Below are 68,925 nucleotides of genomic sequence, written 5' to 3'. Positions count from 1 at the left end.
CTCCGTATCCAGCTGGGATCGCTGGGTTTCCGAGGCCACAGACCCGTAGCACCTGCCCCCGTCTAAGGTGAGTTCTGACACGGACACTGTGTAGACCCACTCAACTTGTAGTGAATGGGGTGCCAGAACACATTGGCTGTGGGTTCTGTTTATGTTTAGCTTTGGGAGCATTACATCAGAGGGAACATTCCAGAGGTACATGTTATATGTACAGATGGATTTATCAGCCTGTGTGATGAGGTGGCGGCAGACAGAGGGAAAGTTTAACAGTAAATCTTGGCTTTTGTACTTTGTGCCTTTAATTTGTGTTTTTCAATTTGCCTTGACGTTTTCACAGATATAGAATACAATTCCCTGTTGCAAACCAGAAACTATAATATGTTTCAGGATTTGGTTTAATCTGTGTCTTTCATGGGGAATTGGACTGGTTTATAATATCGATGGAAAGAAATTGTTCTGTTACAAATTCTACTCCATCACAGATATGACTCCCCTGAAAACAGTTTTCACTTCATAAATACAAGTGTGCACACAGGCTGAATAGCATACATAAAGTACAGTAAACATTGCTATGGGACTTTGAACACAGCCTTAATTATCTCTCAGCTTAGGTTAAATCACCAAGATCCGACAGTAATTCACAGGTGTGCTGTTGGTTCAGTATTCAGTTTTGGCCATTATTTACTGTTTGTGTGAAGTCGAATATTAGGACAGTCTGATCTCTTATCATAACAAAAGTATACAAAATATACAGCTTAAATTAGATAGTAATTCATCCTGGAACTAGGACAATGGAAAGTGTTGTAATCTAACCATGTGGCTAAAATCAATGCCCTGATATTTTAGTCGGTGTGTGTATTTTGTTTGTGTGTGTGTGTGTGTGCATGTTCACGTGTTGGCCTGTTTCTCTCTAAAGATAAGATATTTATTTAGTACCCATTTTATAATAAAAAAACAATTAATCAAAAGTTAATTGAGGTTAAATACGTAACAATGACATCTACCTGTCTGTCTGTCCAGTTAATGATTGAGCAACCATTAAAAGTGGAATGTCACAGAGGTAATAAAATATTTATAAGACAGTAATGTACCTACCTGTCTCCCTACCTGTCTGCCTGCCTGTCTGTCTGTCTGTCTGTCCAGTTAATGATTGGACAGCCATTAAAGATGAACTCCATCAACCAAATAAAACACTGATATAAGAAGTTGTTAGTCACTCAGTATTTTATTAATTCCAAGAATCAATAAAGACCTTTGATCTTGTTTTGATGTGTCTGCTGCCACCATGTGTCTGGTTCAACAGCTTGTGTGGGCCTGGTAGTTCAACAGCTTGTGTGGACCTGGTAGTTCAACGGCTGGTGTGGACCTGGTAGTTTTTATCGAGTGCTAGTGTTCAGTACTAGTTTCCAGCATAATGTGATTGTACACCACAAAGTCCAGTACCATATTCAGTGCTGGTGGGCTGTGATAATGTGTGCAAAAATCTGAAAGTGAGTGGAAATAAATACCTGCAATTCTGACTCAGAGAACTGAAGTGCTGTGAGATGGAAGAGAAGCCTGTCTCCATGGCGCCGGCCCATTCCACTGTTGCCCTGGTAGACGCTGACCTGTGGGACTTACCAGAACTACAGGATGCTGGGCCGACATGGTCCGGTAAGGGTCACAGTTCAAAAGCTTTTGTATGAATTTTGCTTGAATTTTCTAAAGTCAAGCATTTAACAATAAATTTTAAAAAAGATAAATAAAAAATCCCCTCTTTGAATTACAGGTTGGTTTGCAATGGTTTCTTCTCAGTAACTATGCATAGCACCATTGAAAAATATGAACATATTTGTATGGCATAACGACATTAGTTTGTATGGTATAACGACATTAGTTTGTATGGTATAATGACATTAGTTTGTATGGTATTACGACATCTAGTTCATCTTTTCCCCTCTCTCCTTCCCCCTTCTCAGACCTGGACACCAAAGGGAAGGTGTGTAGGGTGCTGACATCCATTCTGAAAGGGTTTCTGCTACTGGGACTCCTCTATCTGTTCGTCTGCTCTCTAGATATCCTCAGTTCGGCCTTCCAGCTGGTTGGAGGTATTCAATACACAAACACGGTGGCATGTCTCACCTTGACCAGGAAGTCCATGTTTCCTATTCTCTAGGCCAAACCCTAGCCCTAGCCCCTCCCTCAATAACCTAATACCTAAACTTAACCTTAACCCTAATCAGTGGTAGCTAAACCTAACCTTAAATCTAACCGTTAATGGCCAACCCAAAAAATTATAATAATCTAACACTATGCCCAAATATGTTTTTCCCAAAACCCAATCCCTAAACCGATTTTATTTTTATTTTTTTCAAAATGGGGGGATAGGGGAAATATCCAAATTGTTCGCATTCTCTTGGTTTAGTTTTCGCAAGTTTCACCAAGTCAGACAGGTGATAATGTGAATGTTTTAACCCAGGTCAGACAGGTGATAATGTGAACATGTTAACCCAGGTCAGACAGGTGATAATGTGAACGGGTTAACCCAGGTCAGACAGGTGATAATGTGAATGTTCTAACCCAGGTCAGACAAGTGATAATGTGATAATGTGAACGTTTTCAACCAGGGAAGGCAGCGGGGGAAATCTTCACAGAGGGGTCTGTTCTCTCAAACCCTCTGGCCGGTCTGGTCATTGGAGTGCTGGTCACCCTGTTGGTGCAGAGCTCCTCCACCTCATCCTCTATCGTGGTCAGCATGGTTTCCTCTGGACGTGAGTGCACACACACGCACACACACACATGCACGCACATGCACGCCCGCACATGCACGCACACACAGATAATGATGTTTTATGTGATGTTTTATTGTATGTGAGACAGTGCTACAGGTCAAGATGGCTGTGCCTGTCATCATGGGGACCAACATCGGAACGTCTGTCACCAACACGCTAGTTGCCATGACGCAAGCTGGCAACCGAAGCACGTTCCGCAGGTTTAAATTCATTCCCACAAAGTTCCAAAAAAGTGAAAGACTGGAGCATGAAACATTATATATTGTCTGTCAGCACCAATGTTGGTTAGAGGAGGGAGTCCTGGAGAGTAAAAAAGCTGGGACTCATCAAGTCAGCATCTCTAGACACTCATAGCAGATTCTGAAGCAGTCACCACCATACCTGCCTGCTTGAGACATCCTTTCGTGTTTAATAGGCTAAATTACAGATTTTGTCAACACACATTATTACTGAACAGTGATCTGTCCTTACAATTTTCTGATTTACATTTAAAAATCATTCACAAAGCAGTTTGGACGTAGTTTGGACGTAGTTCTTTTTCAACTTTTAAGTACATTTTAATTTATTTAACTTTCAGCGTGCATTAATCGGTAGCTCGTTAAAGCTTTCATAGTAGTTCCGCCCACGCTGCTGTCAGCTGACCGGTCTACATCCTGGTTCTCAGGGCATTTGCCGGGGCCACCGTCCACGACTTCTTCAACTGGCTGTCGGTGCTGGTCCTGCTGCCCCTGGAGGTGTGCCGCATTTTTTTAAACCACCCGTTTAGAAACATATTTGAAATGCAAGGATGTTCCTCGCAATCCGTGTTGTTGCTGTTACTGTGACATAGGTTTTCCTTCAGCTTCGTGTCTCTCTGTCTGTCTGTCTGTCTGTCTCTCCGCGTCTTTCTGACAGGTGGCATCCGGATACATGTATCACCTGACCAAGCTGATCATTGACTCCTTCCACATCCAGAGCGGGGATAACGCTCCGGACCTCCTCAATGTCATCACCGACCCCCTCACGGAATCCATCGTCCAGGTAGGACCACATCATCCACGTCCTGCTGACCCTCTGTTATCCAGGATGAGTATAGGCATTGAATTGGACTCAGGCCCCGCCCCCCTTCCACTTTTTCTTCCTCAGCTGGACGGTGATGTCATCAGCGGTATTGCCGACCCCGAAAACAGGAATAAGAGTCTAATATTGAAATGGTGCAAAACGTTCACCAACACGGTAAGAGAACACGCCAACTGCATACAGATCCACTTCAATGTGGCGAACCAAACGACATTCTCAAGCTCATGCCAACACGCTGACACATGCTCGCACGTGTGTGTGTGTGTGTTGTAGACCCTAAGGAACGAGACCGTTCCCAGTAAAGAGAACTGCACCTCCCCCAGCATGTGCTGGTGTTTCCCCGAGTTCTGTTACACCCTGAAGAATGTCTCCGAAACCTTCAACATACAGAAATGTCAGTAAACAATACAAACCAAAAATAAAACGATGAGTAGAGAAAACTGCTCCTGGCAATGATTTTACAGTAAAATCTGTCCACCTAACCTGGAGGTTGTGCCCTAAAGTGTGTCCCCGTTTGTACCTCTCCGTCTGTGTGTGTGTGTGTGTTCTGCCCCTCCGTCCAGGTAAACACCTGTTTGTGGACGTGAACCTGTCCGACCTGTCTGTGGGTCTGATCCTGCTGGCGTTGTCTCTGCTGGCGCTCTGCACCTGCCTGATCCTCATCGTCAAGCTGCTCAACTCCATGCTGAAGGGACAGGTGGCCGTCGTCATCAAGAAGGTCATCAACACAGGTGATCCCGACGAAGGGGCGCCCCACCTGTATCCCGGGAGGTCTGGGACTGCAAAAGAATCCCCGGGTTTTACACAAATCATTAGGTTTCTGTTTCTTCCTTTTTCACACAGGATATTCCAACAGGGACTTTGGGAAAACCTCTGGAGTTACCTGAGTTTTGCAGCTCTTTCTGGGCCACTGCTGTTTTCTGTCTTATGTCGGGTCCAGGCTGACAGGGGGTTAAATCGTGGCTGTCGTGGGGCCAAATAAGTCCTGTCAAACGAGGACACGCAGTTTGAACAGACTGCCCTACAACGTGTAAACTGGGATTCCCCTGTGTGTGCAGATTTCCGTTTCCCGTTTGGCTGGGTGACTGGGTACATCGCCATCCTGGTAGGAGCTGGAATGACCTTTATCGTCCAGAGTAGTTCCGTCTTCACCTCTGCTATTACTCCTCTCGTCGGTGAGTCTCTCCCTTTTCTACTCAGTTCTTTCTCAATGGACCAACGGTAGTTGAAAAGGCAGGCGAACAAATTCTATATTTATGTATTGACAAGGTTTATCACGCGGAGACAGTCTGCATACAGACGAGTCCTATGACTTGGCAGAGGGGAGGACAATACGCTCTTTACTTAGCAGACGAACATCAGCAAACCTGCCTTATCGGTCAGGGGTTTTCAGCCTTGACCGGGAAAACTTCCTCTGCTTGGTTATCTCCCCACTTGTCACCTCAGGAGGTCATAATACAGGGTATTAGAGAGAGAGAGAGCTGTTTCAGTGTATCTTCCACGGAGTGGTATCTTTCGTCGTTAATGAATGACATTTCAGCAGATGTGGAGGTGCGATGTTATTGACAAGGCCTGGTGGGTGGGCGGACCTCAGACGTTTTAAAGCCGGGTGTCTCTGTAAAAGCACTTTGTGACAACTGCTGTTGTAAAAATGGCTTTATAAATACATTTTATTGATGATGATTGACATTGTGTTGTAAAGCTGACCGTGGTTGGCTGGTGTTTGCTCACTTAATCAAAACAAGATTGACAGGTGTGTGTGTGCGTGTGTGCGCGTGTGCGCGAGTGGTGATATGTGTTTCCTTCTGCCTGTGTGTGTGTGCGCGTAGGTATTGGAGTGATCAGCATTGAAAGGGCGTACCCTCTGTCTCTGGGCTCCAACATCGGCACAACAACCACGGCTATACTGGCAGCCCTGGCAGCCCCTGGAGACACCCTGGCTGACTCCCTACAGGTCACACACACATCTTACCACACACACACCACACACCTTACCACACACACACCTTACCACACACACACACACCACACATCCCCCCCCTCATCTCCTGCTGATTGCCCTACAGATCGCTCTGATCCACTTCCTGTTCAACCTATCCGGTATCATCCTGTGGTATCCAATCCCCTTCACCCGCATTCCCATCCGATTGGCTAAGGCCCTGGGGAACATCACCGCGGAGTACCGCTGGTTTGCCGGCGTCTACATCGTCACCGCCTTCTTCGCTCTGCCCCTCTTTGTCTTCGGCTTGTCGATGGCCGGCTGGGAGGTGAGTGTCGGTTGGTCGGTTGAGACATCGTGAAGAGTGGTTGACTGATTGGATATGTGGTTAACTGATTATGGGGCGTGGTTGATTGTTTTGATTGCAGCCAAGCCGCTCTCCTTGTTCTCCTCTCGGCCTCTTCCTAGGTGCTGGTTGGCGTGGGAGTCCCCTTAGTGGTGGTGTTGATCGCCGTCATCATGGTGAACATTCTCCAGGCGCGTCGTCCCCGCTGGCTCCCTTTGGTGCTGCGCTCCTGGGACTTCCTGCCTCTGTGGGCCCACAGCTTTGAACCCTGGGACCGCTTGTTCGCCATTGCTGCCGTGAAGTGCTGTTGCTGCTGCAAATGCTGTCAGGCCAGAGGGGAGGAGGACGAGCGCCAGACCGAAGATCGTGTGTTGGAGATGTACGACAACCCGGCCATGAGCAACGGTTCAGCCGTGGACAAGGACGACAGGGAAAGAGAGAGGGTTTCGAAAGCCACGCACCTTTGATGAGTCTTAACGATTTGGTCATTATGGTGTTTGGCCTGGTTATTTTTCCTTAATGTGGTTGTTAGGGGCGACATAGGTGAAAAATTATTTGGTATTCCAACAATCTTCGTTGGCGGTTTGCAGAGTTTCCGTTCATTTCCACTTGATCTAGGAATATTCCAAAAATTATTTCTGGAAAACCTTCTGGAATTTTCCAACCCTGGTGCCATATGATGAAATAAGTTATTAATTACAAAGTGTATATACCAACCATCCAACTGATGAGATAAATGTTTATCATGTCTGTTTTTTTTCAAGAAAATAACATTTTAATATTAATGTATATTTGTTGAGTAATCAAACATATTTTTCTGATGTAACACATCGTTTTATGATGTCATTGGACTAAATTATTTTGTAAATACTGTAATTATTGTATTCAAGGAATATGGAGCAGATTATTTTGTAATTTATTGTTTTGAAGAGTGTGAACATCTGAGAGTGTGCTGTCGATAATGTAGGCATGATGATTTTGACATTCAGGTTCTAAATATAACTGAACAGATTACAAACCAATGATCATTGTGTTGACAATTGTTTCATATTAAAAATAAATGAGTGGCTTTCTTGCTCTATAAAAGTTTGTAATACCGAATAAGGTTAGCTGCAGGTTTCAACAGGTCTAATCATACCTGTCTACAATGGCCTCCGGAATTATTGGAACCCATTGTAAAGATTAGAAAACAATGTAATTATTGGAACCCATGGTAAAGATTAGAAAACAACAGAATTATTGGAACCCAATATAATTGTTGTTTATCAGCGTGATCTTTCACCCAAAATGAGAGATACTGAACGCTTGAAGTAAAATCGTTAAAAGAAGTACATTATGAATCATAAATACATTTTCTCAAAAACACTCAGGTCAGTACTTTGTGCACCCTCCCCTGGCCAAGGTAAAAGCACTGAATCTGGTCATATAATGTTTGATGAGGTGGGAGAACACAAGGACTCCAAGACCAGAAATCCATGAAGAATCATGTGTGTGAGTATATATATACATATACCAGTAATCCAGTAATATTCCACACCCCAGTGAGTTGCTCTACAAATGGCTTGACACCAGATGATCACATGACATGAGAAGTGGAACTTGACGGCATCAACACGTCATTGCCAGACACAATGTTCACCATGCATGGCAAGTCATACACACAAAGAGAGATACAGACATCTATGTGGAGAGCAGGGGAACACTACAGTTAATGAACATAGAGACACACAGAGAGGCACAGAGATGCCGAGTGAATGGAGAACACTACAGTATATTAATATAGAGATAAAGAGATACATAGTTAATGGTGAACACTGCAGAACATTAATATAGAGAGACACCGAGAGATATAGAGTGAAAGAGTTAATGGGGAACACCACTGTACAGTAATACAGAGAGACATAGACTGAATGGGGAACACCACTGTACAGTAATACAGAGAGACATAGACTGAATGGGGAACACCACTGTACAGTAATACAGAGAGACATAGACTGAATGGGGAACACCACTGTACAGTAATACAGAGAGACATAGACTGAATGGGGAACACCACTGTACAGTAATACAGAGTGACATAGACTGAATGGGGAACACCACTGTACAGTAATACAGAGAGACATAGACTGAATGGGGAACACCCCTGTACAGTAATACAGAGAGACATAGACTGAATGGGGAACACCACTGTACAGTAATACAGAGAGACATAGACTGAATGAGGAACACCACTGTACAGTAATACAGAGAGACATAGACTGAATGGGGAACACCACTGTACAGTAATACAGAGAGACATAGACTGAATGAGGAACACCACTGTACAGTAATACAGAGAGACATAGACTGAATGAGGAACACCACTGTACAGTAATACAGAGAGACATAGACTGAATGGGGAACACCACTGTACAGTAATACAGAGAGACATAGACTGAATGAGGAACACCACTGTACAGTAATACAGAGAGACATAGACTGAATGAGGAACACCACTGTACAGTAATACAGAGAGACATAGTGAATAAAGAGCATTACAGAATATTAACAAGAACATGGGCCCTAGTTATCTTCATGGTGACTTGCCATAATGAGGTTTAGACACGTCACCACCCACTCCTCTCTTAACGGACTTTGTCTGCATCCTACACGGGAGCCCATCCCCAATATAGTGCACAACTTGTGACCAGGTACACACTATGAAGGGGACAGGGTGTTTTTAGAGACACACAGGTCTATGTACACAGGAACGTTTGTGTGCTACTGGTCACCAGCTAACCACAGGCCATTATAATAGCACTGCATTTCATGCCCGGGTAGAAATTCAAAGCTCTTGAAATGTGTGAATTATGACAGTCTCTCACCAATCCAAAGGCTTGTGAGTCTTGAAGTAGAGCAGGCAGAGGCAGCGTTGGCCTGGCTGGGTGTGGGCGTCGTATGTGGGGGACTAGAACTGCAATTTATACCATGCCTGTCATGTATGCTGTATGTTTGTGTGGTCGGTGGGCTGTACAAACTGACACTTACACGTGACGGCAGTTGCATAGCTGCAGGTGCCTGGTAGCCGACTCATAAGTGCAGATGGACTTTGATTGGCCCAAGGACTGATAAAGCGGACGACAAGGAACAGAAAGGAACAGGGAGGTAGGGGCACTGCCGGATTCCCAAAAATGGTCATTTTTCAGTATATTCAGAGTACATTTGATTTTAGACTAGGTCAGAAGTATGACCAGATGGACAAGGACAGGGACAGCAACGGGCCCCCCAAACCAGGTACTCCGCAGGTGTGGACCAGGACCTCATCTCCTAAAATCTAAAACTGGAGAAGACTGAGAAAAGTTAGAAGTGCGTTCCTCATATCCCCCAGCACAATAATATAGCAGCGTAACACCTTGGGACTGAGACGGGGGGGTCCGGTGACACTTGTTTCAGACAAACACATACATTTGTCTAAAGTAATCCAATCATTTAGTCAAACATATATTTTGCACCCACTTACTGAAATTATTGTAACAATTACATAAAATATCCAAATATTTGTGCTAGAAACTCTGGTTCCTATAGGGATTATGCATTCCTTCGTAAGCCAATGCCTAGTGGGTAGCTTTGCAAAACTCTGGAGTTCCCAGGATTTACAGTAAGTATTCACAGTTCAATATTAAACAACATGACAAGGAATTGACAGGAAAGTGTTCAATAACCATGTCTCAGGTATTAACAAATACAGTCATGGGTGGTAACTCTAGTTCATTTAAAGGGCATTGTATATATGGAAATAATTTTCTTCTATATTTTGATGTACAGTGAACTCGAAATAATAAAAAAAAAATTAACTATTAAGTTCTAATAAATTGTACTTTTTAAGTAATTACTTAACTAAATTAAGTTTGTTGACTTAAATATTTTGATGTAATCACTTTCCACAAAAGTTTTGAGTATTCTGAACTTGTTAGGTTTTACAGTGTATAGATGGGAGATCTCACTTGGCGGCTCATAGGCACAGAAACAGTGAACACGGGACAACACAAGCCTAGCATGGGAATGGGATGGGAATAAAGCTTGCAGGATAGGCAACATTATCTGAATAAATCTTAGAAACTCAATTTATGATCACTATTTTGTTTTCATAATGTGATTCAGCCGCTTGGCCAGACATTTTATTTACCTTCCTATTTTACAAATGCACTTGTGGGTTTTATCAACACATCAACACACGATAATAAAAATGATCAGTCAAACACTGAGAATTAGTATTGAACTACTTATGAACAGCTGTGTGGAGTTTGAAATACCAAATGAAACACATTTCAAAGGCAGCTTTATTTCCTCATCTCTGTAACAAAGAAAAATACAAAATAAACATTGGTTAGTGCTAAGCATGGCTGCAAAAATCTTGACCAGAACCAACATTACAACATTACTATCAGCCTCTATGGACTGACTTCAGGCTAAGGCTGATTTCAAGTTTCGGTTTTAATGTTAACCTAAGAAGCATGACATGTGGAGCCATGTGGGGAAAGCATAGTTATGTTGGTTTCATTTCACTAGAGGGCAATATTCTAGGTAGACATTTTAGGCATGCAAGGCATTATGGGATTGCCTCTGCACAATGGGTTGAGAAACGTGCTAACCTCTGACTCCAGTCTAGTTTGGGTCTAAAGCTGATTTGTTTGTACTGGTTGGTGATTGTATGAAACTGTGGCTGTTCTATGTGGTTTTAGCATTACTGTACACAGACATGGCTTCAAACAGAACCACTACCGTTTCTTGTGATGCATTTCAATTAGCTAAAAAGATAATTATTTGTATTACACCTGTACAGTATTTCAGTGGTTTCCAACTCCGGTCCTCGAGTACCCCCAACAGCACACATTTTTGTTGTAGCCCTGGACAAGCACACCCAATTCAACTCAGTGAGAGCCTGATAATTAGTTGACAAGTTGAATCAGCTGTGCTTGGCTGGGGCTACAATGAATGTGTACTGTTGGGGGTACTTGAGGACCGGAGTTGGGAACCACTGCAGTATTTGATACATTTTGGTACCCAATAATTCATTGTAGTCAATTTAATGTCACTTTGTGATCATTCCAATCAAGTATTACCCTAATCATTTATACAGAAAGTCATAAAGAAGAAACTACACCGAATAAGTTCGTATCCTGAAATGTGATCATTTTCGCAAGGTTACACCTGCACGTAAATCACTGCATTAACCGTGTCGCTCATGACGAATCATAAGGAGACATCACAGCATACAGCTTCAAGGAAGGTATCAACAAACAAAGAGTACGCCGATGATTTGACTTTAACAGTAATATCAGGGGAGAGCGCGAACGCAGTCCCCCACTACCAGAAATTATGCAATCGAGATTTCCACATTTGGGAAATTCGCAGGGGTCAGCACAGCCGGAGTGCAATGGCTGAGCCTCACCCTGGGTGAACCGCCTTCTTGATCACGGTATCTCCCTTGCCAGGTAAGTATGAGTTGTACACGTCGGTTCAGGGGACCCCCTTCTCGTGCAAGCCTTTTCGACTGACGGTTATTGTTTCGATTTCTAATAAGAACAGATCCTTGTAGACATGGTTTTTTGACGTTTCTGAATACAGATCCAAACAAAAACGAGAGAGAGCCGATTACTTGTGTTTTACTAGATTATGTGCGTTCACAGTGATTTACCCATCATGCAACACTGCAGCAATGCTCTGCGGCATGCACTGACGTCTGTTTGACACGGTTTGATAGCACAGAGGTAGGCGGGTTACCAAAATGCAAAAAACCCCGAGTATGCTAACAAATAAACGAACGTTAAACATGATTGGTGGCGTTTTGTGTTATAATTGTGTTCTCGTGCTTGTTTTCTACACTCAGTGAAACATGGTGCAATTGTTATCAAATCCCAAGTTCCCCAATGGCATACGATTAAGGTTATGAGCAAAAGCTGAGTTCAACTGTAGGCCCGCTAAGGCGATTTTTTTAAAGATGGGCGCAATCCACACATTCCAATCAGAACGCGTAAATGTCTACAGTGACTGTAGACTCCAGACCAATCAGAACGCATAACTGTCTACAGTGACCGTAGACTCCAGACCAATCAGAACGCATAACTGTCTACAGTGACCGTAGACTCCAGACCAATCAGAACGCATAACTGTCTACAGTGACCGTAGACTCCAGACCAATCAGAACGCATAACTGTCTACAGTGACTGTAGACTCCAGACCAATCAGAACGCATAACTGTCTACAGTGACTGTAGACTCCAGACCAATCAGAACGCATAACTGTCTACAGTGACCGTAGACTCTAGACCAATCAGACCGCAAAAATGTCTACAGTCTTTGCAGGACCCCTAATGTGAAAAACCCCAAATGTGGAAACCTTGATTGCATAATTTCTGGTGGTCAGGGACTTCGTTCTTGCAGATGACCTAGCCTTTAGTTAGAACCTCAGTGTGGCAAATAGGGAATCTTGCTAATCAAATGAAGTTGGAATTAAAATGACAGAAATACAATTGAAATTCAGAAGTAGATGCTATTTAGGTAATAATCTGAACAGAGTTAAATGTTCTGTATTCTCAATTGGTAAAGGGTCAACAAACTAGTTTGAGCGCTCGGTTAATGTAGTGAAGACAGCTACTATCGTCAGAAGGAATGATAGATACCTCGCAATATGTTGGTTGCTGCCTCTGTCGCCGTTTGCTAACTTTGTGTACACCCGTACGCACTCAACCTAAAGCTAAAGTAGTCTAAAGGTATTCCTTTTGTCTTAAAATAATTTTCATTAGCTAGGCTGTTTGTAAATGTTTTATGATAATTGGGACCTGTTGCAGTTTTGTAAGAAATTGTGCGCCTACCATCATTTTAAATAGTTTTTTAGTCAATAAAATATGAATTTAACAAAAATGTTTCCAAAACAATCTTAGTCTACCCTCTTGTCTGTGGTTTAATCCCTGAGTAGTGAAAATAATTTAGTAGGCTATTACTCACATTCAACAGTCTGAGACCAGCCATCTTGTCAGGTAATGAAAGGGGTTTGCACAACCAAATAATTTGTACACACTTTTTGTCACAGCAAGGTTATCTGTGAACCTACCCGTAGACCTTACCTGGGTTTTGACTTGAATGCAAGTTTGACTTCAATGGGCAAATGGGTGTGGAAGCACATAAGAGACCAGCGCAGCGAGCAACAAACTGCGACATGCCAAATGGTCCACTCAACACTTATTTTCCTATTGGCTAAAGACCACATATATAATGTATAAAAATATAGTATGTGGTAATTTGAATATTAACTTATTGCGAGAGAGCAATACATATGTGGAAAGGAGCCAGAGCGGATAGCAGTAATAAGCGTGATCTCTAATTTGGTATGATTGTTCTCATCTTCTCACCGTTTATGGTCAGCCGTCGAATCCATGGATAGATTTGCATTATGGAATTCAATTTTGGAATACATTTTTTGCTAACTATAACTATGTGATGGAATTTCAAATAATGAATTAAGGGTTTATTCACTTTATTTAATTGTGATTTATTTTAATTTAATGTGTGATCTCAGAAACAACTTTCTTTACAAGAGTTAATAAAAGATAATGTATTTATTACAAAGAAAACAACAATTATATCATACAAATTATTGTGTTTGTTCATTCTTTAAATCCTTGAATATAAGAATGTCAATGTTAGTCCAAATCAAATAATAATGTTTTGCCTCTCGAATTAACACAAGATAAAACGACCATTTTCTGCACCTTTGTTCGGCCCCATCAACTCAAACATAGTTTTCTTTCTATCTTTCTTCTATGGTGATGTGCAAAGTTTTGATTTCAAAGTTGAAACAACATTAACTGGCCAAAGGTTGCTTTGGCAACCTCAAACTGCAGATTTATTTCTAACCACTTACACAGAACCATGATTAATTTAATTACAAACCTAACGTCAGCCTTCATTCCTAACATTCATCCATAACACTATATTTTAATTTCAAATCTCTCTATAGAATGTCTTGAGGTTTGCTTGTGTCTGGCTGCATTTCTGGCTGCCATCTAGTGGTTCATGGTGAAATTGCAAAATGCTTTGTTGAGTGTAAAACAAACGTGCATTTTATCAAAAATCGCTTTCACCCAAGCCAAAATAAAATATTGAATCTCTTTGGCACTTCGTATCACATAGGAAATGTCCTAGTGTTATCGTCGGGTTACTCGAGTTTTGTTCTATCTGACTAATGTTAATGGATAATAGAACGTTTCTATTGTGTTGCATGATGGGAAAATCATTGTCCATCACATTATCTGGTAAAACGCAAGTATTCGGCTCTCACTCGTTTTGTTTGGAACTGTATTCAGAAACGTCATTAAAAACATGTCTACAAGGATTTGTTCTTAATAGAATTCGGAACAATAACCGTCAGTCGAAAAGGCTTGCACGAGAAGGGGGTCCCCTGAACCGACGTGTACAACTCATACTTACCTGGCAAGGGAGATACCGTGATCAAGAAGGCGGTTCACCCAGGGTGAGGCTCAGCCATTGCACTCCGGCTGTGCTGACCCCTGCGAATTTCCCAAATGTGGAAATCTCGATTGCATAATTTCTGGTAGTGGGGGACTGCGTTCGCGCTCTCCCCTGATTTATTTGTGAAAAATAAGTTAAGTGTCTCTCCGTTTAATTGAACTACAGATGATTCGACAAACATCACCTTGTGGTAATGTGGACAACGAAGATGCTTTGAACTTCTATTGACTCAGAGTGCTGTAATGTCACCCCTGGCCACATTCCTTCCCTTTGAGGTTGATCAGAATTAGCTATGCTAATAATGTGTGGAACAGGAACTGAACAGTCTAGAATACATCTTCATATTCAGACTATTTTAAATCTCAAATGGCCTCAAAACATTTTCACCAAATCCCAAATTTCCCTGTAGCATTACCATCCAAGTTATGAGCAAAAACCGGGTCCAAGTGCAGGGCCCCTAATGCGATTTTCTTTTTTAAAGATTGCGCTTGTCACTTTAGAGTTACATGTTCTGAATGGTCTAGTGTATAGACCAATCAGAACGTGTAACTTCAAACAGTCTTTGCATTCGGTGAAGTTTACAGTGTGGTGATCAGCAATTTAATGGGGTTGGTCAGTGTGTGAACTAAACAGAATTCATTGAACCCATGGACAGATAAAACTGACAGATTGCAATATTTTAGCAATTTTCAAGGAATTTTTAAAACGTTTTGTTGAAATTTGTTTTGTGGCTTTAACTTTTCTACTATACATGTGCAAAATAATCAAATTTCATTGTGCTATTGGCACATGTCCTTACCTGTAAGTAATCAGGCACTTTATCGGTGTCCTTATTCTTTGATATATACAAATATAACTCCATTGTTGCATTCATTAATTGATATTCCACAACTCACTGTTACTGTAGCACTACCCGCCTACCTTTGTGCTATCAAACTGTATCAAACTGACGTTAGTCAATATCGCTGTAGAGCATTTCAACAGTGTTGCATGATGGGTAAATCACTGTGAACTCACATAATTTAGTAAAATACAAGTAATCGGCTCTCACTCGTTTTGTTTGGAACTGTATTCAGAAACATCATTGAAACCATGTCTACAAGGATCTGTTCTTATTAGAATTCGAAACAATAACCGTCAGTCGAAAAGGCTTGCAGGAGAAGCGGGTCCCCTGAACCGACGTGTACAACTCATACTTACCTGGCAAGGGAGATACCGTGATCAAGAAGGCGGTTCACCCAGGGTGAGGCTCAGCCATTGCACTCCGGCTGTGCTGACCCCTGCGAATTTCCCAAATGTGGAAATCTCGATTGCATAATTTCTGGTAGTGGGGGACTGCGTTCGCGCTCTCCCCTGATTTAATTGTACAAAAGAAATGAAGTGATGCTCCAGTTAGTTGAATTGCAGATGATTCAACAAACGGCACCTTGGGATAACGAAGACAACAAAGATGCTTAGAACGTCTATTGATTCTGACTAGTCATTTTATGCCTAACCTCATTCCTGCCCTTGGAAGTTAATTGGAATTAGCTACGCAAATAATACATACATTCACGCCAACACGCTTGTACAGTGGAACAGGAACTAAACAGTCTACAATACTTCTTCACATTCAGACTATTTTAAAGTCTAAAAGGTTCTCGGATCATATCCATCAAATACCAAACCTCCCAGTGGCATACAATTCAGGTTATGAGCAAATGCAGGGCCCCTAATGCAATGTTTTTTTTAAGATGTGCTAGTGACTGTAGACAGTTTGTGTTCCGATTGGTCTAGACTCTAGAGTCTACGGTCACTGTTATAACCTTTTTGGGAAAATGACCGACCTTACAAGTCCCATATGCTGAAAGCTCCTCTAAGATTCAGTAGTGGTATCCTTATTAATAAACCATTAGTTGAAAATCTATTACCTCCACAAGTGACAAAGTTGAGTCCTGTGGGCTTTCTTGCCTGAACACAATGTCAGTTAGTAGGGTATAATGTAAACTGTGATTTTTGTTGTTGTTAAATACAAACAAAAACCGTCAGACTGTACACCAGTGCTTGCCCACAAGGAACTTCGTTAAAAAAAAAGGCAGTGCACTCGTAGTGTGATGAGTCCTAGAAGCCTTTGTGGAAGTGATGAAACAGCCAAGCATTTGTTCAGGTATTGTCCCTTTCTTGCAAAGGTTTGGTTCCTTGTGTCAAACTGGTTACAAGACTTGTACAAAGCCTCCTTGTCCTATAGGTTATGGGAATTTGCTGAGCATGCAGCTAGAAAATGTTGATAGATTTTGGGCAGTTGTAAATTGTATTAAGGAGGGTTTGTGGAAAACAAGGAATGTGATGTTTAAAAAGTACTGTCTCACATGAAATGGTTATAAGTGCAATATTAAATTCTATGAGAGATAAGGGATTCATTAAATTTAAGTATTGAGCAAAAGAAACTACTATGGACATTTCCAAACACACTTAGGAAATATTCACTGATGTTATAATAACTTGCTTGGGAATGTAATTGGACAAATGGAATGTTAGGAAAGAAGCAATGTGTGGGTTTTCTGTTTATGTTGCCTTGAATTTAACAAAACATCTGAGGTGAGCACCAGGTTGAAGCTGCCTTGGCCCACACTGTAGACTCTAGACCAGTGGTTCCCAACCAGGGGTACTTGGCCTCTCCACAGAGGGTACTTGAAAACACTCATGACACCATAGACTTACTAGTGAAATTAACATGAGGGGGTACTTCAGGGGTACTGAAAGCAGTGCAAAAACATTTTGGGGGTACAGTAACTGAAAAAGTTTGGGAGACACTGCTCTAGACCAATCAGAACGCCTAACCCTCTACAGTGGCTGTAGACACTAAACCAATCAGAACACCGGTTTACAGTGACTGCAGACCCTTGAGCAATCAGAACAATGGTCTACAGTCTATGCAATACTACTTTCTTGATCTTTACAAATTTAAAAGGTTTACCATGTGAGCCATCTCGAGAATACATACACTTGCTGCTGAGAAAAAAAATTACCACTGATTAACTGCAGCTCCATTTGTATTGTAGATTAAGCCAATTGGTTGTCACGTGGCTGTCTGCAGCTTTGGAAGTCTCATGCCATCCAGTGGCTGATGGTGATCATTGCACCTTGTGTCACTGAGTGTAGAACACAAGCACGAGAACACAATTTTAACACAAAACGCCACCAATCATGTTTAACGTTCGTTTATTTGTTTGCATACTCAGGTTTTTTTTGCATTTTGGTAACCCGCCTACCTTTGTTCTATCAAACCGTGTCAAACAGACGTTAGTCAATATCACTTTAGAGCATTTCAACATTGTTGCATGATGGGTAAATTACTGTGAACTCACATAATTTAGTAAAACACAAGTAATCGGCTCTCACTCGTTTTGTTTGGAACTGTATTCGGAAACGTCATTAAAACCATGTTTACAAGGATTTGTTCTTGATAGAATTCGGAACAATAACCGTCAGTCGAAAAAGCTTGCACGAGAATCGGGTCCCCCGAACCGACGTGTACAACTCATACTTACCTGGCAAGGGAGATACCGTGATCAAGAAGGCGGTTCACCCAGGGTGAGGCTCAGCCATTGCACTCCGGCTGTGCTGACCCCTGCGAATTTCCCAAATGTGGAAATCTCGATTGCATAATTTCTGGTAGTGGGGGACTGCGTTCGCGCTCTCCCCTGATTTTACTGTTAAAGATAAAGAAATGAAGTGATGCTCCAGACAGAGTAACTACAGATTATTCAATGAACAGCACCTTGGGAAACTGAGAACGTCCTAGCAAGGTGGACACTCATTTTATCTAGGATGGTGGTTTACATATTACGGGAATGGCTGTTGATATAGTGCGAAGGAATGCTGCAAGATTTGAGTTGACTGATGACTTGGAAATGGACCGACTGGTATTCAGCGTGATTGTGCTCCAGAAAGAACTGAATTTTTCACCTACGCAATTAGACTACGTTTTTGCCTTTCCTGGTAAGAAAATATTTGAAGTCATTTTTACAACTTTCCCCCTCTACGAGCTGTTTGGAAAGATTTAATGCAAAGAAAAGCACAGCACTCTATCTGAAGAAAGTGGTTTTTGATCCCCCTGTCAGAAAGAGACACCAGAACTGTTTCTGTGGTTATGTATTCTGAAAAAGTGAACTTTGAAGACATCCTCACATGGCTTTCCCATCATTGTCTTACAAGGCTCTCAAACAAAAGATCAAGATGGCATTAAGACGGGCATGTATATTTCAAGTTCGTTTGAAGAGTGACTCGGCTGGTGGTAATTTACAACATCTGCCTTCAATTATTCAATTAGGCCCAAGCCGTGGATATGTTTTCTATGCTGCCAACCCAAGAAATGCAGAACGTGTGGCTCACTTCACCACCTTGCAGCCGACTGTGATGCGGTTTTTTGTAGGACTTGTAAAAGCTCAAGCCACTGGACAAAGAATTGTGAGCAACCCATGAAGTGTAACCTTTGTGGTAATAACATGGACACTTTTTGTAACTGTCCAGGTTCCTACGCCAATAGAGCACGATACCATCCCCTTAATACCGGGGGAAACCTCTTCAGATACCCATGAACCACATGGACCTGTTCTTAATTCCAATGATAATCAGACAGTCAACAACAGAACAAAGAAGAGGAAGGAGGAACTCTTGATAACCAAACTCCAGCACCTGAACCTGAGCCATATCAACCTTCAAGCGAACACGACAGTCAGAAGTCCCTCCCTTCCAGCTGGTTGATACTTTGCATTCTGAAGACAGGATTACTGCCCTTGATGACACCTCCCCCGATCAAGCCTCAACTCCAACCCAGGAACGTAGCATTCCTAATGGGAATACCCTTTTAGCAGCTATTGAGACTATACCTCCCGCCCTTTTACCAGGCAGTCCCCTTGAGGCATCACCGCAGAACACACGCCAGCGGCTTCGAAACACCTCCTCTACCTCAGGAGAAAGTTCTCTTCTCCCTGAGAGAGAAGACTTAGACAGTTGGCCTGTACTTGATCCTTCATCATTCCTAGACATTGACACGGTAACCGAATTTACCGCTACTACCCTCATGAAGGAATCTTTAGCAGGGAAAGGGGTGGATACAAAGATAACAAAAAAAAAGATCAATGTTTCTTTTAGCTAACGAATTATTTTAGCTAATGTATACATCTCCCCCAACTCCCCCATGTCTCCCCTTTCAGTTGTTACTATTAACACCAGAGGACTAAATTAACCCATTAAGTGTCAATCAGTCTTTGATTTACTGCATGGGGATAGTGGGGATATATTTTGCAAGAATGTAACATCCACTACAGAGACAATTACAAACTGTTTCAGGATAGATGGACATACGGGGAATCTGTTTGGTCAGGTGACAACATAAATAGAACATCAGGGGTAGCTATCCTCCTTAGAGGATGGTCTTTTCATATTGAAAGAGTGCAAAGGATTATGGATGGGAGAATTTTATGTGTTGATTTAGAAGGCAATGGTATGAAACTACGAATCATTAATGTATATTGCCCTTCTGAGCTACAAGACCGTCTTTTGACATTGCAATCCTTGCATCCTCTGGTGCTGTGTGGTAGACAAGTGATCCTAGGAGGTGATTTTAATTGTATTGTTGATAAAGGGGACCGAATGTCTACAACCACGGTCAGATTGGACGCAAGTTCTCACATGCTAAAAAATGTTATTCAGGATGCCAAAGTAATAGATACCTTTAGATTTAAGTATCCTATTGATCCTGGTTATACTTGGACTAATGGCAAATCATATTCTAGAATAGATTTTCTTTTTACAACTACCGGGATGAGGCTACATGACCATCTCCAGGCCCTTTGGAAATTGAATGTTAGTGTTTTCAAAATATAAAAGAAAAACTCAAACAGTAAGAGACCTTACAATTTTGGTTTGACACTATGGGAGAATGGTGGGAGAATGTCAAGGTCAGAACTAAGATTTTTTTTTTACGTTGGAAAGGAAAAGGGCTGCGGCAAAGAACCGGACACTTCCGATAAGACTTCAGGGCAAACTACAGAGGTTTTACCTTCTTGCCAATTCAGGATTTGATGTGCATGAGGATATTGCAAGCCTGAAAAAGGAAATGATGAGGTTGTTATTTGATAAAAGTAGAGGGTTTTTAACCCGAAGTAGAGTACAACATTTAGAAGAAAATGAAAAGTGCACTTGCTACTTTTTAAAGAAACTATCAAATTCAAAGCACTGCATTGAATCTGTATTAGATAAGAATGGTGAAAATGTATGTGATGTCAAATTAATTCCCAGCATTGTTCAGAATTTTTACTCAGAACTTTATCAAGAAAAGGTCATTCAGGAAGACAATCTTGATTTTTTTTCTGGCCGCAATAGAAAGAAAGTTAAATCATTCTGACAGAGAACTTTTGGAGAAAGTGGAAATAACAAAAGCAATGATTAGTATGCAGAATAATAAGACCCCGGGCCCAGATGGTCTACCAAAGGAGTTTGACTTTGCCTTTTGGGACCAGCTTAAATACCCTTTACTCGTCATGTACATTTTTCCGGGCCCAGTCCATGGTGAGTAAGGTGGTTGGGATTGACCAGACTTGTGGTATCCCTGGCCGCTGTATGAGTGATAATTTAGCTCTGATCAGGGATACGTATATTTTCTGCCAAGACCGCAGTCTTCCCTTATGTATCCTAGGGCTGGACTTGGAAAAGGCCTTCGATAGTATTAAACCACCAGTATTTGAGAGCAGTGCGGTCTAAACTTAATTTTGGCCCAAAGTTTAGGTCCTGGGTTAATCTTCTTTATGCAGGAAGCAAAAGTAGGATGATGGTGAACGGGAAAGCAACATCCCCTTTCAACGTAAACTCGGGGGTTCACCAAGGTTGTCCTCTTTCCCCGATGTTGTTTGTTTTGGCCATAGAACCCTTAGCATGTGCAGTGAGACAAAATATAAGGATCAGAGGTGTACAAATCCCAGGCTGTTTCGGCATAGAGGCAAAGATATCCCTTTATATGGATGACCTAAACCTTCTACTTTTAGATAACAGGTCAATAAGGGAAACAATACTTATCTGGGACAAGTTTTCTATAGTTTCAGGTACTAAGGTAAATAAGACAAAAAGCGAAACTCTTTATTTTAATGGGAAGGAACCAAAAGAAGATTATGGTTTGATAGAAAGAAACGAGAAGATTAAAGTGCTTGGGGTCCAAATTGGGAAAGATATGGACATTTGTAATTGGGATTTGAATTACCTAAAATAAATGGAAAGCTAATGCAATGGGCAGATAGAGATCTGACTATGACAGGAAAAGTCCTGGTTGTAAAATCAGAGCTTCTTTCCTCGATCACTTCCCTGGCATCTATATTACCCATCCCTCATAGGCTTATGGCGCGTTTAAGAAAAATCATGTTTCAGTTTATTCGGGGTGGGCAGCAGGAAAAACTAAAAAGGGAAATTATGTACAGCCCCTGAAATTGAATCTAAACTAAAGGCAATGTTTTTAACACCAATCTTGAAGGCTTGCCTTAGTCAAGGAAATAATCATACTTGGACACACTTTGCCAGATTTTAGGTAGGCCGTAATGTTTTAACAGGTTGGGGAAAAAGAGTGCCTTTGCAAGTTCCATATGCCGAGAACTGCCCGAAGATATATTCCGTAGTGCTATCCTTTCTTAAGAAGGGCTTTGTACAAGATTCTTACCCCAATATTTCTAGAACATTAGTTGAAGAGCTATTAACCCCACAATCGATAAAGTTGAGTCCTGTGGGCCTCCTTACCCAAACACAATGTCAGCTAGCATGGAATAATGTAAATTGAGATTTCTTTTGTTAAACACACACAAGGACCTAGCCTGGCATATTGTACATCAGTCATTTCTGATAGTGGGGGACTGCGTTCGCGCTCTCCCCTGATTTAATTGTAAGAGAAGTACATACATTCACGCCAACACGCTTGTACAGTGGAACAGGAACTAAACAGTCTAGAATACTTCTTCACATTCAGACTATTTTAAAGTCTAAAAGGTCCTCGGATCATATCCATCAAATACCAAACCTCCCAGTGGCATACAGTCCAGGTTATGAGCAAATGCAGGGCCCCTGATGCATTATTTTTTTTTAAAGATGGCGCTAGTGACTGTAGACAGTTTGTGTTCCGATTGGTCTAGTCTACGGCAAGGTTATTATAGTTTAGCATTTTTTATTAGTTTTAATTTCGTTTTGACTTTTTGTTTTCAAATTCAGTTTAGTTTTAATTAGTTTTTAAAGTGGGTTTGCTAGTTTAGTTTTTTTGAAAATGCTTAGTTTTAGTTTAGTTATTAGTTTTAGTGTTAGTCTTTTTTTGTAATATGGGCTATTTGTCAGGGGCAAGATTCAAAAAGGTCAGAAAAAGTATGGTGTAATAATAACTCAACAAAAACTATTTTGTTTAGGGGCAAAGTGTTATATGTCTAGCACTAGTTTTGTTATGACCTTTGCCAAGAGCATAAATAGCTAGAACTCAAAATGCAGATTAAGTTTTAGCCATCTGATCGCTGTTTAGATTTGCTTTAATGTTTTGAAAAAAGTATCTGAAAGGGATAGTTAAAATAATTCCTTTGTTAATAATGTTACACAGAACTTTATTATATTACATATGGTTCACGCCTTCACAAAATATACACATTTAACACCCTCGAGGCCTACCAAATTCACACCCCATGGAAATTCCTTTAACGTTAATGTTACCTCTTACAAAATCCTCACGCCGTACCAAATATCTAACGTTACACATCTTCAAACAGAATTCACACGCTACACAAATACTACAGCTGTACAATTTTCACACCCTATTCTAAATTTATACAATAGCCTTCTGCCTACTCATCTGGATTGAAGCAGCAAACATTCAGTGTAAAAGTAAAAATGACATAACATTACATAATATTTGAATCACAGCTTATAGTGTTTTGACATCGACAACCCAAGTGCATTTTACCTCAAACTTGCGACTAGTTAACTTTCTAAAGAAGGCGCAATCGCTTCTCGGGTAGACATTAACACACTGACAAAATTATATTCAGAATAAATAATATTTTTATACCACTTTTTAATGTGTGATTGTGTAAAGGTGTTCACGAGATACCAACCTTTCGCGAACTTGCTTCAATGTCATGGAGACGCGGTGTGCACGAAGGGGTGTGTGTGTGTGTGTGTGTGTGTGTGTGTAAATGACAGAGAGACGGAGGGAGAGCAGGGAAAGGAAACACAGCTGAGCGAATACTCTGCGTGTTTTAAATTGCGTTAAAAAAGGAAAGACATTGACAAAGACGAAAACTAAGAACATTTACTCTTATCATTTTATTTTAATTCGTTTTGTCAACCACACATTACAGTTTTAGTTAGTTATCGTTTTTTTGTAATGCCTCGTTTTTATTTTTATTTCAGTTAACGACAATGTTTTTTCCCACCTAGTTTACGTTTTTTCGTTCGTTTTCGTTAACGATTATAACCTTGGTCTACGGTCACTGTTATAACCTTTTTGGGAAAACGACCGACCTTACAAGTCCCATATGCTAAAGAGCTTCTCTAAGATATATTCAGTAGTGGTATCCTTCATTATAAAGGGCTTTGTACAAGATTCCTATTCCAATATGACCCAGATGCCCCTGCAAATCACCAACAGGCCGCTTTGGTGGCAAACAAAGAGTTACTATCGGGAGAAAAGGAGGGTCTTCCCCAAACCACCGGAGGAGCTGCTGAACCAGGCCACTGCCTTGCCCACGCAGAGAAGCTTCTTCGGGCAGAGGGTATCCACAGCTTCCCAGGCGCCAGCTGAGCCTGGGAAAACTGGTGCTGCCATTTGGCCAGTATGAGAATGCATCATTGCATTGGCTTATGGAAAACGATGTGAGCTACATGAAGCACAAGGTATATTGTATTTAATACTGTGGAAGATGGAACATTTTCACGATATATTAGAATAAAAACTCCTCAGAGTCTGGTATAACATTTGATTATTTCAAGTTCAATTACGTGGATCCACAGGAACAAGTCATGACAGATTGAAATGCACAATCGGAACAAGCTCATTCTCTTCCAACAGTACAGATGACGGATTTAGCATTTGCAGAATGTACATACAAGGATTAGTAGCCACGATGAGGTAGTCAAAAATGCAAGGTTGCACAAATAGCTCCAGGAGACACCTAGAATCATAGAATGTCAGTTGCCCAGACAACCCGGTCAAAGACTGAGATATATCAATCTGGACTGTTACTATATGGGGACTTAAGTTGACTCTGCTCTTCCCAATAAGGAATAGAGCTCTGTTCACCTGTAGGATGTAAGTAATAATAACCCCCTGCTGTTCAAGAGCTTCCTCCTAGAGAACAGTTTCTTATGGCGGTTTAATGGCACAGTAAGAGGCTCCTGGAGGCCAACATCGACAGGTGTATCTTGGGTCAGGAGATCGGGGCAGTGGCCAGGAGCGGGTAAGCAGGTGGACTACATGTAAAGCAGAGAACAAAGGGGGAGAAGGAATCCCAAACGTCTCACTTATGATTGCGGTGCAGGGCCTCAGTTAAACCATCACTAACATACACAGACAGCACAATAAAGGTGTCTTCTTCAGCACATTTAACTTTGCCACCAACAATCAGACCACTGGGTCTCTGCACCCTAGACTATGGGACCCCTTACTCCTGGGACCCCCCTAAAGCACAAGAAAACACTGGAAAGGATCATCAAGACTGGTCAATCAAAACACTCAGAAACCCCATTACAGACAGGGACACAGGCACTGCAATTCCATCACTTACCAACAAACAATGTAAGACAGCCTGGAATAACACCACCTCACCCGCACTCATGAACAAACATACAGACGTAGCATGGATGGCTGCCATATGCTGCCTCCCCACCCAGTTGTTTATGCACACCAGGGGTGCAGCCAGGACAGGGGTGCAGCCAGGACAGGGGTGCAGCCAGGACAGGGGTGCAGCCAGGACAGGGGTGCAGCCAGGACAGGGGTGCAGCCAGGACAGGGGTGCAGCCAGGACAGGGGTGCAGCCAGGACAGGGGTGCAGCCAGGACAGGGGTGCAGCCAGGACAGATCGATGCCCACATGGCAGTAGAGAAACAGAGACAGAAGATCACATCCTTTGGCGGTGCAGGGTGGCACAAGACATCCGACTCATGATCTCTGCTCTTCTCACCAGGTCAACCGGCACAGCTGCGATGACCCTCCAGGCCATCCTCTTCAGGACCACCCGAGGGATGCCTGGAGGGTCGTCAACGCCACCAAAAAGACCATCTGGGACACAAGAAACGTTAAGGTTTTTCCTCAAACAGGACACACTTCCAATCATCACCACCAGAATTCAACACCACCCTGGACAATCAGTGCCTTGGGCATGACACGGCCCAAGGCGCTGTCCACTGGAATCACCAGAAAAAGACACCAACAGCTTTGAGTCTCCAATGCCAACCTCGAAGCACGACACCCATGTTCAAATCTACAAGGACAACACTGGTCTGTTCAGGCGGCAACGGGTGATGAAATCGGACCGCATGTGGTTTTACCCAGAAGAACCTCCCGGCAATGTAAGGGGTGCCCCGCCAACTCCACAGCCGGAGCTGTGTCTGTGTGGTGTCCTAAAATTACTGCAGTCAATAGACGTCCTAAGCATCTTCGTTGTCCTCGTTTTACTAAGGCGCTGTTCGTTGAATCATCTGTAGTTATACTATCCAGAGAATCACCTAATTTCTCTTTTACAAATAAATCAGGGGAGAGAGCGAACGCAGTCCCCCACTACCAGAAATTATGCAATCGAGAATTCCACATTTGGGAAATTCGCAGGGGTCGAGTCTACAGTAGTGCAACGACTGTAGACAGTTACGCGTTCTGATTGGTCTAGAGTCTACAGGCTTTTGCTCACAACTTGAATCGTATGTCATTGATTGTCTTGGGATTTGATGGAAGTGATTTGAGGCCCTTTGAGACCTTAACCAATGTTTTTGTTTGGTGTGAATTGGTCTAGTTTCTCTCGTGAACGAGCCATTTCAGAGCCCTTGTTTAGCTTACAGTCACTGTCAGTTTCGTATGCCCATGAAGATGGCGAGCCCAGTAATCCGCCTAATCAACCCAGATGCCCCTCCAGATCATCAACAGGCCGCATTGGCGGCAACAAAAGAGGCCCGTTACTATCGGGAGAAAAGGAGGCTCTTTCCCAAACCTCCACAGGAGCTGCGGAACCAGGCTACAGCCTTGGCTCATGCAGAGAAGCTCCTTCGAGCGGAGGGTATCCACACGCCTTCACGTCAGCTGTGCCTGGGAAAGCTGGTGATACCATTTGGCCAGTATGAAAACACATCATGTCACTGGCTTGTGGAAAACGATGTGGGCTACTTGAAGTAGTAAGTATATTATATTTAACACCATTGTTGGCAATGCATTCATTATACAATTTTAATGGCATGCTTAAAATATAAAAGTATACATTAAAAGTATACTTGACATGCACAGATCAGAGGAGACCACCCAACATGAGGAGGGAGAGAGAGTGAACGACTACCTCAACGAATATGCAGAGAGTTTCCCACAAGTCTGCATTCTCCTGGAGGCCAACATCGACCGGTGTATTTACGGTCAGAGAGGGTTTGAGGAAAGCACCTTTCAGGAGATGTGGACTCTCTACAGCAAGTACCCCACCCACAAGGACAGGCCAGAGCTATTCAGTGAGGAGGAGAAGGAGATAATAAAGAAAGCATACAGTTCTGTGAGGAGGTGGCTGCACACACCAGTGACCCACATCACAAGTGTGCAGATGAAGAGGTTCAGGAAATATATTGTTGACAAGGAGCAAGTAAGTTGTATGTAATGGGAAGAGCAGAATAGCATGGTAAATTATTTTCACATTAGAGATATTTTAATCACTAAATGTGTTTGTTTGCTTTTGTGTGCGTCTGTGGGAAAATCCCAATGGTATCCCATCTGCGGACATTTCCTGGCTCAAAAACCACAATGAAAGAGGGCTGTTCACCCCCGTTCAGATCTACAAGGACAACACTGGTGTGTTCAGGCGACGACAGGTGTTGAAATCGGACTGCATGTGGTTTTACCCAGAAGGACCTCCCGGCCATGTCAGGGGTGCCCCGCCAACTCCACAGCTGTTTTTTCGTAGCCGTGTCTGTGTGGCGTCCTGTTGGAGTGTGGAGGTACTCCCTGAAGTGACCTTGAGGTGATGAGTGTCTGGGTAGAGGACAGAACGTGCACCTCTCCAAGTCTGTCTGCCAACACCAGGTACAACTCACTTCACCTTTGTTAAAGCTTTACATTACAGTTGAAAATGTATGACTAAGTATTTAAACATTAAAGTTTCCAGCTGAAAATACAGCACAGAAAGCCATATGCATTTTCCCCCCATATGTACTTTAGGTACGTTACATCTGAGACGAGTCCACCTGGTACATGGTGCCCACTGAGGTCCTGTGCTGTGGACCAGGTAAAAAGGTGACCAGGAGCAGAGAAGGTGGAAGGCTTGTGGGATCCCGCTATTTTATCACAACTTAACGAAGCTCATCAAGCTATGTTCCCTGCCATCCCCACCAGGAAGTGAGTATACTGAACACAATGTAGTGCGTTCAACCAACTCAAGTGTCACTCAAATCAACCTCAACATGTTCACTGTGACTCTGTTCTCAGGCGTGGTGTGGATAGGAATGTTGTGCGTATCAATAAAATCTAACAGAGGTTCTCATTATGCACACTTGACATGTTTTAGGTGGTGAAGCAGCTGTCTGGGGATGGTGGAGGCTCAGCTGAGTGGTTCACAAGCGTCAGAAACAAGCACTGCGAAATAGGTTCATTTGTGCTGACCTGTGAGGAGTCCACAGAGAAGCTGAAACCAATGTGCCGTGGGGTCATGGAGAGGTCCCGGCTGGCCAATCAACCGGTCCCCAAAATCATGTATGTGGACCGTGGGTGTGGCCGTGTGCAGGGCCCAACAGCGCTGGGGATTTGGTTCCAGCCTTGGGTGGACAATGGGATGGTTGTGCGTCTGGACATCTTTCCCTGGATCCACAGGTTAAACGCAGCCACACGCACAGAGTCCCACTCCAAGTATGCTACGTTCAAGTCTGCGCTAGCTGGGGCAGTGCTGGCCTATAACCGCACAGACCTGAAGCTGCTCATCAAGGCCGTCAGAGCCAAGGACCCGGCAAAGCTGTCAGATGAGGATGTTGTCCGCCACTACATTTCCAGGGAGCACCTCAAACACCACGTGTGGGGGGGTCACACTCAGGAAACGTTCAGGATTATCCACCTGGCCATTGAGGAGCTGAAAGGTCATGCTGGGCTGGACGAGAGGAGTGAGCTGTTTCAAAACACCTGGTATAAAAGACATTGTGCAGAAAAAGGTTATTACAACATTGATACAAACAGTGTAGCGTACAAAGTGAACATAACACACTGTATGAATGTGACAGGATGAATAAGATGACAAGACGGCCACCAGAAAAAATAAATAGTGTTCTCATGAGTGGGGAAAAAATATATCTTTTAGAAAAGAGCAGGGTTTATGACATACATAAAATTGAAAACAATAATGGGCACAAGTACAACCGTTTTAAAATCTATTCTTCAAACAGAAGAAAAATCTAGCAATACCCAGCCTGATAATTCAATCAGCCAAGTCACTGACGACGCTAGCTAGCATGTCACCAACACGGCTATCAAAGCCACCAAACACTCGGCTAACCTGCCCAAATGTTTTAATTACATTAATTCCAGAATAAATACATACATAGTCACGTAATATAATGACCTAAGGCCACGCGAACTGTTCCTCAAAAGAGTAGATTTTATTAAAACTGTTTTTGTTACGGTGGCGCGTAGCACAACCATCAACAACGTGGACGTGCCTTAGTACAAATGTCTGCATGGAAGCAGCAGCCTGGAAGGATTCCCCAAAAGTTCTGCCGAAAATGTGTAGACTGTATACTTAAACTGTAAGTAAATTAACCTTACCTGGCAAGGGAGACACCGAGATCATCACCCAGGCTTTCTAACGGAACAATCGTCAAGTTGGATTTCAAGAACCTCGCTTGCAGTTTCGAAGAGGACTGCTGTGAAGACCTGTTGAAAAATCACGACGTCCATGACTCGTCAGAATGCTGTCTGATTTGAACTTCGAGAGAATCTGGAGATGGACATACTCCAGTTTAGGCGACTTATTCAGAGCGATCTTGGTTTTTCAGCACACCAGCTTGACTACGTCTTTGACCTGCCAGGGATTTTTTTTTTCTACTTTCACCTTGTTTGAAACCTGTATAGGCCGTTTGAACCTGAAAACATTTACCACTTTTTATACGGCGATCTGAAAGACGCCAGAACAGTTACCGCTGTTATGTATTCAGAGAAAATCAAGACAGAAGTTATCCAAACGTGGCTTTCCGTTTACTGTACTGTTTTGCGTGGTAAGGAGTTGAGGGATGATGACGGTATCCTAACTAGACTGCAACACCTGCCATCAATTATCCAATTAGGACCATGTAGAGGACATGTTTTCTATGCAGGCCAGCTAAAAGGGCTGCAGGAAATGTGGTTCTTTAGGCCACCTTGCTGCAGAATGTAGTGAATGTAGCTCAGAAAACTGTGACCAGCCCATGAAATGCAATATGTGTAGAGCCACAAATCATAAATTTAGAACCTGCAGACACAGCAAGCCCCAGACAGGTCTGCTGATCCACTGGAGAGAATCCAAGCCCCACCCCCCTACAGTCAAACAATCAGGAAGAAATGATAAGAGAGAGGGAGCATATAACTACAGTTTCTGAAGACCAGTAATCAACCATGCAGATGTATGTCCCAAAACGTCCCAGCCTAACAGTGATAGTTTAGAGGAGGAAAGTACCTTTGGCTCACCAATCATTGTTGACTCAGTGCCTTTTCTTCAGCAGCACAAATGCCAAACCATGTAGGGGAAAAATATAGAGACTCAACAATAAGAAATGACCGTCTACTTTCTTCCTTTTTAGATTTTTCAAGAGATCTTAACAAAATAGTTGGTATGTATGTATGTTGTATATATGTACACTGCTTTTCTGAATTTTAGGATTACTTAGAAATGTCCTTGTTTTCAAAAGAAAATTTTATTTTCATTAAAATAACATCAAATTGATCAGAAATCCAGTGTACATATGTTGTAATGCAATATCCACAGTATATAAACATCAGTCCTGTGTTCCAATGTGACATTGTTTTTGCTAATCCAAGTTTATCATTTTAAAAGGCTAACTGACCATTAGAAAACCATTTTTCAATTATGTTAGCACAGCTGAACACTGCTGTGCTGATTAAAGCAATAAAACTGGCCTTCTTTAAACTAGTTGAGGATGTGGAGCATCAGCAATTGTGGGTTTGATTACAGGCTCAAAATGGCCAGAAACCAAGGCCTTTCTTCTGAAACTCGTCAGTTTATTCTTATTCTCAGTTTGTTCTGTGAAATGAAGGCTATTCCATGTGAATTGTAGTGTACACATTGATGAGATTTGGGCAGGCCAGCAGCGACACCTGGAGTACATCCAGTTTCTACCAGACATATACCTGTGTAGGGTGGCGTGTAGCACAGCCATCAAGAATGTGGACATGCCCTACTAGGTGTGTCTGCATGGAAGCAGCAGCCTGGAAGAATTCCATAAAGCCCTGCCGAACATGATTCCAGGTGCACAGGTATAGTCTCTATACTTGAAACAAATTAAACATGTGACTGTTGTTAATCTTAAGGTTAAGCAATATCACACTTGGTCGTGCTGTTGTTGTGAATATATCACGGTTGTGATTTGGTCGTAGGCATGAGGCCACAGGCCGGGTTTTATACAACAGTTATGCGAGCGCCATTTATTAGTTAACCGAAATAATGACAACTGATAGATTTTTCTTTTTTTATTCATTTATTTGACAACGTATATTGTTCTGCAACTGGACTCTGACTTGACTGTTGCCAAGCAACACATAAACTAAACGTTTATTAGAACACCTGTAAAGCGGAGTGATACATGTAGTTAAAAGTCCCTGTGCGGTAACGCTGAATAGTAAGTCATGGAATGCCCCTTGTCCATTGAAACGAATTGGGTGAAACTAAGTGGAACTAATACAGACCTGGCGCCACGAGGGGGCAAGAGGGGGCTTAGCCCCCTGTTTAAGTTTTAATACCCCAACAGTGTCGAAAAACTGCCAAAAAACACATTAGCCCCCTCAACATTTTTAACAGCCCCCAGTTACTTTGTCCTAGCCCCGGGCCTGAACTAACTGTTGTATAATACCTTTACTTATGATGTTTAGGTCCCCACTGTGCAGCATGGCCTATCAGGTTTACCAAAAAAAGAGTTTCTACTCTGCAAAAATGATGTCCCCATCAAAAGGCCTGGACTACAATGTGTTTGACATCTACAAATGTTGTAGGTACGTAAAAATTTTAATATGCCTTAATAAATCTGTAAATATGTTACAGTTGCATTGTACATATGGTAAATGGTCTTCATAATATGACACTTCATGTTCAGTGATACCTTTTAAATTGTCTACGCTGTAGTGCTGTGTGTTTTTTCTGTGTTCCTGATTACATGCGTTTTATTCAATAAAGTGGGCAGTGCTACAGTAACAATGAGTTGTGGACTATCAATTAATGAATGCAACAATGGGGCCATATTTGTTCATTCAAAAATAGGGACACAGATATAGAGTGCCTGATTACTTGCAGGTGTGGACAATAACAGACAATTTTGCACATTTAGAAATGTGGGGCGTGACCGTAAGCTCAGGAGATGAACTAGACCGATTTGCACCAAACCAAAACGTTGGTTAAGGTCTCAAATGGCCTCCGATCAATTCCATCAAATCCCAAGTCTCCCAGTAGAATACGATTAAAGTTATGAGCAAAAGCTGGGTCCAAATGCGAGGGAGCTAATGCGATTTTATTAAAGATGACATAAGCGACTGTAGACCGTTACGCGTTCTGATTGGACTAGAGTCTACTGTCACTGGCTATCCTGACCCCTGCGAATTTCCCACAGTGGAAATCTCGATTGTATAATCTCTGGTAGTGGGGCACTGTGTTCGAGCTCTCCTCTGAGTGATTTGTGGAAATAAAACGTATTCAGTTATCTTCGACCTCCTTTCGTTTAGGTGTTGATAAAAAAAAATGTTCACACAAATGTGGATCATAGGTTATTTTCATTGAAGACCAGAGTTCGTCCCTACACTCTTTCTTGATCTTTACAAATTTAAAAGGTTTACCATGTAAGCCATCTCGCGGACAAGATTAAACAGCAATCCATTCGTTTGATTTACACTCCCTAGCAGTTCCCTAATGTTAAAATTTTCTACTTTTGGAAAGTATTTGTAATATTTATTCAGATATAAGAATATAATTGGACTTCAGTAGGGTTGAAGGAAGAATGACATACACTTGTTGCTGAGAGAAAAATGACCACTGATTAACTGCAGCTCCATTGTATTGTAGATTAAGCCAATTGGTTGTCACGTGGCTGTCTGCAGCTGTGGAAGTCTCATGCCATCCAGTGGCTGATGGTGATCATTGCACCTTGTGTCACTGAGTGTAGAACACAAGCACGAGAACACAATTATAACACAAAACGCCACCAATCATGTTTAACGTTCGTTTATTTGTTTGCATACTCGGGTTTTTTTTGCATTTTGGTAACTTGCCTACCTTTGTGTTATCATACCGTGTCAAACAGACGTCAGTCAATATCGCTGTAGAGCATTTCAACAGTGTTGCATGATGGGTAAATCACTGAACTCATAATTTAGTAAAACACAATTAATCGGCTCTCACTCGTTTTGTTTGGAACTGTATTCAGAAACGTCATTAAAACCATGTCTACAAGGATTTGTTCTTATTAGAATTCGAAACAATAACCGTCAGTTGAAAAGGCTTGCACGAGAAGGGGGTCCCCTGAACCGACGTGTACAACTCATACTTACCTGGCAAGGGAGATACCGTGATCAAGAAGGCGGTTCACCCAGGGTGAGGCTCAGCCATTGCACTCCGGCTGTGCTGACCCCTGCGAATTTCCCAAATGTGGAAATCTCGATTGCATAATTTCTGGTAGTGGGGGACTGCGTTCGCGCTCTCCCCTGATTCAATTGTTAAAGAAAAATTAAATTATTTTCTGGGTAGGTTGCCTACAGATGATTCGACAAACAGCACCTTGGGACGTTGAAGATACAAAGAACGTCTATTGACTCAGAGTGCATTAATGTCACCCCTGGCCACACTCCTGCCCTTTGAGGTTGATCAGAATTAGCTACGCTAATAATGTGTGGAACAGGAACTAAACAGTCTAGAATACATCTTCACATTCAGACTATTTTAAATCTGTAGCATTACCATCCAAGTTATGAGCAAAAACCGGGTCCAAGTGCAGGGCCCCTAATGCGATTTTTTTTTTAAAGATTGCTCTTGTGACATTAGAGTTACATGTTCTGATTGGTCTAGTGTATAGACCAATCAGAACGCGTAACTTCATACAGTCTTTGCATTCGGTGAAGTTTACAGTGTGGAGATCGGCAATTTAATGAGGTTGGTCAGTGTGTGAACTAAACAGAATTCATTGAACCCATGGACAGATAAAACTGACAGATGGCAATATTTTAGAAATTTTCAAGGAATTTTTAAAACGTTTTTTGGAAATTTGGGAATTTTAAAAACTTTGTTTTGTGGCTTTAACTTTTCTACTATTCATGTGCAAAATAATCTCATTTCATTGTGCTATTGGCACATGTCCTTACCTGTAAGTAATCAGGCACTTTATCGGTGTCCTTATTCTTTGATATATACAAATATAACTCCATTGTTGCATTCATTAATTGATATTCCACAACTCACTGTTACTGTAGCACTGATCACTTTATTGAATAAAGTGCATGTATATTGGGGAACACTTATAAAAAACACAGCACTACAGTGTAGACAATGTACAAGGTATCATTGAACAAATGTCTTAAAAACAAAGCCCATTTACCATATGTACAATGCAACTGTCTCATATATACACATATTTACATTACTGCTTGTCAACAACAGAGGTGAAGTGTTTGTAGGTGCTGTGCACTTTGTTCTCCAGACCTTTTGATGGGGACATCATTTTTGTAGGGCAGAAACCCTTTTTTTGTTGTATTTCTTATGTCCCTGGGTTGTTTGGCCACAGTGTACAGACAGGGAGATTTTGCACCCATGACAATTTGGCTCCTACTTCTGGGGAGTGTTCCTTATGCTTCCGCTTGAATTGCGTAGCTCTTGTCCAGAATGAAGTACTACCTTTACTGTGTGCTGTGCCAATTGTAGTAGGCATTTTGGGCAGAGTTGGAGGGACTGATTTAGGTGGACCATCAATCCCTGGATTTGCCTCACTAGCAGGCATTATGGGCCATGTGGAGGGGCCAGCAATTCCTGGGGTTGCTGTAGATGCAGAGAGGGAGGGCACAGGTCTGGTAATGGTAGAGGGGGGCGTGGGGTTTTCTCACTGGTGGTGGCGGTAGCAAACGTGGCATCGGTGGCTGAGGCCGGGAGAGTGGTGCCATCATATCTGTCCTTCCCTTTAACACCTTGGTCCCTGCCGTGCTGGGTGTGGGCACATATTCCATCAGGGAGTAGTCTGGTGGAGGGAGGACTGCAGGCTGGTGTGGTGCTGGTGGAAGGTCTGCAGATGAGATGGAGGTGGTCTTAGTGATGGTGGAGGGCTGTTTTGTGGCGTGCAAGTTGAGGAGCCTCTCTTGGCGACGGATAAAGTCCTGCACAGTCTTGCTGTTAATCTTTGGTAGAGGAATGCCTGCTTTGCACAGGACTGGATCCTCCACTAAAATCCGGTGCTGGACTCGCTCGTACGCCTTCAAGATGGTTCTCTTCTCAGCACTGTTGCGAGAGCCTTGAGGTGAGCGCAACCACAACAGTTTCACCAGCGTGTACATCAGCCTGTTGTGCTGAGCACTGATGTCCTGTTGCGCTGGTGCGTAGCGCTTGGCCATCTTTACCCTCTGTATCAGAGCAGCGTCAACAAGATCGTCCCTTTTTGTGCGGCAGTAGAGGGTGTTGCCCCAGTGTGTTCTGTACAACTGGTTGAACTTTTGTGGCTGCTTGTCATGCTCCTCCACGGCATTCCAGGCTTTAAGGACTTGGTTTCTCGGTGGTGAGGGACAGCGTGTCCTCTGCCAGGCCAATCTCCACCAGCACAGAGCAGAACATTTCCAACTTAGGAAAGCCAGGAAGAGGGTTTGGACTGCAGGCATCCTCCTGTTAAAAAATGCCATATGAATGTGGTAAGTTCAAATGTGCATTGTATTTCATTCTAGCAGACACACGGCTACTCACTATGGCCGGAGGGTGAACAGTGGCGGTTTCGTCGCTGGTGAGTGTGATGTGGGGCAGGACGGCATCCAGCGCACGGTCGTGTGCCTCCACATCGCTCTGGTACGCCTCGTCTGCGTCATCTGGATCAGGCTGCCCAGGTCGGACCACCTCCTCTTCTGGACCAGGTCCATCGTTGACAATGTCCTGAAGAGAGAAGGGCCCAGATCCCCCCGTGCTCCAACCCTAACCCTCGTTGGAAGGGACATCAGTTTAACCTGTGGATCCAGGGAAAGATGTCCAGATGCACAACCATCCCATTGTCCACCCAAGGCTGGAACCAAATCCCCACTGCTGTTGGGCCCTGCACACGGCAACACACGGTCCACATACATGATTTTGGGGACTGGTTGATTGGCCAGCCGGGACCTCTCCATGACCCCACGGCACATTGGTTTCAGCTTCTCTGTGGACTCCTCACAGGTCAGCACAAATGAACCTATTTCACAGTGCTTGTTTCTGACGCTTGTGAACCACTCAGCTGAGCCTCCACCCTCCCCAGACAGCTGCTTCACCACCTAAAACATGTCAAGTGTGCATAATGAGATAACCTCTGTTAGATTTTATTGATATGTGATTTTTCTTAATCAACAATGTGAAAATGTGTTCAGTTTAAAACTTAAAAAACCAAACAATACTGCAAGATGTTTTGCATGATTTACATACTTTCTTGGTGGAATCCATTTTCAGCACAGTGCCAAAAGTGGAGAGGATCTGGCTCCGGTAATCCTGCACGTTGTTGGCCTCCGCCAGCAGGAAGGCGTGGCGCAGGAGCCGCGCGGAGGGGAGCTCTCTTGGAGGAGGTGGAGCCTGGAAAGTGTGCCTTAGTGCAGAAACGATCCCTCCAGGTTTCACGACAGTCATTAGGAGTGTGGTGTACAGGTCCTTACGCTGAAGGTACTCTTCAACGTGGTTCTCCTGTATCTGCCGCCACACCTTGACCGTGGTGTTCCCTTCCGTCCGGTCCCTCAGAAGGCGCACAACAGTCCTATCCACGCCACGCCTATAAGTAGAGTCACAATCAATATGTTCAGGTGGATTTGAGTGACACTTCCAGGTTTATCAAACGCACACATTGTGTTCAGTATACTCACTTCCTGGTGGGGATGGCAGGGAACATAGCTTGGTGAGCCTCGCTAAGCTGGGACAAAATAGCGGGATCCCACGGAAGCCACCGACCCAATGTGCCACCTTCTCTGCTTCTGGTTACCTCAGTGGGCACCATGTACCAGGTCGACACATCACAGATGTAACGTACCTAAAGTACATATGGGGAGAAAATGCATATGGCTTTCTGTGCTGTATTTTCAGCTGGAAACTTGAATTTTTAAATACGTAGTCATACATTTTCAACTGTAATGTAAAGCTCTAACAAAGGTGAAGTGAGTTGTACCTGGTGTTGGCAGACAGACTTGGAGAGGTGCACGTTCTGTCCTCTACCCAGACACTCATCACCTCAAGGTCACTTCAGGGAGTACCTCCACACTCCAACAGGACGCCACACAGACACGGCTACGAAAAAACAGCTGTGGAGTTGGCGGGGCACCCCTGACATGGCCGGGAGGTCCTTCTGGGTAAAACCACATGCAGTCCGATTTCATCACCTGTCGTCGCCTGAACACACCAGTGTTGTCCTTGTAGATTTGAACGGGGGTGAACAGCCCTCTTTCATTGTGGTTTTTGAGCCAGGAAATGTCCGCAGATGGGATGCCATTGGGGTTTTCCCACAGACGCACCCAACCCTCTAGCTCCACCTGCAACACACAACACATACAAAACACACTTAGTTATTACTTATTATTTTACATTACTTTGGTTAGTACAAATTAATGTCAAAACATACAACCAATTAAAAAAAAACATGTAAAACAAATTCTTCTCCTTTACATTGTTTGCATATAATGTGAATTTTACTTACAGGGGAGTCACTCAGAGGTGATTCCGTGGGAAAAGGCTGACCCTCATGATCCTGTGCTGTGGACGGGGACTCTGTGAGTTGGCCAGGGGGCTCGGGCTGTTTGGGCCGGACAGGGGGCTCGGGCTGTTTGGGCCGGACAGGGGGCTCGGGCTGTTTGGGCCGGACAGGGGGCTCGGGCTGTTTGATTGTGTCTGAGGGAATTTTCCAAACAAAGTTGTTTTGTATTATTGTTTCATTTTTTACGGTTTCATGTCTGTTTACCCTGTAACTCCCTTACCTTCCACAGCCTGGCTTGCAGCTAACAGTTCACGGTCGTCCCCTGGCCATGGTGAAGGATCACACTTGGAGGTGCTTGCCTGCAGTTGCTGGACAACAAATGTATTGTAACTATCTTAAACATGCCATTAAAACTGTATAATAAATGCATTGCCTACAATGGTGTTAAATATAATATACTTACTACTTCAAGTAGCCCACATTGTTTTCCACAAGCCAGTGACATGAGACGTTTTCATACTGGCCAAATGGTATCACCAGCTTTCCCAGGCACAGCTGACGTGAAGGCGTGTGGATACCCTCCGCTCGAAGGAGCTTCTCTGCATGAGCCAAGCCAGTAGCCTGGTTCCGCAGCTCCTGTGGAGGTTTGGGAAAGAGCCTCCTTTTCTCCCGATAGTAACGGGCCTCTTTTGTTGCCACCAATGCGGCCTGTTGATGATCTGGAGGGGCATCTGGGTTGATTAGGCGGATTACTGGGCTCGCCATCTTCATGGGCATACGAAACTGACAGTGACTGTAAGCTAAACAAGATCGTAACAGTGGGCCTCCGAAATGGCTCGTTCACGAGAGAAACTAGACCAATTGTTTTTGTTATTATGGCAGGCAAAGGCCTAAAAAATCCCTTAAGGTTATTACTCAACAGAAATGTTGCAACACATATTTGCCTTAAAACTTAACTTTCAACTAAACAGAGTAAGCGACATTACATTAGGTATAGTGTATAACAGTTATATAGGTATAATAGTTATTAGGGCAGACATAAGTCTATGAAATCACTTCTGAAGATTTTCACTCAAAGCAAATGTTGGTTTTTATTGCCGTCAACTAACTTCATACAGTATATTTTTTTGTACTATGTGCTTTTAAAAACCAAATTTTAGGGCTACTCACTCAATATGAACAGGAGAACCTCGTATGGGCGTTGACAAGTGAGGTGAAGTCAGGAGTCATTTCTGTTGAAGCAGTGTGCGGTACTGTTGAAGCAGTGTGCGGTACTGTTGAAGCAGTGTGCGGTTCTGCTGCAAGATGTTTATCATTCAGGCTGCATCTGCGTTTTGACTCGTTGAATTGTTGCATCGGGTGACAGTTTTTGTATTTCGCTGCATGCTTGTTCTAAAATTGCCTCTGCAAATTGTTCTCTTTAAAAACTGCAACATTAGCTTAACATATTAAGTTGCTTTACCTGCGACATCTGCAAATAAATATTTTCCTGTCAATAGTTTTTTAAATACCTTGCTTTCTTTATCCACTTTTGTTAGGCTCATTTCCAGAGATCGCTAGCCATCAATTGCGAATAGTACGTACAAATGATAACTTCAACATGTGGATTGTGGTGCCGGTCCCTACGTATCATAGCAATGCCAATACCTTGTTTCAACTTAAAGGTATTTTAAACAGACGCGGGCCGGATAGAATGACTCAACGGGACCTTATCTTGCCCAGGTCTGCTATAGACCAAACAGAACATGTAACTCTAGAGTCACGAACACCATCTTTAAAAGAAAATGCATTAGGAGCCCTGCATTAGTCTGAATGTGAAAAAGCATTCTAAGACAGTTTAGTTCCAATCCCACTGTACAAATGAATGTGTGTATTATTTGTATAGCTAATTCTGATCAACTTCAAATGGCAGGAATGTGGCCAGGTGTGTCATTACTTTAATCAGAGTCAATAGACGTTCAAACATCGTTGCCCTTGCTTTCCCAAGGTGCCGTTCATTGACTCATCCACAGTTGATGTATCCGGAGAATCACTTAAATTGTTTTTCAAAATTAAATCAGGGGAGAGCGCGAACGCAGTCCCCCACTACCAGAAATTATGCAATCGAGATTTCCACATTTGGGAAATTCGCAGGGGTCAGCACAGCCGGAGTGCAATGGCTGAGCCTCACCCTGGGTGAACCGCCTTCTTGATCACGGTATCTCCCTTGCCAGGTAAGTATGAGTTGTACACGTCGGTTCAGGGGACCCGCTTCTCCTGCAAGCCTTTTCGACTGACGGTTATTGTTTCGAATTCTAATAAGAACAGATCCTTGTAGACATGGTTTCAATGATGTTTCTGAATACAGTTCCAAACAAAACGAGTGAGAGCCGATTACTTGTATTTTACTAAATTATGTGAGTTCACAGTGATTTACCCATCATGCAACACTGTTGAAATGCTCTACAGCGATATTGACTAACGTCAGTTTGATACAGTTTGATAGCACAAAGGTAGGCGGGTAGTGCTACAGTAACAGTGAGTTGTGGAATATCAATTAATGAATGCAACAATGGAGTTATATTTGTATATATCAAAGAATAAGGACACCGATAAAGTGCCTGATTACTTACAGGTAAGGACATGTGCCAATAGCACAATGAAATTTGATTATTTTGCACATGTATAGTAGAAAAGTTAAAGCCACAAAACAAATTTCAACAAAACGTTTTAAAAATTCCTTGAAAATTGCTAAAATATTGCAATCTGTCAGTTTTATCTGTCCATGGGTTCAATGAATTCTGTTTAGTTCACACACTGACCAACCCCATTAAATTGCTGATCACCACACTGTAAACTTCACCGAATGCAAAGACTGTTTGAAGTTACACGTTCTGATTGGTCTATACACTAGACCATTCAGAACATGTAACTCTAAAGTGACAAGCGCAATCTTTAAAAAAGAAAATCGCATTAGGGGCCCTGCACTTGGACCCGGTTTTTGCTCATAACTTGGATGGTAATGCTACAGGGAAATTTGGGATTTGGTGAAAATGTTTTGAGGCCATTTGAGATTTAAAATAGTCTGAATATGAAGATGTATTTTAGACTGTTCAGTTCCTGTTCCACACATTATTAGCATAGCTAATTCTGATCAACCTCAAAGGGAAGGAATGTGGCCAGGGGTGACATTACAGCACTCTGAGTCAATAGAAGTTCAAAGCATCTTCGTTGTCCACATTACCACAAGGTGATGTTTGTCGAATCATCTGTAGTTCAATTAAACGGAGAGACACTTAACTTATTTTTCACAAATAAATCAGGGGAGAGCGCGAACGCAGTCCCCCACTACCAGAAATTATGCAATCGAGATTTCCACATTTGGGAAATTCGCAGGGGTCAGCACAGCCGGAGTGCAATGGCTGAGCCTCACCCTGGGTGAACCGCCTTCTTGATCACGGTATCTCCCTTGCCAGGTAAGTATGAGTTGTACACGTCGGTTCAGGGGACCCGATTCTCGTGCAAGCCTTTTCAACTGACGGTTATTGTTTCGAATTCTAATAAGAACAGATCCTTGTAGACATGGTTTTAATGACGTTTCTGAATACAGATCCAAACAAAACGAGTGAGAGCCGATTAATTGTGTTTTACTAAATTACGTGAGTTCACAGTGATTTACCCACCATGCAACACTGTTGAGATACTGACTAACGTCTGTTTGACACGGTTTGATAGCACAAAGGTAGCCGGGTTACCAAAACGCAAAAAAAACCTGAGTATGCAAACAAATAAACGAACGTTAAACATGATTGGTGGCGTTTCGTGTTATAATTGTGTTCTTGGGCTTGTGTTCTACACTCAGTGACACAAGGTGCAATGATCACCATCAGCCACTGGATGGCATGAGACTTCCACAGCTGCAGACAGCCACGTGACAACCAATTGGCTTAATCTACAATACAAATGGAGCTGCAGTTAATCAGTGGTCATTTTTCTCTCAGCAACAAGTGTATGTAATTCTTCCTTAAACCCTACTGAAGTCCAATTATATTCTTATATCTGAATACATATTACAAATACAAATACTTTCCAAAAGTAGAACATTTTAACATTAGGGAACTGCTAGGGAGTACAAATCAAACGAATGGATTGCTGCTTAATCTTGTCCGCGAGATGGCTTACATGGTAAACCTTTTAAATTTGTAAAGATCAAGAAAGAGTGTAGGGACGAACTCTGGTCTTCAATGAAAATAACCTATAAAATAACATGTGTGAAAAAAACATTTATCAGCATCCAAACGAAAGGAGGTCGAAGATAACTGAATACGTTTTATTTCCACAAATCACTCAGAGGAGAGCTCGAACACAGTGCCCCACTACCAGAGATTATACAATCGAGATTTCCACTGTGGGAAATTCGCAGGGGTCAGGATAGCCAGTGACTGTAGACTCTAGTCCAATCAGAACGTGTAACGGTCTACAGTCGCTTACGTCATCTTTAATAAAATCGCATTAGCTCCCTCGCATTTGGACCCAGCTTTTGCTCATAACTTTAATCGTATTCTACTGGGAGACTTGGGATTTGATGGAATTGATCGGAGGCCATTTGAGACCTTAACCAACGTTTTGGTTTGGTGCAAATCGGTCTAGTTCATCTCCTGAGCTTACGGTCACGCCCCACATTTCTAAATGTGCAAAATTGTCTGTTATTGTCCACACCTGCAAGTAATCAGGCACTCTATATCTGTGTCCCTATTTTTGAATGAACAAATATGGCCCCATTGTTGCATTCATTAATTGATAGTCCACAACTCATTGTTACTGTAGCACTGCCCACTTTATTGAATAAAACGCATGTAATCAGGAACACAGAAAAAACACACAGCACTACAGCGTAGACAATTTAAAAGGTATCACTGAACATGAAGTGTCATATTATGAAGACCATTTACCATATGTACAATGCAACTGTAACATATTTACAGATTTATTAAGGCATATTAAAATTTTTACATACCTACAACATTTGTAGATGTCAAACACATTGTAGTCCAGGCCTTTTGATGGGGACATCATTTTTGCAGAGTAGAAACTCTTTTTTTGGTAAACCTGATAGGCCATGCTGCACAGTGGGGACCTAAACATCATAAGTAAAGGTATTATACAACAGTTAGTTCAGGCCCGGGACCAGGACGAAGTAACTGGGGGCTGTTAAAAATGTTGAGGGGGCTAATGTGTTTTTTGGCAGTTTTTCGACACTGTTGGGGTATTAAAACTTAAACAGGGGGCTAAGCCCCCTCTTGCCCCCTCGTGGCGCCAGGTCTGAGTTAGTTCCACTTAGTTACACCCAATTAGTTTCAATGGACAAGGGGCATTCCGTGACTTATACCGCACAGGGACTTTTAACTACATGTATCACTCCGCTTTACAGGTCTTCTAATAAACGTTTAGTTTATGTGTTGCTTGGCAACAGTCAAGTCAGAGTCCAGTTGCAGAACTATATACGTTGTCAAATAAATTAATAAAAAAAGAAAAGACTATACCTGTGCACCTGGAATCATGTTCGGCAGAGCTTTATGGAATACTTCCAGGCTGCTGCTTCCATGCAGACACACCTAGTAGGGCATGTCCACATTCTTGATGGCTGTGCTACACGCCACCCTACACAGGTATATGTCTGGTAGAAACTGGATGTACTCCAGGTGTCGCTGCTGGCCTGCCCAAATCTCATTAATGCGTACACAACAATTCACATGGAATAGCCTTCATTTCTCAGAACAAACTGAGAATAAGAATAAACTGACGAGTTTCAGAAGAAAGGCCTTGGTTTCTGGCCATTTTGAGCCTGTAATCAAACCCACAATTGCTGATGCTCCACATACTCAACTAGTTTAAAGAAGCCCAGTTTTATTGCTTTAATCAGCACAGCAGTGTTCAGCTGTGCTAACATAATTGAAAAATTGTTTTCTAATGGTCAGTTAGCCTTTTAAAATGATAAACTTGGATTAGCAAAAACAATGTCACATTGGAACACAGGACTGATGTTTATATACTGTGGATATTGCATTACAACATATGTACACTGGATTTCTGATCAATTTGATGTTATTTTAATGAAAATAAAATTTTCTTTTGAAAACAAGGACATTTCTAAGTAATCCTAAAATTCAGAAAAGCAGTGTACATATATACAACATACATACATACCAACTATTTTGTTAAGATCTCTTGAAAAATCTCAAAAGGGAGAAAGTAGACGGTCATTTCTTACTGTTGAGTCTCTATATTTTTCCCCTACATGGTTTGGCATTTGTGCTGCTGAAGAAAAGGCACTGAGTCAACAATGATTGGTGAGCCGAAGGTACTTTCCTCCTCTAAACTATCACTGTTAGGCTGGGATGTTTTGGGACATACATCTGCATGGTTGATTGCTGGTCTTCAGAAACTGTAGTTCTAGGCTCTCTCTCTTATTATATCTTCCTGATTGTTTGACTGTAGGGGGGTGGGGCTTGGATTCTCTCCAGTGGATCAGCAGACCTGTCTGGGGCTTGCTGTGTCTACAGGTTCTAAATTTATGATTTGTGGCTCTACACATATTGCATTTCTGAGCTACATTCACTACATTCTGCAGCAAGGTGGCCTAAAGAACCACATTTCCTGCAGCCCTTTTAGCTGGCCTGCATAGAAAACATGTCCTCTACATGGTCCTAATTGGATAATTGATGGCAGGTGTTGCAGTCTTTTTGGGTCTCTAAGACCTACAAAAAAAATCGAGCTCCAGTTAGGATACCGTCATCATCCCTCAACTCCTTACCACGCAAAACAGTACAGTAAACGGAAAGCCACGTTTGGATATCTTCTGTCTTGATTTTCTCTGAATACATAACAGCGGTAACTGTTCTGGCGTCTTTCAGATCGCCGTATAAAAAGTGGTAAATGTTTTCAGGTTCAAACGGCCTATACATGTTTCAAACAAGGTGAAAGTAGAAAAAAAATTCCCTGGCAGGTCAAAGACGTAGTCAAGCTGGTGTGCTGAAAAACCAAGATCGCTCTGAATAAGTCGCCTAAACTGGAGTATGTCCATCTCCAGATTCTCTCGAAGTTCAAATCAGACAGCATTCTGACGAGTCATGGACGTCGTGATTTTTCAACAGGTCTTCACAGCAGTCCTCTTCGAAACTGCAAGCGAGGTTCTTGAAATCCAACTTGACGATTGTTCCATTAGAAAGCCTGGGTGATGATCTCTGTGTCTCCCTTGCCAGGTAAGGTTAATTTACTTACAGTTCAAGTATACAGTCTACACATTTTCGGCAGAATCCTTCCAGGCTGCTGCTTCCATGCAGACATTTGTACTAAGGCACGTCCACGTTGTTGATGGTTGTGCTACGCGCCACCCTAAGCGTAACAAAAACAGTTTTAATAAAATCTACTCTTTTGAGGAACAGTTCGCGTGGCCTTAGGTCATTATATTACGTGACTATGTATGTATTTATTCTGGAATTAATGTAATTAAAACATTTGGGCAGGTTAGCCGAGTGTTTGGTGGCTTTGATAGCCGTGTTGGGGACCTGCTAGCTAGCGTCGTCATTGAAAGTGATTGAATTATCAGGCTGGGTATTGCTAGATTTTCTTTCTTCTATTTGAAGAATATATTTTAAAACGGTTGTACTTGTACCTATTGTTGTCAATTTAATGTATAGCATAAACCCTGCTCTTTTCTATAAGATATTTGTTCTCATGAGTGGGAAAACAAGATGTTTGTTTTGATGGCCGTCCTGTCATCTTATTCATCCTGCGCTGTTAATATTTTTTACTGTGCCATGTTTTATTGTATTTTACTTTGTCTGGTAAACACAACACTGTACGATCGCTTTTAATGAAATTAATCTGTGAGGAACATTCTGAGAGCAGGTGATGGTTTGATTGCCATCCTGTCATCTTATTCATCCTGTACTGTTGACATCTTATACTGTGCAGAATAAATCAAGTCAACAGAATTTTGGGCGTCACTCCAGTCCTTCTGGAGTACGAAATAGAGTGGGTCACATTCATACAGTGTGTTATGTTCACTTTGTACGCTACACTGTTTGTATCAATGTTGTAATAACCTTTTTCTACACAATGTCTTTTATACCAGGTGTTTTGAAACAGCTCACTCCTCTCGTCCAGCCCAGCGTGACCTTTCAGCTCCTCAGTGGCCAGGTGGATAATCCTGAACGTTTCCTGAGTGTGACCCCCTCACACATGTTGTTTGAGGTGCTCCCTGGAAATGTAGTGGCGGACAACATCCTCATCTGACAGCTTTGCCGGGTCCTTGGCTCTGACGGCCTTGATGAGCAGCTTCAGGTCTGTGCGGTTATGGGCCAGCACTGCCCCAGCTAGCGCAGACTTGAACGTAGCATACTTGGAGTGGGACTGTGCGTGTGGCTGCGTTTAACCTGTGGATCCAGGGAAAGATGTCCAGACGCACAACCATCCCATTGTCCACCCAAGGCTGGAACCAAATCCCCAGCGCTGTTGGGCCCTGCACACGGCCACACCCACGGTCCACATACATGATTTTGGGGACCGGTTGATTGGCCAGCCGGGACCTCTCCGTGACCCCACGGCACATTGGTTTCAGCTTCTCTGTGGACTCCTCACAGGTCAGCACAAATGAACCTATTTGGCAGTGCTTGTTTCTGACGCTTGTGAACCACTCAGCTGAGCCTCCACCCTCCCCAGACAGCTGCTTCACCACCTAAAACATGTCAAGTGTGCATAATGAGATAACCTGTTAGACTTTATCGATACGCACAACATTCCTATCCACACCACGCCTGAGAACAGAGTCACAGTGAACATGTTGAGGTTGATTTGAGTAACACTTGTGTAGGTTGAACGCACTACATTGTGTTCAGTATACTCACTTCCTGGTGGGGATGGCAGGGAACATAGCTTGATGAGCCTCGCTAAGTTGTGATGAAATAGCGGGATCCCACAAGCCTTCCACCGTCTCTGCTCCTGATCACAGTCGGCTGCAAGGTGGTGAAGTGAGCCACACGTTCTGCATTTCTTGGGTTGGCAGCATAGAAAACATATCCACGGCTTGGGCCTAATTGAATAATTGAAGGCAGATGTTGTAAATTACCACCGGCCGAGTCACTCTTCAAACGAACTTGAAATATACATGCCCGTCTTAATGCCATCTTGATCTTTTATTTGAGAGCCTTGTAAGACAATGATGGGAAAGCCATGTGAGGATGTCTTCAAAGTTCACTTTTTCAGAATACATAACCACAGTAACAGTTCTGGTGTCTCTTTCAGACAGGGGGATCAAAAACCACTTTCTTCAGACAGGGTGCTGTGCTTTTCTTTGCATTAAATCTTTCCAAACATAGCTCGTAGAGGGGGAAAGTTGTAAAAATGACTTCAAATATTTTCTTACCAGGAAAGGCAAAAACGTAGTCTAATTGCGTAGGTGAAAAATTCAGTTCTTTCTGGAGCACAATCACGCTGAATACCAGTCGGTCCATTTCCAAGTCATCAGTCAACTCAAATCTTGCAGCATTCCTTCACACTATATTAACAGGTATGAAGATAAAGGAGTAGTATGTATAACATCATCCCAGAAGCGCCTACAATGTCTCCATTGTGTTTCAGGTTTTTTGTTTTCAGGTTGACCAATTAAGTCAAAATATTGATTTCTACATTGTAACTTTAGCACAATGAAGTTCTAAGCCAATGGCACTACCAATTGTATTCCCTTGAAGTCGAGTCTACATTAGTGCAATGACTGTAGACAGTTACACGTTCCAATTGGTCTAGAGTCTACAGTAGACCAATCAGAACATGAACTGTCTACGGTCAGCGCCATCTTTAAAAAGAAAATGCATTAGGGGCCCTGAATTTGGACCCAGCTTTGGTTCATAATTTGGATGGTAATGCCACTGGGAAATTTGGGATTGGAGAAAGTGACTTGAGATCTTAAAATAATCTGAATGTGAAGAAATATTCTAGACAGTTTAGTTCCTGTTCCACTGTACAATTGTGTTGGCATGAATGTATGTATTATTAGCATAGCGAATTCTGATCAACCTCAAAGGGCAGGAATGTGGCCAGGGGTGACATTACTGTAGTCAGAGTCAATAGACGTTCTAAGCATCTTCTATGTCCTCGTTTTCCCAAGGTGCTGTTGTTGAATCATCTGTAGTTAATCTATCCAAGAGCATCACTTGATTTCTCTTTTACAATTAAATCAGGGGAGAGCGCGAATGCAGTCCCCCACTACTAGAAATTATGCAATCGAGATTTCCACATTTGGGAAATTCGCAGGGGTCAGCACAGCCGGAGTGCAATGGCTGAAGATAGCATGTCCAAAGATAGCTTTGGACAAGATCTTTACGTCAACCCCTAACATTGTTAAGGGACGCCAGTTTTTTAAATCATTCTTGTCTCCTTTCTTAAACAAGAGAGATATGGTTCCTTCTCTTAGGGACATAGGTAGCTTCCCTAATCGAAGGCTCTCTTTAAACATAGCTAGCATGGGGTGTTTAAGATCTTCCCAAAACATAGCATAAAATTCTTTAGGTAAACCGTCCGAACCAGGGGATTTATTATTTTGCATGCTCATCATAGCTTTAGTCAGCTCATCAACTCAAAGGTCGACATCTAAGTGGTTATCTTCAGGCACAGTGTTGCTGACCTTTGAGAGTATATTAGCCAAGGCTCTGTCATCAAGATCATCAGCTCTATATAAATCAGAGTAGAAGGAATGGACCGGTGCCAATATGCTGGGATCATCAGTCAACTCATTACCAACAAGATCCAACAACGAATCAATGTTATTCTTTGTAACCGTAAGTTTTCTAGAAAAAGTATCGAGAGCATTTTTCATTTAACTCCAAATGTTGGACCCTGCTTCTTATAATAAATCCCTTGCTTCGCTCAGCAGACAATCTCAACATCTCTCTTTTGAGTTCTAGGATATCAGCACCAACCTCAAAACCCGACTGTGCCATTACTTATAGTTTTTGCAATTTTCCTTGGTGTCTACTTAGGGTAAAACGGTTCTTTTAGCAGTTCTCTTACTTTCTATAATAAAGAATTTCCTGATTCTAGATTTTAAATCCTCCCACCATTCACCCACAGAAAAATACAAGTTCTGGAGGGATACCCACTGTTAAAATTTTTCTCTGAACTTTAATGCCACCTTCTTGTTATCAAAAAGACTGACATTAAGTTTCCAGAAGCTGCGACCAACACTAGATCTCACGCCAACTGCTAAGGTACAATTGACCTTTGAATGATCAGAGAAAAATACAGGGTTTGTAACAGAGTCAATCACCCTGATACCCGGGGATGTTAATAAAAGGTCAATTCTTGAAGACGTGGAACCATTAGACCAGCTATAACCTGGAACGCTGGGATTTTTTTGTCTGGAGCGGTCAGACAATCGGAAATCTTTGATAAGGTTTTGTAATTAATCTGAACTAGAATCAAGCCTTACAGATGTTATAGATCTCCTACCACTCTTTTCCAAAAGACAGTTAAAATCTCCCCCCAAGATCACTTCCCTCCCACAAATCAATAGAGGTTGCAATGATTTTAAAGTTTCCAGCCTCTCTTGTAAATCAGTTGGGCAGTAAATGTTAATTAACCTCAAATGAATGTTGTTCCACACAAAATCAATACAGAGCAATCTACCATCTATGACTCGCTGGATTCTCTGTATTTTCGGGTTGTGTGCTTTAAATAAGATTGCAACCCCTGAGCACCGATTTTTGTTGTCCCCAGACCAAATAGATGTGCCGTACTGCCATCGATCCTGAAATAATTTGTAGTTCTCTCTAAAGGAGATACAACACTCCTGAAGAAGGACAATTTCATGATGTAAGAAATTAAAAACCGACGTTTAAACCGTCGTTTAAACCTCTAGTATTGATGGTTGCAATGGAAAAAATTGACATAAAGAAGTGTAGGAGGTGCAGACAAAGAATCATTCGGGTGTTACTAAGACACTGTTTTCGGCTTCTTTTTTTTTTTTACTTTTAACTCTTTTATCTTTTTCGCCTACCATATTCATCATTTGAGTGGCTGTAGAGAATGCACTAAGGCAGGCTGAGTCCAGAAAAGGAGTAGATGTGGACGCCGGCCAGGTTTCCTCGTCTGTGTCTGTGTCAGCACATCCGCTTGAAAAGTCTGACTTCTCTGGGTGTCTTTTACGTGACTGCATGGGGGGTACTTCAGATGAGCTATCCGTGAGCATAGATGGTGAGAGGTGGCCAACACCTGCAGCTTCCAGTAAGATGATACTTGTTTGATTGGCTGGCAGGGGTAATTCTGATGATGTTACCGGTGGGTCTGACATCAAAGCATCTAGAAGATCCTGGGGGAAGATTACAGTTGATCTTGACTCTGCATCATCTAACTTCTTGTTGGCTAGCAGATTTTCACTGTTTGATATTGGCAGCTGAGTCGGATGGTTAGGTGTAGAAGTCATACATGTCTCCTTATCGCCTACAGTGGTGAGTGGCTCAAAGCTCCAATCTTTAACACCTTCGGTGGCATTTGTTTGTTCATGATGTTCTTTCTGTATGTCTTCCGTCATCAATTGTTGGTCTACATTACTTTGAGGTTCTCCCTGGTGGCTTGGTTCTTTGGGATGACTCACTGACTGGGGGAGAGGGGGTTGGTTTTGTTGCGGTACCTCCTCTGGCCTGTAGGGGTCATTCTGCCTTACTCTGTTAGCATATGTATGTGGACATGCTCTAAAGGTGTGGTTTGTAGCTCCACACAAGTTACATTTTGTTGGTTGCTTACAGTCTTTTGTATTGTGTTCTACGCTCCTGCAATTCCTGCAGAAAGTAGCAGTGCATTCTGCTGCTAGATGACCTAAAGACCCACACTTCCGACATTCTTTGGGCTGGCCTGCATAAAAGACATGGCCTCTAAAAGGTCCTAATTGGATTATTGACGGCAGGTGTTGCAGTGTCTCTGTGACTCTCTTCAGGCGAACAAAGAAACGTCTAGCGCCAGTTCTAATACCATCCTCATCTCTGAGTTCCATACCACGCTGAACTGTACAATAAAAGGAGAGCCAAGTTTGGATGTCTTCAGTTTTGACCTTTTCAGAGTACATAACCACAGTCACTGACCTTGAATCTCTTTCAGATAGTGGTATTATGAGCACATGGCTAAGGCCAGGGTTGCTAGCTTTCCTCTGTTGAAAACGTTCAATGCATACTTCAAATAAGGTAAAAGTAGCAAAAATCACCTCAAAGGCTTTCTTTCCTGGCAGGGCGAAGACAGTCCAGTTGCGGTGCAGTAAAGCCCAGTTCCTTCTGGATAACAAGTCGGCTGAACTGAAGTCTATCCATTTCTATATTTCCTTGAAGCTCAAATCGCACAGCATTCCGACGTGCCCCAGGGGCAGACATTGTGAAGGAGAACTTGTCAGCGGTCTTGGCGCGAGAATAGAGGACTTAATATCCACAGGATGTCAACCAACATATTAAACAACCTTCTTGAACAAGGTGTTGCCAGGTAAGAATCATCTGCAGTTCAACTGACTGGAGCATCACTTTATTTCTCTTTTACAAATGAATCAGGGGAGAGCGCGAACGCAGTCCCCCACTACCAGAAATTATGCAATCGAGATTTCCACATTTGGGAAATTCGCAGGGGTCAGCACAGCCGGAGTGCAATGGCTGAGCCTCACCCTGGGTGAACCGCCTTCTTGATCACGGTATCTCCCTTGCCAGGTAAGTATGAGTTGTACACGTCGGTTCAGGGGACCCGCTTCTCCTGCAAGCCTTTTCGACTGACGGTTATTGTTTCGATTTCTAATAAGAACAGATCCTTGTAGACATGGTTTTAATGACGTTTCTGAATACAGTTCCAAACTAAACGAGTGAGAGCCGATTACTTGTGTTTTACTAAATTATGTGAGTTCACAGTCATTTACCCATCATGCAACACTGGTGAAACGCTCTGCAAGCGATAATGACTAACGTCTGTTTGAAACGGTTTGCTAGCACAAAGGTAGGCGGGTTACCAAAATGCAAAAAAACCTGAGTATGCAAACAAATAAACAAACGTTAAACATGATTGGTGGCGTTTTGTGTTATAATTGTGTTCTTGTGCTTGTGTTCTACTCAGGGACACAAGGTGCAATGATCACCATCAGCCACTGGATGGCATGAGACTTCCACAGCTGCAGAGAGCCACGTGACAACCAATTGGCTTAATCTACAATACAATGGAGCTGCAGTTAATCAGTGGTCATTTTTCTCTCAGCAGCAAGTGTATGTATTCTTCCTTCAACCCTACTGAAGTCCAATTATATTCTTATATCTGAATACATATTACAAATACAAATATGTTCTGCATTCTTCCAAAACTTGAAAATGTTAACATTAGGGAACTGCTAGGGAGTGCAAATCAAATGAATGGATTGCTGTTTAATCTTGTCCTCGAGATGGCTCACAAGGTAAACCTTTTATATTTGTAAAGATCAAGAAAGTAGTATTGCATAGACTGTAGACCATTGTTCTGATTGCTCAAGGGTCTGCAGTCACTGTAGACCGGTGTTCTGATTGGTCTAGTGTCTACAGCCACTGTAGAGGGTTAGGCGTTCTGATTGGTCTAGAGCAGTTTCTCCCAAACTTTTTCAGTTACTGTACCCCCAAAATGTTTTTGCACTGCTTTCAGTACCCCTGAAGTACCCCCTCATGTTAATTTCACTAGTAAGTCTATGGTGTCATGAGTATTTTCAAGTACCCCCTGTGGAGAGGCCAAGTACCCCCAGGGGTCCTAGTACCCCTGGTTGGGAACCACTGGTCTAGAGTCTACAGTGTGAGCCATGGCAGCTTCAACCTGGTGCTCACCTCAGATGTTTTGTTAAATTCAAGGCAACATAAACAGAAAACCCACACATTGCTTCTTTCCTAACATTCCATTTGTCCAATTACATTCCCAAGCAAGTTATTATAACATCAGTGAATATATCCTAAGTGTGTTTGGAAATTTCCATAGTAGTTTATTTCGCTCAATACTTAAATTTAATGAATCCCTTATCTCTCATATAATGTAATATTGCACTTATAACCATTTCATGTGAGACAGTACTTTTTAAACATCACATTCCTTGTTTTCCACAAACCCTCCTTAATACAATTTACAACTGCCCAAAATCTATTAACATTTTCTAGCTGCATGCTCAGCAAATTCCCATAACTTACAGGACGAGGAGGCTTTGTACAAGTCTTGTAACCAGTTTGACACAAGGAACCAAAACTTTGCAGGAAAGGGACAATAGCTGAATAAATGCTTGACTGTTTCATCACTTCCACAAAGGCTTCGAGGACTCATCACACTACAAGTACACTGCCTTTTTTTTTTTAACAAAGTTCCTTGTGGGCAAGCACTGGTGTACAGTCTGACAGTTTTTGTTTGTATTTAACAACAACAAAAATCACAGTTTACATTATACCCTACTAACTGACATTGTGTTCAGGCAAGAACTTTGTCACTTGTGGGGGTAATAGATTTTTAACTAATGTTGTATTAATAAGGATACCACTACTGAATCTTAAAGAAGCTCTCAGCATATGGGACTTGTAAGGTCGGTCATTTTCCCAAAAAGGTTATAACAGTGACCGTAGACTCTAGACCAATCGGAACACAAACTGTCTACAGTCACTAGCACATCTTAAAAAAAACATTGCATTAGGGGCCCTGCATTTGCTCATAACCTGGATTGTATGCCACTGGGAGGTTTGGTATTTGATAGATATGATCCGAGGACCTTTTAGACTTTAAAATAATCTGAATGTGAAGAAGTATTGAAGACTGTTTAGTTCCTGTTCCACTGTACAAGCGTGTTGGCGTGAATGTAGGTATTATTTGCGTAGCTAATTCCAATTAACTTCCAAGGGCAGGAATGAGGTTAGGCGTAAAATGACTAGTCAGAGTCAATAGACGTTGAAAAATCTTCGTTGACCCTTTTAAGGAAGGTTCTGTTTGTTGAATCGTCTATATTTAACCCATCCTGAGCATCACTTCATTTCTTTTGTACAATTAAATCAGGGGAGAGCGCGAACGCAGTCCCCCACTACCAGAAATTATGCAATCGAGATTTCCACATTTGGGAAATTCGCAGGGGTCAGCACAGCCGGAGTGCAATGGCTGAGCCTCACCCTGGGTGAACCGCCTTCTTGATCACGGTATCTCCCTTGCCAGGTAAGTATGAGTTGTACACGTCGGTTCAGGGGACCCCCTTCTCGTGCAAGCCTTTTCGACTGACGGTTATTGTTTAGAATTCTAATAAGAACAGATCCTTGTAGACATGGGTTTAATGACGTTTCTGAATACAGATCCAAACAAAATGAGTGAGAGCTGATTACTTGTGTTTTACTAAATTATGTGAGTTCAAAGTGATTTACCCATCATGCAACACTGTTGAAATGCTCTATATCGATATTGACTGACTTCTGTTTGACACGGTTTGCTAGCACAAAGGTAGGCGGGTTATCAAAATGCTAAAATAGAGTATACGATAGTTGTGTGACTGGTATTATTATATACCAACGTTTTGTTGTTGTATTTGGTCGTTAGAAGGGAATATTCTCTCATATTTTCTTACTTTTATGGATTTTGTTTTACGCAACCAGTAGTGGGCGGTATTACAATTGTTTGTTAAGCAGTCCGCCCCAAAATCCACTGAAGTTTTTTTTCTACTACTTCCGGGTATGTTCGGGTCCCTGCTTAAAGTAGCGTCATACTGGCAACATTAGAGATTCCGTAGCAACAATAAGACTTCCGGATTTCATGTTTTGCCTTCAAAATTTGTCTGCGGTCATACGCGATGTTAATCATATTAAATGAATATATTTTGTCACTTTGCTTAGTGTATATTGTAAAAATGTATTGTAGGAAAAGTTCAGGAGACTATATAGAGTGATTATATGCAAAATACTTTTTTTTGCATACACATGGGCTCTGTGTAGTTGCAATTGTTGCTAGCATTTTACTCCGCCCATACCACTGGGCGCAATGTAACTCAATGGACATGAAATACACATTGCCCTATACAGAAAAAACTATTCTAAACGCCGCAGTGAATGTATTGTAGGAAATGTTCAGTAGGAATGAATTGTAGGAATACATTCCTATAATCCTACATGTATAGTAGGAAATGTTTGAGCTATATGAGGCAATATGTATTCCATAATCAGTCATTGATATTTTCTGAATTGTGCCCTTGGAACATGTTTTAATAACCACATTATTGAAATTAGTCTTAAATATGAGCAAATTAATTGTTGTCAATGTTTTGAGAAGTACATTTCTTAAACAATGAATACATTCAATTTATCAGTTTTAAAGTGATTCGTTTGCGTCCTTTATTTTGAAATATTCCAGATTTTCGTGACCCGGGAGTGTTTTTTTTTTTTTATGTTGCTGAAAAGACTTAGCTGTATTTTCCTACATGCAATGACATTGTACGAATAATTTACGAATTCTTCACGGGCTATTTGCGTGTTTTTTTATTCACATGCTATTAAAGACAACTGACTGAAATTATTCTACAATATGACACCAATGTCAACGGGATACCCTGAAGAGCGAAAAGGTGAAGCAAAGGTAAACAACCTAACCTATAACTGTGTTAATTTGCAATACCTGTGTTGGCCAGTTAGTTAGTCCATGTACTCGGATGATCCACAATACATATTATTTTTATTGAATAGAGGTTTCATTGATAGGGTCAATAAAATGAAGTAATCAACTTTTAACCGTCCTATTTTATCTGACGTACCTGTACTACTGTATATTTCGAGAAATTAATCACACCCTTTTTGCATACAAAGACCTATGTTGGAATGGACTATACCGAAGATGAGAAGAGAGTGTTCAGAGAATGCGTCCATGAAAGCTTCTGGTACAGATGTAAGTTAAAATGGATATTAGACACGCTTTCGGCAGCTATAGCTGGTGACGGGACGATTGCAACGAGCTCTAGTGCGTGGTTCAGTTTTCAGAGCATTGCCGATTCAACCTGGTCACAGGGGAATACGTAACTTTGTGTAACAATGAATCAATGTCATTACGTCAGGGCAGTACTGCTGTACTCGAGCCCAGGACCTGATTCTGCCATCAGTGACACAGAAAACACCCTAACCGTATTTGTAACTTTTAGGTGAAAACTAACTCCTAAGGATACAATAGACCTTTTCTCCATTAGGACCAGCAACATTTGGAATGTATACTTTTTATTTTTTCAGGTCCTCAGAAATAGATTCAGTTAGGTTTGTGACTTGTGTATTTTTATTTTTTTAAAGATGTCTTATTGCTTCACATGTGATTTTAATGTAATATTTCTCCTCCCTCCACACAGCCGTCCCGTTCTCAGTAGCCAGTATGCTTGTCACTCAAGGTCTCATCCATAGAGGTAAAACCTGCTTCTAACTCAGTGTTTACTTGCCTGTTGCAACTAAAAGACAGCTACATTTTCATCTTGCAAATTTACTGAATGTGGCATGTGAATTACTACAGGCAGTTAAGTCGTAGATTTCAGTCTCTATTCCGACTAGCACATGAATGAGGCACTATTATTACTGGATATTTAGGTTAGCAATTATTAGGTTTCACAAATATACGTCATACACTTTTGCTCGTCTACGCTTATCTTCTGTTAAACAAATGGCAGGTCTAACGTGGAACAGGACAGGTGACACTTGTCTTTGTCTGATCTTCCTCTATATTTCTGTTTTTCAGGCATTCTGACATCCTCCTCAAGGTTTGGGTCTCTCCCTAAAGTGGCCTGTGAGTTAGTGAACAGATGTTTGTGTGCGCCAATGTGTTTGAGTTTCAGTTTGTTATTATGTGAAGTAAATAAATTGTGTCTGTGTCCTCAGTCGCGGGGCTGTGTGGCTTCCTAGCTGGGAAGATGGCATATGTAAAGCATTGTCAGGAGAAGTTCAAAAGGCTGGAAAATTCAACTCTGGGAGAGGCACTGGGACAAAGAACAAGATCTATAGCACAGTCAGTCTCTCACTCACACACACACACAGTCTCTCTGCCTCTCACTCTCTACGGTACCCGTCTGTCGACCTCCACTTCTCGCTATACCCGTCTCTGTCATTCCACCTCTCTCACCCCCCCCCCCCTTTCTTTCAGGTCATCTCAGCCCAAGTCAGAGATGAGTGACCCTGATCAGATGACCTTTGATCCCATGTTCCAGGTCTCTGACCACCAGAGCCAGGTACACACACACACACACACACACACTCCCACACACACAGCTAGAGCATGTGGCTTATTTCTGTCTGTGGGTCAGTTTCCCCCCCAGGCCAGAGACCACGGGTATCCTGACGACCCCGCCCAGACGCACAGCCGGCACACCGCTGCAAAAGACAACTTCAGCGTGCCAGGTAACCGTGAGAGAAAGTGGTAATACAACCGAAGCGTTACCGTGACGCCAACCACAGAAGACATGCCTTGGTAACCACTTTGGTGACCTGTAACCCCTTACACTCGTTTTGCAACAACTGCTAGCTGGTTTATGTTGTAAACATTCCTGTAGACTAAGTTTATGCCCCAACTTGTTACCGGTTGACTCCGAGGCCCCTAAATCAACCGATGATCGTGGATTTCCACCTAGGCGATCAGGTGCAAACGAGTGGGGGGGGGGGGTCTATCGGAATTAACCCCTCTAACCTTTACCCTTTCCAGACCCGTCGTTCCATGATGACGAGGAGCCCAGAAGAAAGCCAGTCAAGTACGAGGACCTTCGGAACAAAAACCGCGAGAACTATGAGGTCACGCTGACCCAGAGGGCTGAGACGTTACTCAAACCTGAGCCGACCCGACAAGCCAGGACCGCCCCCAGGAAGGATGGTGAGTCATGGGGGGGGGGGGGGTAAGGGATGCCTGGTGCGAACACTACGATGATTCACTGTGGGGTTACAGTTTGTTTTATTGTGGAGCTGACACTACACCGACTCACTGTGTTTGGTAATTAAAACGTTTGGTGGAATGAATACATCCTAGACTCTTAGCACTAAGGCATGAGAGAAACTCTATGTGTAGCCATAACCTGGGTTGTGTTCATTTAGCCAATTATGTTGCAACCGGAAACATCTCCAACTAACAACTTTCTATTGGACAAAGTCATGTAAGCCCCTTCCCATTTTCTTCTCTCCGTTTTATGAAACACACTTTTTTTGAAACAGAGGCAAGATTTCTGCAACTGAAACAGCTAAATGATTCCAAAGCTAAATGCTCTGCTTGTGCCCCAGATCTGTTCCATGGTCAAGATGAACACTGTCTTGGTGTCACAGCTTGAATAGGAAGTGTCAGGAGAGTAGAAAAAGATTGGCACCCAGGTTGTCCGTCCCAAATGATCCGTTCTCATCCCTCAATCCATTACTCTCTCTTTCAGCAGAGAAGAAAAACATCTATGGAGACAGCTGGGACCAGGAGTGAAGCTCAACTCCCAAGTCACCAACCTCACTATAATATCCACAAAACCCCTGGGTATTTTGGCTCTGATTTAGGTTTGCACCATAGAGCATGATAGAGGCTTCTGATAGGCATTGACCTTCGAGGGCTTGGAGGAACTTTATGTCATTGCGTGCACTTAGACACCGCAATGGAAAATACTAATGGAGGCTTTCTGCAATCATCAGTGTGGCTTCATGGTATGAATAAATGGGGGAATCGGAGTTGCAATTGGTTGGTCCCCTCTGACCTTTTCAACCAATGGATTTTGAGGAGGCAAGGAAATAAAAACAGTATTCTCTGATTGTGTCTATTTGTCTCTGTCTTGAAATGCCTCCAATAAACCCAGTTAGTTTAGAGGTTGTGAAGTGGTGTCTGCTGCGTATGTTAAATATTGCAGATATAGTGTCGATTAAAGAGTATGGACTTGAATGTGAAGCTTTTTATATGGATGTAGCTACAACTAATTTAAAGAGAATTGGTCTGCTATAGATACAGCTCTATATAGCTTAGTTATTTCTGTGTACAATGTTCTTCGTTTTGTATTGTTTTTTTAGAGCCTTGGAAGTGACAAAATAAATTATTTTTCTAATCAACTCTTGACATTTTCTCTTTACGTATGCAATGTGCGGTTGCATTAATTACAGGCCTGTAGTATTCACAGTAGCTAGTATTTAAAAGCAAATGTTCATTGACAAAATGTTGATATCCAGAATACAAGGACAATTTGAATTATGATTTCTATACTTAAGAAAAAAAATGAATAGAGGATCATTTCTGTGACTATGACGGAAGCGCGTATCTTGCTTCCGGTTTTCGAAGGGTATTGCGGCGGATGTTGATTTTTTTGTTTTGGATCCCACCGCCAGAGCTAGCAACAAATGTAGAGCGCTCTTGTCCTTGCTGACGAATTTAGTTTGGTTACTTTCCGACGTTTTAAAACGTGAAGGATCCACTCCTTAACCGCGGCACCGTGTCTCTCCCGGCGCCTTACCGGGGAAGCGCGAGGCCCAGTCGTGCGATGATGGAAGACTTTGACGAAATCTACGAGGAGGAGGAGGAAGAGGACGAGGAGAGGGCCGCGGAGGAGCAGCTGCTAAAGTACGCTCCAGACCCGGTGGTCGTTCGAGGATCTGGCCACGTCACTGTGTAAGCAACCGGCATCGCACGCGGTAGTTGGTAAAGACCCGAACACTCATAGTTGGGGCATACGGTTTCGAACAGTTATGCGGTATTTGCCAACACACGTTTGCCAGGCTGTGAGTAGAGAAAGCTATAGTTGGCTAAGTTCACTAGCTAATATTAACGACCTAACAATCATATCGGTATATTTACGATTTCAGGGCCAAAAAATATCCGGTTAGCCTGTCAACTTGCTAATTAGTATATATTTAACGCAAGGCTCAAGCCAACTGCGAGATGACTAGAAACACCACTTGACTATGTACAATTGTCCGTTTTTTTTTTTAAAGTTACTTGGTCGTAACCCTTGTTGTCTTTGTTGGTATCGCGGCATTGATTTCAAGATAGATGTGGTAGAGGTTACTAATGTCTACTTCCGAAGTATGTATTTCAGGCAGTGACAGTGTGGTTTGTGTATTAAATAATCAATTTACTTTCGTTTTGTACCCTAAAGGTTTGGACTCAGTAACAAGTTTGAGTCAGAGTTTCCATCGGCACTTACCGGGAAGGTGAGTCCAGTACACCACGAAAACCAATAACCAGTAAAATGAACACATTTATTTATACAACACACACCGACATGTGGTTAGGGCAGTTACCAGGTGTTCACATGAATAAGCAATAATCGCAAGTTTTTCTGTGGTGATGTCGCTATTGGTCTAGAACAGAGGTGTCAAACCGGTTCCATGGAGGGCCAACTGTATGCGGGTTTTCGCCATTCACCTTGTACTTGATTGATTAAATGGGTCACTAATTGGTTAGTTTCTACCCTCACCTTGTTTAGGTCTTAAATGGGAACCAATTTAAAGGAGAAACCAAAAACCTGCAGACACATGGCCCTCTGTGCAACCGGTTTGACACGCCTGGTCTAGAAACTTTCAAACCTGGCCACCCTATCTTTAACTAGCTACTTATGCTGCGTTTATAACCAGATGTAAAATTGGCGTTTCGCACTCATATGTCATAAGACTGGGAGAATATTCACACTCGTTCCCATCACGTCTTTCACTAGTGAAAAAGTCTTCCGTGGTTTATGTGCTGTGCTGCAGCAATGCATCAGACCTGACCATTGTTAGTCAATAAGAATAATGTGAGAATCTCTATTTCTATCAAGCGGTCATCCTTCCCCCAACTTGTCTTGGGCCCCCAAGCACAGCTCACTGTGCTCTAATGTTGTGATGGAGCAGCAGTGACCTGACACTGCACTGTCTCTGGGTCAAGTTGATGATTCATCAAAACCTGTTCACTGTGAAAATATAACTGTACTACTAGTTGTTGAAGAAACAATGCATTTAGGGTCGCAGCTTGTTTGTTTTCGCTTTTGTTCTGGCTCAGGCTTACATAATGTCAAATTGCGGCTACTTTCCACGTTAGGTTAATGGGAAGATCTGGCCTAGGTAAATTATTAGCTAAAACGAAACATGTACTCATTAGGCCACTCCCATAGGATACTCCAGTCACTCCCACCAAGGCCAAGTGAGAATATTTTTATTGGCAGTATTCAATGTGCTTTTCCCAACGAGTCTAGGGTAGGTCAATGAATCTCATGTCTTGCCACATGTTAATGTATGCAGCAAAACCCAAGAAGAACCCTCTAAGTACCCTTATAGTTTTGTTACATTCCTTTCTTTTCGAAACAGGATAGGTTTTCTTTGACACATTGATTGAGAAGTGCGAAGAGGAGAGAGGATGTGAGACGGGGGATTTACACAAGGCCCCAGGTTTTTGTGAACCATACTGACCAGTATTTCCTCCCGTGAATTATCCCATCCCCTAGGTGGCGCCAGAGGAGTTCAAGGCCAGTATAAACCGCGTGAACGGCTGTCTGAAGAAGACGTTGCCGGTGAACGTCCGGTGGCTACTGTGTGGCTGCCTCTGTTGCTGCTGTACGCTGGGATTCAGTCTCTGGCCTGTCATCTGTCTCAGCAAGAGGGTAAGACCCTAACAAATGCACTGACGCACACACACGCACACACACACACACACCTTCCCTCTCTAGCTTGTGTTCTTACTGGTCTCTCTGCTCACAGACGCGGAGGTCCATGGAGAAGTTACTGGAGTGGGAGAACAGCAGGCTCTATCACAAGGTAGAGGGGCGGGGCCTGTACCACAGTGCAGCAATCGTTGGTTGAACCGCACCGTCATCTGTTCTTTTGATCAGTTGATTTTGTCAGTGATGTAACATGTACTTCCTTATGCCTAGGCACTCTGTGTTGTCAGATGAAAGACCGGGTGTTCTGGGTGACATTCACAAGTCATATTCAAAAACCTAGACTCCATTATAGGGACACTACAGAGCGTGTCCAGGTTTCGTATAGATTTCCGTTGTATGTAATAGATAACATTGTTTCAACAGGTCATTCCTAAATGTTTGCATACATCTTTTCTCTCTTCTCTGCTTATTTCTACAATTCATCTATTGTTAAAGGCTTGAGTCAATTTGTAAGCGCGGTTAGGGAAACTATAGCCAACATACCCTCCCAATAAATAGGCAGACAGGGAGAGAGAGAGCATGTGGTTTTGAGGGATGGATGTTGTGGGTTAGATGGATGAGATGTTGTGGGTTAGATGGATGAGATGTTGTGGGTTAGATGGATGAGATGTTGTGGGTTAGATGGATGAGATGTTGTGGGTTAGATGGATGAGATGTTGTGGGTTAGATGGATGAGATGTTTTCAGGTAAATGCAGCAAGTCTATGTAAATGTGAAAAGCCGTTTTTAGATTTTGTTTTCCCAACATGAAATGGGTTAGTCTTGAGATGGGCATGAATCCGGCAGGTGTCACACGCAAAAATAGAAAATGCATCTATTTGGTTTTGCTCTATCAGTACCGGGTTCTGTTAGTGTGGCAGTATCCACGTTTAATGTGGTGGGAACCAGAAATCCCCACCAGGTTAGTTAACCGTGGATACTGAAACAATTACCGATATTTATACAATGACTGATTTTAAAATATGGACCTGTTGTGGACCTTTCTTAGGTCCAAATGAGGAGAGAGGCTGTTTTCAGCTTGAGGGTTTGGGTGAAGGTTAAAATTGGGTTTAATGAAAACGGATTGATACATTTGAAAAGGTTTGACATGAACCTTGAAAACTGAATTGGGGTTAATGAAGGAAGTATTTCACAATCCTATTTCTTATTTATTTTTTTAAACTGTATGTGGATTAGGTAAGTTTGTTGAAGAACCCCTCTCTGTCTCTCTCTCTGTGTGTCTCTGTCTCTTCAATTGTACCAGCTGTGTTTGCATTGGAGGCTGAGCAAGAGGAAGTGTGAAACCAACAACATGATGGAATATGTAAGCCACACACACACACACGGATGGTGATGGAGTTCTTGTCACCTCACACACACACTTTGAATTAACTCTCTCTCTCCCTCCCCCCTCCTCCCCCCATCCAGGTGATTCTAATAGAGTTCCTACCCAAGATCCCAATCTTCAGGCCGGACTAATCTCCCCCTGCAGATCCAGCATGTGATCCTCCCATGGTGCCTCTCTGCTAGGCTCAGTCACCTCTCTCCAAAATGGCCGCCTTTTCCCTCCTTTTCACCCCCAACATGCCCAATACCCCTGAAACTACACCACCATTTTGTGTTTACTGGGTATCTATCTACCTTCTCTGGGTCTTCCCCCACTGTACCCAGAAAACATCTGTTTACACACCTTTGAGCCCCCTCACCCTTTTCTGCGATGTCGACCTTAATAAAAGGCCGTTATCTTGTTACCCCCCTCCCCCCAATTAGCCATGTTGACTTGGCACCAGCCTGCGGGTCGTCGTGTGATACCAAGCCCTAAGAGGGGCAGTGGAACCACAGAAATGTAGAACTGGAGAGTATGGGTTCTAGAATGTGTTGGAGAACTGGAATGCCCAACCCGCCCCCTCCTCACTGACCTCCCTGTACACATGGCACAATATTTACTTAAATCTGTACCCCTCTTAGCGTAGCCTAAACTGAACTCAGACTTACTTAGTGTTGTTGAACCGCTGTGGAACAGCTGACTTCACAATCAATGGATTAGCCATGTGACATCTACAGAACATCAACAGATCTCCTGTTGAATTTCTAAAGAATGTTAACGGAACTTAGATGGAACCTCTATAGAACATTGACTAAACTGTGGATTAGCAATGGAACTGCCTTGGAAGTTCAGTGGAACATCCATGTTTCTGCAACTTTGTATTCAAACCAATCATCAGCCTCTGAACGGCCAGTGTACCGACTGAGAGAACAGCCGGAGCGAATTGGCCAGCTGAGAGAACAGCCGGAGCGAATTGGCCAGCTGAGAGAACAGCCAGAGCGAATTGGCCAGCTGAGAGAACAGCCGGAGCGAATTGGCCAGCTGAGAGAACAGCCGGAGCGAATTGGCCAGCTGAGAGAACAGCCGGAGCGAATTGGCCAGCTGAGAGAACAGCCGGAGCGAATTGGCCAGCTGAGAGAACAGCCGGAGCGAATTGACCAGCTGAGAGAACAGTGGGCCGGCCGCATGAAACGTCTGATTCTCTCCACAATACACCCCCTTGTAAGTTTCCCAAATGGCAGCCTAGACCCTAAAATAGTGCAGGAGATTTCTACCTGTCAGGCAGCACACTAGGTCCCTCTGACCAAACGTAGTTTGTCTAAATTCAACAAACCGTGTCTTCCATGTTGGCCTGTGGCACCCCCGCACCAGGGCTGCCTACCCCTGGAGTAGGGAGCCTGATGAAATTTGGAACGTGGCCACAAACGAGTGCCCCCGCTAAGTGCTACCCCCGACATTACACCCTGACCCCGACAGTAGTGCGCTGTGGGTAGGGGAATATTTTAGGGCACACTAGACACCCCATTAAGCAGACAATCACACAGACTGTCTGGCTGTATCCTCCGGGGGCACCCTACTGTTCAAATGGGGCACTCTGTAGGGAATGGGGTGCCATTTGAGACAAGTCTAAATCCATGCTACTCTCAGATATTGTGAACTTCCTGTATCTGCGGTGCTGAGTTGTCAGCATTGCTATGGGCGACATGACCGGTGATTAGTGATGCAGACCGAACAAAACAGATTATTTTTTTTTTGTGTCATTAAGGGCAGTGAAGGTTTTTTTCTTTACTGCTCTGTATCTAGTACAGTATGCGTGCGTGCGGCATTTTGAATGTATTTTATCTCAGAATGTCTACACAAGCCAACCATGCATCCAAAATGCCTCCATACTTCCTTTTAGATGCACCCTTTCCCCCAGGGCACATTCTCTACAGTGGGCGCTGGTTGGAAGTCAGTCCATAGATTGGGAAAAGGGGGGCACTGAGAGGCATGACTCATTCACAATGCTGTGGGTTTTGTCTTTTGTTATTTTTATTCACTTGTGTCTTGGTGTTTTGTCAATTTGCCACTCGCCGTACAATGTTCGGGCATAGGATGATTTTATTTCTTTTAATGTTAAATCTCACTCAGCCTCGTAACAAATGGCACTCTTTTCCCAGTGTAGTGGACTTCCTTTGACCACTATCGACCAGAACTCTGGTCCAAAGTAGTGTGCCCGCCATCCGGGACTGTTTTGACTGATCACTAAAGGTCAAAGTTCACTCCCTAGGGGTTAGCAGGGAGACCCGTCAACATGTAGCAACAGAACAGGGGTCAGTCACGGGACCGGATTCTACCAGTTGAGTCATTTTTGTTTGTGAGCTTGCCGGTTAAGAGGGTATGGAATTACAGCAGGGTTGGCGAAAAATCCTGCATGCCCCAGAAGCTCTTAGATTCATGGACCATCTACAATCTTTCTGATGGGTTTCCTCACATATAAAGCTAGTTTGAGGCTGTGTGTGTGTGTGTGCGTGTATGTGCGTGCGTGTGTGCGAAAATGTAATATCAGTCTATGTTTGGACTATGTTTGGTCACCCCTTTTTTTATTCTTTGCAGAGTATTTCCAAACAGGTGTGTTTGTGTGTGTGATCATGTAACGTGTGTTGTATGATGTATATGAAAAGGCATATGTACAGAAATAAACTACCCAGAAACAGGCTATATTCACTTGCTCAGTTGTTCTCTATCTGCTCTTTTATTCAGCCCTTTCTGTGTCTTTAGTCCATCTTGGTACCACAACACTTATCCATTATGCCATTTTGCACCCCCTCATTGTTTATGCGTTCAGATAGTAGGACAGCCTCTGTCTAGTACAGTCGGCAGAACCCGATGGACGGTTCTCAACTGGGCAACCTGCCACCAGAATAGATAAACAGCATTTTTATTTGTCAAACTGATGAACACAGATTTCAGTTTTCATTGCCTTTGCTCATCTTGACCAAGGGTCGTTTAGGGCAGGGGTATTGCACTCCGTTTTTTCATTGCCCTCCCCCAGTCAGGATGTTTTTTAGAGCTGGCACACTGGGTGAGTGCAATGAACGATGAGGTAGGACAGAGAACCAGCAGGCTCCAGATCTGGTAGGGTGGGAGTTGAACACCCCTGTCTCAGTCCCAAGGTCCTACGCTGCTATACTACTGTGCTGGGGGATTGGGTCTGTTCTCCTTCCCCACTAAGTTCTCCTTCTCCACTATAAATCGTTGTTGATATAAGGAATGCATTTTCTGAAATTTTCCCAGTCTCCTCCCGTTTTAAACTATAGGAGGACATGAGGTCCTGGTCCACACCTGTGGAGTACCTGGTTTGGGGGGCCAGTTGCTGTCCCTGTCCATACTTTATAGACTCTGGATTTAGCCCACATGCATTTTTAAATTATTCCAATGGGACTCTTAATATCCCACCCGGCACAGCCAGAAGAAGACTGGTCACCCCTCTGAGCCTGGGTCCTCTCTAGGTTTCTTCCTAAATTTCGGCGTTCTTAGGGAGTTTTTCCTAGCCACTGAAATTGAACACTACTGTTGTTTGCTCCTTGGGGTTTCTGTAAAAGCACTTTGTGACAACTGCTGTTGTAAAAAGGGCTTTATAAATACATTTGATTGGTTTAGGGTGTTGTGTATTGACAATAAGTACTTGGGGGTCTTGTGCTCACTGGAGGTTGTCATGCCAGGGTTGTGGGTTTGAGTTTCAAGGTCCTTTGAGACTGTCCTTTGATTAGCCTCTGCCCCCATCTACAGCAGGGTGTCACAGTGGCTCCAGTTTTTATTAGCTACAATGTGAATTCAACCTGGATTTAATTAGTTGGTCTTTTTTGCCACTGATCAACACAAAGAAAGTTCATAGTGTCAAAGTGAAACATAAAATCTGTGAAGGTTCATTCATCTTTCTGATTTAGTTTTTGTTAGGATTTGTGTTAACCTTTCAGAGACAGGTGCATTTAAACTGAAATCATTTTAAACACCTTAATTTCACACAGATGGACTAATTATGTGACTTCTTAAGACAAATGGTTGCACCAGAGCTTGTTTAGATGTGTTATAGCAAAGGCTATTTTTGGTTTTACATTTGCAATGCATTTACACGTTAAATCTTTTACTTTGAATTTACGGACTTTGTGTTGATTAATGGCAAAATGTATGTTGTGAAAGCAAATTGTGGATAAGTCCAAGGGGTGTGAATCGCATTCACCTAGAGTTGGAGAACCAACTCCATCCATCTTCTTCCGCTTATCCGGGGGCTGGGTCGCAGGGGCAGCAGTCTAAGCAGAGATGCCCAGACTTCCCTCTCCCTAGACACTTCCTCCAGCTCTTCCGGGGGGACACCGAGGCGTTCCCAGGCCAGGCGGGAGACATAGTCCCTCCAGCGTGTCCTAGGTCTTCCCCGGGGTCTCCTCCCGGTGGGACGGGCTCGGAAACACCTTCCCGGGAAACACCTTCCCAGAAACAGATGCCCAAGCCACCTCAGCTGACCCCTCTCGATGTGGAGGAGCAGCAGCTCTACTCTGAGCTCCTCCCGGGTGACCGAGCTTCTCACCCTATCTCTAAGGGATCGCCCAGCCACCCTGCGGAGAAAGCTCATTTCGGCCGCCTGTTATCCGGGATCTTGTCCTTTCGGTCATGACCCAAAGCTCATGACCATAGGTGAGAGTAGGAACGTAGATTGACCGGTAAATCGACAGCTTCGCCTTGCGGCTCAGCTCTTTCTTCACCACGACAGACAGATACATCGACCACATTACTACAGAAGCTGCACCGATCCGTCTGTCAATCTCCCGTTCCATCCTTCCCTCACTTGTGAACAAGACCCCTAGATACTTAAACTCCTCCACTTGAGGAGAACCAACTCAAGTAATAAAAAATATTGATCTAAATATTTTAATAGATTTTCTAATTAATCAAATTTTAAATCAAACTCATCTCATCTTCATCCGCTTATCCGGTATCGGGTCGCGGGGGAAGCAGCTCCAGCAGGGGACCCCAAACTTCCCTTTCCCAAGCCACATTTGCCAGCTCTGACTGGCGGATCCCGAGGCGTTCCCAGGCTAGTGTCGAAATATAATCTCTCCACCTAGTCCTGGGCCTACCCCGAGGTCTCCTCCCAGCTGGACGTGCCTGGAACACCTCCCTAGGGAGATGTCCTGGAGGCATCCTTACCAGATGCCCGAACCACCTCCACTGGCTCCTTTCGATGCAAAGGAGCAGCGGCTCTACTCCGAGTTCCTCACGGATGGCTGAGCTTCTCGCCCTAGGAGAAGCCAGCCACCCTTCTGAGAAAACCCATTTCAGCCACTTGTACTCGCGATCTTGTTCTTTCGGTCATGACCCAGCCTTCATGACCATAGGTGAGGGTAGGAATGAAAATTGACCGGTATATTGAGAGCTTTGCCTTCCGGCGCAGCTCTCTTTATGTCACAACGGTGCGGTAAAGCGAATGCAATACCGCCCCCACTGCTCCGATTCTCCGGCCAATCTCCCGCTCCATTGTCCCCTCACTCGTGAACAAGACTGGGCATCTCTACTTAGACTGCTGCCCCCACGACCCGGGCCCGGATAAGCGGAAGAAGATGATGATGAAACAGGTGAAAAACTTCATGTCGGTCCATATGTTGCCGTTAATTTTTTTAAACAGGTGCCAAGCAGTGGCGGCTGCTGGTCTTTCAAAGAGGGGAAGCTCATTTTTTCTGCCTACATTATAACCCTCTGATGGTCTTCATTTGTAGTGACACTCGGGGTCTTTGGGGTCTTTTGGACCCCAGACAATAACATTTAATTCTGTAACAGAACAATACATATATATTTCTTTCAGGTCGACAATATTAGCACTGTCTGCCATCGTGCGCAGTTTCACCCGCGTACTGCGCTAGCCTAGCCTACCACTGTATATGAATGAATGAATGATCTAAAAAATATATATTAAACTTTGTAAAACTGAAACAAGGATTGTGGTGTAGCCTATAATTGTGTAAAATGTATGATGCAAATCGGCTAGAAATTTTGCCAAACAAATATCA

At 42.9% G+C, this 68,925-nt stretch overlaps 6 protein-coding genes, 9 non-coding genes and 2 pseudogenes across 18 annotated transcripts in view; 8 read left to right on the top strand and 9 right to left on the bottom strand.

Moving 5' to 3' along the window:
* The window catches only part of slc34a2a (solute carrier family 34 member 2a), a 7,826-nt gene extending 518 nt beyond the window's left edge, over positions 1-7,308 (top strand). The window contains exons 1-14 of the mRNA XM_010888139.4: positions 1-67; positions 1,526-1,653; positions 1,959-2,087; positions 2,607-2,750; positions 2,860-2,971; positions 3,436-3,505; positions 3,666-3,791; positions 3,897-3,986; positions 4,104-4,224; positions 4,394-4,561; positions 4,889-5,005; positions 5,660-5,784; positions 5,897-6,097; positions 6,238-7,308. The exon at positions 1-67 is cut by the window's left edge and continues 518 nt beyond it. Of these exons, the coding sequence (XP_010886441.2) occupies positions 1-67; positions 1,526-1,653; positions 1,959-2,087; positions 2,607-2,750; positions 2,860-2,971; positions 3,436-3,505; positions 3,666-3,791; positions 3,897-3,986; positions 4,104-4,224; positions 4,394-4,561; positions 4,889-5,005; positions 5,660-5,784; positions 5,897-6,097; positions 6,238-6,582 (1,943 nt within the window). The 3' untranslated portion in view covers positions 6,583-7,308. The remainder of the gene's footprint in view (positions 68-1,525; positions 1,654-1,958; positions 2,088-2,606; positions 2,751-2,859; positions 2,972-3,435; positions 3,506-3,665; positions 3,792-3,896; positions 3,987-4,103; positions 4,225-4,393; positions 4,562-4,888; positions 5,006-5,659; positions 5,785-5,896; positions 6,098-6,237) is intronic.
* Positions 7,309-11,433: 4,125 nt separating this feature from the next.
* Positions 11,434-11,597, bottom strand: LOC114830697. The gene has a single exon (XR_003778130.1). It is a non-coding gene; the product is annotated as a U1 spliceosomal RNA (small nuclear RNA).
* A 2,978-nt stretch (positions 11,598-14,575) lies between these two features.
* On the top strand, positions 14,576-14,739 carry LOC114830707. The gene has a single exon (XR_003778138.1). It is a non-coding gene; the product is annotated as a U1 spliceosomal RNA (small nuclear RNA).
* Positions 14,740-15,817: 1,078 nt separating this feature from the next.
* LOC117594155 lies at positions 15,818-15,981 on the top strand. The gene has a single exon (XR_004575543.1). It is a non-coding gene; the product is annotated as a U1 spliceosomal RNA (small nuclear RNA).
* A 2,166-nt stretch (positions 15,982-18,147) lies between these two features.
* LOC117594154 lies at positions 18,148-18,311 on the top strand. The gene has a single exon (XR_004575542.1). It is a non-coding gene; the product is annotated as a U1 spliceosomal RNA (small nuclear RNA).
* An 8,065-nt stretch (positions 18,312-26,376) lies between these two features.
* On the bottom strand, positions 26,377-26,549 carry LOC114830702 (annotated as a pseudogene).
* A 920-nt stretch (positions 26,550-27,469) lies between these two features.
* LOC109615194 lies at positions 27,470-36,360 on the top strand. The gene is made up of 6 exons (XM_029118417.2): positions 27,470-27,895; positions 28,031-28,207; positions 28,377-28,984; positions 31,937-32,056; positions 35,969-36,218; positions 36,268-36,360. Exons 3-6 carry the CDS (start codon positions 28,503-28,505, stop codon positions 36,358-36,360), a joined length of 945 nt encoding a protein of 314 aa, XP_028974250.2. The 5' UTR covers positions 27,470-27,895; positions 28,031-28,207; positions 28,377-28,502.
* On the top strand, positions 33,594-33,757 carry LOC117594156. The gene has a single exon (XR_004575544.1). It is a non-coding gene; the product is annotated as a U1 spliceosomal RNA (small nuclear RNA).
* On the bottom strand, positions 36,207-38,841 carry LOC105008188. Its single transcript, XM_034291223.1, has 6 exons — positions 38,402-38,841; positions 38,219-38,306; positions 37,942-38,132; positions 37,417-37,777; positions 37,118-37,281; positions 36,207-36,541 (listed from the first exon to the last, which is right to left on the bottom strand). The coding sequence occupies exons 1-4, from the start codon at positions 38,441-38,443 to the stop codon at positions 37,475-37,477; spliced, it is 624 nt and encodes a 207-aa protein (XP_034147114.1). The 5' UTR covers positions 38,444-38,841; the 3' UTR covers positions 36,207-36,541; positions 37,118-37,281; positions 37,417-37,474.
* Positions 38,842-39,135: 294 nt separating this feature from the next.
* On the bottom strand, positions 39,136-51,658 carry LOC117592733. 3 transcript variants are annotated; one of them, XM_020043947.3, is made up of 3 exons: positions 49,973-51,658; positions 42,935-43,054; positions 39,136-39,170 (listed from the first exon to the last, which is right to left on the bottom strand). In XM_020043947.3, exons 1-2 carry the CDS (start codon positions 51,035-51,037, stop codon positions 42,953-42,955), a joined length of 1,167 nt encoding a protein of 388 aa, XP_019899506.3. In that variant the 5' UTR covers positions 51,038-51,658; the 3' UTR covers positions 39,136-39,170; positions 42,935-42,952. The 3 variants fall into 3 exon arrangements, with proteins under 3 accessions (XP_019899506.3, XP_028974246.2, XP_034147113.1); XM_029118413.2 differs by lacking the exon at positions 39,136-39,170 and having other exon boundaries at positions 42,692-43,054; XM_034291222.1 differs by lacking the exons at positions 39,136-39,170; positions 42,935-43,054 and adding an exon at positions 44,795-45,312.
* Positions 39,996-40,159, bottom strand: LOC114830710. The gene has a single exon (XR_003778141.1). It is a non-coding gene; the product is annotated as a U1 spliceosomal RNA (small nuclear RNA).
* LOC114830698 lies at positions 41,238-41,401 on the bottom strand. Its single transcript, XR_003778131.1, has one exon. It is a non-coding gene; the product is annotated as a U1 spliceosomal RNA (small nuclear RNA).
* LOC114830701 lies at positions 48,156-48,340 on the bottom strand (annotated as a pseudogene).
* On the bottom strand, positions 51,504-51,667 carry LOC114830699. The gene has a single exon (XR_003778132.1). It is a non-coding gene; the product is annotated as a U1 spliceosomal RNA (small nuclear RNA).
* Positions 51,668-53,982: 2,315 nt separating this feature from the next.
* On the bottom strand, positions 53,983-54,146 carry LOC114830708. The gene has a single exon (XR_003778139.1). It is a non-coding gene; the product is annotated as a U1 spliceosomal RNA (small nuclear RNA).
* A 1,186-nt stretch (positions 54,147-55,332) lies between these two features.
* Positions 55,333-58,710, top strand: LOC105008181 (OCIA domain-containing protein 1). Of its 2 annotated transcripts, none has more exons than XM_029118389.2 (9): positions 55,333-55,542; positions 55,770-55,848; positions 56,297-56,350; positions 56,677-56,724; positions 56,817-56,943; positions 57,079-57,163; positions 57,239-57,332; positions 57,634-57,798; positions 58,346-58,710. In XM_029118389.2, exons 1-9 carry the CDS (start codon positions 55,492-55,494, stop codon positions 58,384-58,386), a joined length of 744 nt encoding a protein of 247 aa, XP_028974222.1. In that variant the 5' UTR covers positions 55,333-55,491; the 3' UTR covers positions 58,387-58,710. The 2 variants fall into 2 exon arrangements, with proteins under 2 accessions (XP_028974222.1, XP_028974221.1); XM_029118388.2 differs by having other exon boundaries at positions 58,343-58,710.
* Positions 58,711-59,220: 510 nt separating this feature from the next.
* Positions 59,221-65,592, top strand: chic2 (cysteine-rich hydrophobic domain 2). The gene is made up of 6 exons (XM_010867405.5): positions 59,221-59,550; positions 60,038-60,092; positions 61,361-61,516; positions 61,614-61,670; positions 62,819-62,878; positions 62,983-65,592. The coding sequence occupies exons 1-6, from the start codon at positions 59,423-59,425 to the stop codon at positions 63,031-63,033; spliced, it is 507 nt and encodes a 168-aa protein (XP_010865707.1). The 5' UTR covers positions 59,221-59,422; the 3' UTR covers positions 63,034-65,592.
* Positions 65,593-68,925: the final 3,333 nt, after the last annotated feature.

Source organism: Esox lucius, chromosome 25 (assembly GCF_011004845.1).
Source record: "Esox lucius isolate fEsoLuc1 chromosome 25, fEsoLuc1.pri, whole genome shotgun sequence".
Taxonomy (NCBI): Eukaryota; Metazoa; Chordata; class Actinopteri; order Esociformes; family Esocidae; genus Esox; species Esox lucius.
Note: the sequence above shows the minus strand (reverse complement) of the source record. Positions and strands in the feature narration are given on the sequence as shown.

What these genes read in the sequence shown, in the direction of transcription:
- LOC117592733 (XM_020043947.3), bottom strand. Translation starts at nt 51,037, where the DNA reads ATGTACTCTGAAAAGGTCAAAACTGAAGACATCCAAACTTGGCTCTCC. An exon ending in CCACTCAAATGATGAATATG is followed by an intron (nt 43,055 to 49,972) that starts GTAGGCGAAAAA and finishes TATGATGTTTAG; the next exon opens with GTCCCCACTGTGCAGCATGG.
- LOC109615194 (XM_029118417.2), top strand. Translation starts at nt 28,503, where the DNA reads ATGTGCCGTGGGGTCATGGAGAGGTCCCGGCTGGCCAATCAACCGGTC. An exon ending in GACATCTACAAATGTTGTAG is followed by an intron (nt 32,057 to 35,968) that starts GTACGTAAAAAT and finishes ATTTCATTCTAG; the next exon opens with CAGACACACGGCTACTCACT. An exon ending in GTGCTCCAACCCTAACCCTC is followed by an intron (nt 36,219 to 36,267) that starts GTTGGAAGGGAC and finishes AAAGATGTCCAG; the next exon opens with ATGCACAACCATCCCATTGT.
- LOC105008188 (XM_034291223.1), bottom strand. Translation starts at nt 38,443, where the DNA reads ATGTCACTGGCTTGTGGAAAACAATGTGGGCTACTTGAAGTA. An exon ending in AATGTGGGCTACTTGAAGTA is followed by an intron (nt 38,307 to 38,401) that starts GTAAGTATATTA and finishes TTTGTTGTCCAG; the next exon opens with CAACTGCAGGCAAGCACCTC. An exon ending in CACCTCTGAGTGACTCCCCT is followed by an intron (nt 37,778 to 37,941) that starts GTAAGTAAAATT and finishes TGTGTGTTGCAG; the next exon opens with GTGGAGCTAGAGGGTTGGGT.
- chic2 (XM_010867405.5), top strand. Translation starts at nt 59,423, where the DNA reads ATGATGGAAGACTTTGACGAAATCTACGAGGAGGAGGAGGAAGAGGAC. An exon ending in CATCGGCACTTACCGGGAAG is followed by an intron (nt 60,093 to 61,360) that starts GTGAGTCCAGTA and finishes CCCATCCCCTAG; the next exon opens with GTGGCGCCAGAGGAGTTCAA. An exon ending in CCAACAACATGATGGAATAT is followed by an intron (nt 62,879 to 62,982) that starts GTAAGCCACACA and finishes CCCCCCATCCAG; the next exon opens with GTGATTCTAATAGAGTTCCT.
- LOC105008181 (XM_029118388.2), top strand. Translation starts at nt 55,492, where the DNA reads ATGACACCAATGTCAACGGGATACCCTGAAGAGCGAAAAGGTGAAGCA. An exon ending in AGCGAAAAGGTGAAGCAAAG is followed by an intron (nt 55,543 to 55,769) that starts GTAAACAACCTA and finishes TTGCATACAAAG; the next exon opens with ACCTATGTTGGAATGGACTA. An exon ending in AGACAACTTCAGCGTGCCAG is followed by an intron (nt 57,333 to 57,633) that starts GTAACCGTGAGA and finishes TACCCTTTCCAG; the next exon opens with ACCCGTCGTTCCATGATGAC.